The sequence below is a fragment of the Mytilus trossulus genome, chromosome 2, assembly GCF_036588685.1.
Source record: "Mytilus trossulus isolate FHL-02 chromosome 2, PNRI_Mtr1.1.1.hap1, whole genome shotgun sequence".
Lineage (NCBI taxonomy): Eukaryota > Metazoa > Mollusca > Bivalvia > Mytilida > Mytilidae > Mytilus > Mytilus trossulus.
In genome coordinates, this window is record NC_086374.1 from 53,255,887 (window position 1) to 53,327,975 (window position 72,089).

The 72,089-nt window shown below is 31.9% G+C and overlaps 3 protein-coding genes across 5 annotated transcripts; all 3 read left to right on the forward strand.

The window, feature by feature from the left end:
- Positions 1-16,742: 16,742 nt before the first annotated feature.
- Positions 16,743-33,877, forward strand: LOC134707559 (mucin-2-like). Of its 2 annotated transcripts, XM_063567434.1 has the most exons (14): positions 16,743-16,794; positions 20,130-20,150; positions 21,421-21,456; positions 21,857-22,147; positions 23,200-23,628; positions 24,071-24,215; positions 26,004-26,179; positions 27,435-27,573; positions 28,317-28,606; positions 30,337-30,393; positions 31,232-31,288; positions 31,986-32,015; positions 32,297-32,456; positions 33,541-33,877. In XM_063567434.1, the coding sequence occupies exons 1-14, from the start codon at positions 16,761-16,763 to the stop codon at positions 33,722-33,724; spliced, it is 2,049 nt and encodes a 682-aa protein (XP_063423504.1). In that variant the 5' UTR covers positions 16,743-16,760; the 3' UTR covers positions 33,725-33,877. The 2 variants fall into 2 exon arrangements, with proteins under 2 accessions (XP_063423504.1, XP_063423505.1); XM_063567435.1 differs by lacking the exon at positions 30,337-30,393.
- Positions 33,878-35,949: 2,072 nt separating this feature from the next.
- On the forward strand, positions 35,950-44,708 carry LOC134705236 (uncharacterized). Of its 2 annotated transcripts, none has more exons than XM_063563998.1 (2): positions 35,950-36,045; positions 43,512-44,708. In XM_063563998.1, exon 2 carries the CDS (start codon positions 43,520-43,522, stop codon positions 44,528-44,530), a length of 1,011 nt encoding a protein of 336 aa, XP_063420068.1. In that variant the 5' UTR covers positions 35,950-36,045; positions 43,512-43,519; the 3' UTR covers positions 44,531-44,708. The 2 variants fall into 2 exon arrangements, with proteins under 2 accessions (XP_063420068.1, XP_063420067.1); XM_063563997.1 differs by lacking the exon at positions 35,950-36,045 and adding an exon at positions 41,441-41,562.
- A 3,549-nt stretch (positions 44,709-48,257) lies between these two features.
- On the forward strand, positions 48,258-57,880 carry LOC134707560 (matrilysin-like). The gene is made up of 11 exons (XM_063567437.1): positions 48,258-48,420; positions 49,401-49,486; positions 51,900-52,069; positions 52,573-52,648; positions 53,585-53,724; positions 54,216-54,473; positions 55,431-55,559; positions 56,025-56,201; positions 56,413-56,537; positions 56,877-57,031; positions 57,527-57,880. The coding sequence occupies exons 1-11, from the start codon at positions 48,295-48,297 to the stop codon at positions 57,618-57,620; spliced, it is 1,536 nt and encodes a 511-aa protein (XP_063423507.1). The 5' UTR covers positions 48,258-48,294; the 3' UTR covers positions 57,621-57,880.
- Positions 57,881-72,089: the final 14,209 nt, after the last annotated feature.

A 72,089-nucleotide genomic window follows, 5' to 3' on the forward strand; every position in this document is an offset into this window, starting at 1 on the left:
GGTGAGCAATATGGTTTCTGATGGGCAAAGAAGCCTACACCAAGCACCACGGTATTGTAATGTGATTGGCAAGGGTTTCAGTGCACTATAGGATTCTATAGTGTCAGTTGTTGCAAATTATATAATTTACTGTAACCAATGTAACCATTATGTCAATGGGGGTTACAAAACAAGATAGGTGCACATTTTGTGCCTTATATGATCAGCCGTGAGTCATTATAAAAAAGAAGATGTGGTTATATAATGATTGCCAATGAGACAACTGTCTACAAGAGACCAAAATGACACAGACATGAATAACTATACTAGGTCAAAGATGATCAATATAAAAGGCCCTGATATGACATGTAAAACAATTCAAACCAGAAAACCAACGGCCTTATTTATAAATGAAATAAAATGAATGAAAAACAATTATTTGTTTATATAGATTAGACCGTTGTTTTTCCCGTTTGAATGGTTTTACACTAGTAATTTTGGGGCCCTTTATAGCTTGTTGTTCGGTGTGAGCCAAGGCTCCGTGTTGAAGGCCGTACTTTAACCTATAATGGTTTACTTTTTAAATTGTTATTTGGATGGAGAGTTGTCTCATTGGCACTCACACCACATCTTCCTATATCTATGTAACATATAAACAAAAGACAACCACTGAATTATAGGCTCTTGACTTTAATAGGACAGACACATACATTTTTTTTGTACATAAATAATGTGGCGGGGTAAAACATGTTATTGGGATTCTGATTCTCCCCTAACCTTGGACAGTGGTACATGTATAACAGTACAAGTTACAACATGAGAACGAACTATAAAAATCAGTCAAAAAAGGCCCAACTCATCAGATTGCCCAGTGATATATCAAAAGCACTGAAAACTTCATTTGATATGTCGGATTTCCATCTCCTTTCAATTTATTCACATCATCAGGTCTTACACTTAGTATATTTTTTCGTGATGAACATTACTATTTGCCATATTTTGGTTTATTATGTAGGGAATCACTGAAGCATGACTGGAGAAGTCGCCCCCTCCCCCCTTATTCTTCCAGCTGGCCTGAGAATCTGTCCTTTCTTAAACCAATAATGTCATACAGCAATTACTTTTCCATTGTGGCATCATATGTTTTTTTATTAAAACTTCAAAATTTTACTTGGAATATTTGTGATGTACATGTACAGTTTGTAATGGTGGACATATTGTAGCAATAAGGGGTATTTAAAGCAAAATAATTTTAATTGATAATAAATCAACTCAATGGATAGAAGCTTAGGCATACTTGTTAAGTCATTTTTCTTTCACACAGCATCTGCATAGAGTGATAAGATATAAATCAGGAGATCAATCACTGGTTTTAGAAGTCAAGAATTTTTATATTTTTACTTATTTGGGTAGATACATGTAGCACAACATTTATCTTGTCATAAAACCTGTACCCTCAGTGTTCTTCATGAAAACTATCACACTGATTTTAAATCATTATAGGACAGCACAGTGTATCAGCAAACATTTCAGGAGGCAAAGAGTCTTTCATAGGCTGACTGCAATAGTCTGTATATTATCTGAAAAAGCTTAGTTCTACTTCTTGTCAACTTTTTTTATTATTTCAAACATTTTAATAGATGTCTCCCAAATTTGGTGTATTTCTATTTGCTTTTTCAAAGTCATTTTCATTTATTTTTCAACCTGGCCCAGAAATATGTGGTAACCTTTAATATAGCTGATTTAGAGAAAGGCGACCTGGGTCTAACAAAGGCTATATGTATTGTCAATGCAAACATTTTACCTGTTCAACACCAAATGCTGTCAAGTTTGGGGCATCTGGCCATGGCTCTTTTTTCATGATTTATCTTACATGTTAATGTACATGTACATCTCCTTTGAATTTGTTTGCTTATTTGTTCTATTGTCTATCTATATACCCCAAAGGCATTTTCATGGTCCTACAAAAATGTTTAAAATGATTACATTTAACTTTTTTCTAGCTTCTCTCATGTAATAGCTGAACTCTGTCAAGTAGTAATTATCAAAAGTATGTGTAGGTTATATGCTATTTTAATCAAGTTGATTATAGACACAGAATACATTTTATTATAATATCATTCCCCATTTTCATTCTCAACTTTATAAAAATCTCTTCCATTATAACGCGGGTCGACCAATAATACATAAAAAATGACAAATTAGTAGAAAAAAGCGCTATGTTTTCTTTTGCTTGGAGTGCAATATTCCAATAAAAATAAACTACTCACAAACCACTGATCTCAATATAATCAGCTAAAATACGGCAAGCTTTTTAGAAAAGCTATTACTTGTATATCCAATAATTAACAAATTCCGGGTCGAATCCGATACCGATACCAAAAGTATATTCACCTGTTGCACAAGGATAATAGTTACGCTGAACGGTGCCCACTGGTCACCTGAACAGAAACGGTTAAAATTGAGTCTATACGCGACAAAAAATAGTACATGATTTCCGGTTTAAAGTGAAAGTACGTTACTAAGGGGATACACAGTTTATTATTGCTACTATACAATACGGATGGGAGCTTAATGCAAAGTTCCGGAATAACCATATTTCAAAGGATACCGTGAGAGAGGTACAAAAAGTAAAAGATAATACACAAATAATCAATAATCATAATGATTCACTAAAAACAAACAATTGAAAATGTATAGAAGATTCACCCTATACTCTATTACTATCTTAAAGCGAGTGACATGACTTATTTTTCAGAAAAAAACCCCCTAAAGGTTATATTGCACTCTCATGACATATAACTAAAAAAATTGGTATGCCTCGAACTCAGGTACCTTGAAACTGCCATTTGGTTACCTCTGGTCACCCTACACAGAAACTAATAGTGCTTACAGTTACACTGGTCATTTTTTACAAATACATAGTTACTCCCTTTGCAGATAAATTTACAGTTGTTCTTCTAATTACCTGACACAAATATAGATATTGAATGGCCCCCAACACAGATATTGGATTTCGTTACATCTTGACACCTTTTACATAATTAATTGTGGTGACCTCTGGTCACCCTACACATATATTGAATTTAGTAACCTCTGGTTACCCTTCAGATATATTGAATTTACCTACAATTATAAGGTACTGAATTTGGTAACCTCTGGTAAACCTTGCCACCCTTAACAGATATTGAATTTCGTTACATCCTGTCACGTTTTACATAATTAACTGTGGTGACCTCTGGTCACCCTTCACATATATTGAAATTGTTTACCTGTTGTCACCCAACACATGTATTGAATTCCCCGAAATATTATAAGATATTGAATTTGGTTACTTCTGGTCACACCGTTAAGCCTTCACAGATATTGAATTTCGTTAAAACTTGTCACTTTTTTTTTTATAATTAATTACCAACGATAGTAGAGGGGCATTATGTTTCTGGTCTGTGCGTCCGTTCGTCTGTTCGTGCGTCCGTCCGTCTGTTCGTCCGTCTGCTCCGCTTCAGGTTAAAGTTTTTGGTCAAGGTAGTTTTTGATGAAGTTGAAGTCCAATTAACTTGAAACTTAGTACACATGTTCCTTATGATATGATCTTTCTAATTTTAAAGCCAAATTAAACTTTTGACCCCAATTTCACTGTCCACTGAACATAGAAAATGGAAGTGCATGTTTCAGGTTAAAGTTTTTGGTCAAGGTAGTTTTTGATGAAGTTGAAGTCTTATCAACTTGAAACTTAGTACACATGTTCCTTATGATATTATCTTTCTAATTTTAATGCCTAATTATATTTTTTATCCAATTTCACGGTCCATTGAACATGGAAAATGATAGTGCGAGTGGGACATTCTTGTTTTTTTTTATCTTTAGACATTATTCATAAAAATTGAATTTAGTTACCTTTATTAACCCTTCCTCTGGTCACCCTACACATATATTGAAATTAGTTACCTGTGGTCACCCAACACATGTATTGAATTCCCCTAAACATTATAAGATATGGAATTTGGTTACCTCTGGTCACCTCGGCAAGCCTTCACAGATATTGAATTTTGTTACATCTAGTAACTTTTTACATCATTAATTGTGGTGACCTCTGGTCACCCTACATATATATTCAATTTTTTTTTATCTTTAGACACTATGAATAAATATTGAATTAAGTTACCTTTAATAAGCCCAATTAGATGTTTAATTTGGTAATCTATAATCACCCTACTAAGATGTTGAATATAGTCAACCCTGGTCACCCTACAATGATGTTGAATATGGTTACCCTTGGTCACCCTACACAGATATTGAAAACGGTGACCTCTGGTCACCCTACCTAAATTTTGAATATGGTTACTTGTGGTCACCCTACACAGATATTGAATAAGGTGACCTCTAGTCATCCTACAAAGATATTGAATATGGCTACCCCTGGTCACCTCGGCAAGCTTTCACAGATATTGAATTTTGATACATCTTGTCACTTTTTACATTATTCATTTTGGTGACCTCTGGTCACCCTACACATATATTTAAATTTTTTTTTTTTTAGACACTATGCATTAATATTAAATTTAGTTACCTTTATTACCCCAACCTCTGGTCACCCTACACGTATATTAAAATTAGTAACCTGTGGTCACCCAACACATGTATTGAATTCCCCTAAACATTATAAGATATTGAATTTGGTTACCTCTGGTCACCTCGGCAAGCTTTCACAGAAATTGAATTTTGTTACATCTTGTCACTTTTTACATAATTAATTTTGGTGACCTCTGGTCACCCGACATATATATTCAATTTTTTATCTTTAGACACTATGAATAAATATTAAATTTAGTTACCTTTAATAAGCCTAATTAGATGTTTTATTTTGTAATCTTTGTTCACCCTACCAAGATGTTGAATATGGTTAACCCTGGTCACCCTTCAATGATGTTGGATATGTTTACCTCTGGTCACCCTACAAAGATATTGAATACGGTGACCTCTGGTCACCCTACCTACATTTTGAATATGGATACCTGTGGTCACCCTACACAGATATTGAATAAGGTGACCTCTAGTCATCCTACAAAGATATTGAATATGGCTACCCCTGGTCATCCTACACATATATTGAATATGGAAACCTCTGGTCATCCTACACAGAATTTTGAATTAGTTATAGACTTGCCATCCTACACAGATAAGGATCACGGTTATATCTTGACACCTTTCACAGACTTTTAATTGAGTTACGTTTGGTATCAAAACGTATATACTGGCTTTTACTACCTCTTGTCAACATAAACATGATAAATATGTCTTGATTTTGGTAATCTCTGGTCACCCTACTAAGACAAAACAATCAAAACCAAGGAGTAAACAGATATACCAAAAGACATTTACAACAACAATAAAAAAGTAAGGAACAACAGGAATCTTTTTAATAATGTGAGTGAGGCTAAATGCCTTGAACGCTCCCATCGTGTGAGTTCTTTCTTAAGTCCGGTAATAATGAAAGTGTACTGATGACTGTGGAAAATTTTTATATAATTAATTATACATGTATTACTTAAATATTGAATTTGGTGACCTCTGGTCACCCTATACATATATTAACTTTAAATACCTCAAGTGACCCTACACAAATTCTGAATGGGGTTACCTCTGGTCACCCTTCACATATTTTGAATGTGGTTACCTCTAATCATACACATATATAAAACTTGGTTACCTCTAGTCACCGTGCATAAATATTAACTTGTGATACCTATATTTAGCCAACTTAAATATTTAATTTTGTAAACTTCGGTCACCCTACTCATACATTGAACGTGGTAACCTCTGATTAACCTTCACAAGTATTGAAAAGGTAACCTCTGGTAAACCATTACATATATCGAATGTGCTTACCTCTAGTCATCCTACACAGATATTGACTATGGTTACCTCTGGTCACCCTACACAGATTTTGAACATGGTTACCTCTGGTCACCCACACATATATTGGCTATGGTTACTTCTGATCATCCTACACAGATATTGAAATACCTTTAGTCACTTTACAATAAATTGGCTTATGTTACCTATGGTAGCAATTCATAGATAATATAATTAATATAGTAACTTCTGGTTGCTGTACACATATATTAAATTATGTTGCCATTGTCAACAAATATATATAGCAATTGCCTTTTTTGAATGCGGTTACCTCGGTTCACCATACACATATATAAAATTATTTATCTTTAGACACCATGCATAAATATTGAATGTAGGTACCTTTCTCAAACCTACTTAGATGCTTATTTTTGTGATTTCTGGTCACACTACCAAGATGTTGAATGTGGTTACCTCTGGTCACCCTCCAAAGATATTGAATATGGTTACCTCTGGTCACCCTACACATTTATTGAATATGGTTACCTCTGGTCACCCAACCAAAATTTTTAATATGGTCACCTCTGGTCACCCTTCACAGATATTTAAAGATATTACAAAGATATTGCATATGGTTATCTTTTGTCACCTACAAATATATTGAATGTGGTTACCTCTGGTCACCCTACACATATATTGACTATGGTTACCTCTGGTCACCCTACACATACTTTGAACATGGTTACCTCTGGTCACCGACACATATATTGGCTATGGTTACCTCTGGTCATCCTACACAGATATTGAAAATGTTTAACTCCGGTCAACCTACATTAAATTAACTCATGTTACCTACGGTCACAATTCATAAAAAATGAATTTGGTTAGCATCGGTTATCTCCGTTCACACTTTTTGCGCTACTTTTATAATTGATATAGTAACTTCTGGTCGCTGTACACATATATTGAATTATGTTGCCATTGTCAACAGATATATATAGCAATTGACTCGTTTTGAATGTGGTTATCTCGGGTCACCATACACAGATATAAAATTATTTATCTTAAGACACCATGCATAAATATCATAGATCATTTTCTCCCGGCGCATTTTATCATAAATTGCAAAGATTATGATTAATGAATAGGTTAGAAATTAATCAAGAATAAAAAGGATTAGGATACAATTGGCTAGCCAGAGAGTAATTTAACGCATCTACATAAATATCGGACGCTTGTATGAAATATTTTAATAAAAAAACAAGTTTGAAGCTGAAAAGCATTGATGATAAAACATTCCAGAAGACATATATTGACACAATGACATGTATTGATACAACGACATATTTTGTGTTGATTTGAAAAAATCCTTAAGCTCAAAAAGATTTTTACTAAATTTGAAATTAATTGTAATTGAGACGAATTTTATTTCTATTTCTTTATCAATGGGGGAAAAAAAACATGGACATATTGTGCAAAGCATGCACATGGGCTAGAGATCAAGGCATTTTGATGTGCACGATAGAAGATACTACAAAGTATCTGACACCAATTGACATTCAGAATATAAGTCAACGTTACAAAATGGATAAAAGGTGTCAATAAAGGCAACAGTAGTATACCGCTGTTCAAAACTCATAAATCCATGTACAAAAAACAAAATCGGGGTAACACACTAAAACCGAGGGAAACGCAATAAATATAAGAGGAGAACAACGATACAACACTGAAATGTAATACCCACAGAAACGGACCAAGCATCAGACAAAATCCTACGAGAATAACAAATATAACATCAAAACCAAATAAATGAATTTGGGATAGACAAGTACCGTGACACGTCTTATAGCAATGTGAATTTACACTAAAAAAAGAGAAAACAAACGACGCAACGTCAAAATGTAACACACACAGAAACGAACAATAATATAACAATGGCCATCTTCCTGAATTGGTACAGGACATTTTTAAAAGGGAAAAAATGGTGGGTTGGACCAGGTTTTGTGGCATGCCAAACCTCGCACTATAGGTTGCATTTCTGTAAATATTGACAATGCAATTTTCCATAGGAACTCCTTTTACGGCTAAAACTGTACCACTTTTACTATGAAGTTTCAAAAAATATTTTTCTATAATTGAAAGTTCATATGCACCACAAGGTCAAAGGTCAAAATATAGGGCTGTGCGGCATATTTTCAACGTTTATATGCCCTGAACGTCTCAGAGTTTAAACTTAATTTAATTTTTATTACTACCCCTACCTCGAATGAAAGGTTACCACAGATTTCAATGTAAACAATATGCACGTGTTTATTTACTGGTAACATTCCCAAGTTCTGTCTCTGCAATATGGAACACAGAGGGCATAACTAGGAACAAGTATGTAAACAAAATGAATTTTCTATGAATATTCAATTACTCCCCAAAAGAGGCATGTTTTGAGCAACAGCTGTATTTACAAAGTGCAACCTTTAATGGCCATGTTGAATATAACATTGAAATGACAACATAATGTTACAGGACTACAATACAAATAAATAGGAGAACATATTAGACAAAGAAACACATGATTAATAGATAACAAAAATCATCAGGTTTAAAATTCACCTTTTTAATTGTTTACAGTATATTTCTTTTAGTTTTTGGTAAAATTGTGAGGAAATAATACTATCAAGACGTCCATCCATAAATCTTTTTTTTCCTGTTCTGACTTTGAAGAAATTAATACTTTTCGCCCAATCGAAATGGTGCATGGACATATTTTGTTTCATATTATTAGAATTATTTTCAATATTATCGTATTAAACTTGATTATAGACACATGAAAGTTTGTCAGCATTGTCAATCTTTTTAACGTTAAAGTACCAATAGTTCGGTCACTACTCAATTAAGTTTGTCGATAACGTAGCTAATTTTGACGGTTAAGAAACATCAATTCGGTCACTTCTCTGTTACGGGCTGTACATATTTGTAAGACAACCAACTTTTCCAAAACATAAGAAAGCGAACGCAACAACCGCTGTTTCCAAGCAGAAAATCAAAAAGTTCAAGAACTGATCATGACTATTCAGTAAGCCGAAAGTGTGATCTGAAAAAAAAACCGGGGGCGTAAAGTTAATAATGATGCCAGTTTCAAATCTACCCACAGAAAGAAAGGATTCATTCGTAAACCATTTCAATGAAAAAAATAATGAAATATTATTCTGATTTTGAAAAACTGCTTTTTCTTGATATTCATTCAAAATTTTTATATGTTACATTGGTGCCTAAAGACTTTAAAAGTAGGACATATTCAGTTTGCTCTTGAAATGTTTTGCAAAGATACTGACTGATGTTACCAAATGTATATAATTTGATATAACAAATACCTATTCCTAATGAAGATTTTGTCAAGCAGATACATTGGCTAATTAGTTCATTGGACTAGGTCTGTTTGCTGTCTCAAGTAGGTAATATTTTTTAAGCAAATGATCAAATATGTTTTAAGTTAAGATTATACGTGTGATGTGTCTAATAAATCATTGTCTTTATTGTCTTCCAAAAGGCCTCAAAAACTTTCCCATGCATTGCCTTGTTAACATTTGTTTTATTCAGTTCGCCTATCACATGGCCAATAATTTCTCTGCAAATATAGGTTAAGACAGCAATTCTATTATTACAGGACATTTCTTTACCTTCATAATTTTATATAATGACACCGTTTTAGTTCTCCTAGTTTTAATAAGAATCATTTAATCTAAACAAAGAATGCATTTTATTTTATTGACTTAAATTTCTTTTTAAAATGTTTTGATATGTTGGTACTATAATGCTTAATTTATGTCATTAATAACAAAATTTGTATTCAATAATTTCAAATGTTGCCTAATTACAATAAAATACAGCATGTTAAACCGTTGAAAAATAAATGAGAAAAGCAATGTTATACATATCACCAATAAAACAAAGGAGCAAGTCGAATTGTAAGGCCAAATTAGATAGTAATTTGTACATCAATAGTTATAAGTCAATTTTTCTACCTAGCTTTCCGATAAAAATGTAGTGTGGATTGTTTCATTTTTCAAATCCAATATCTGCATATCGTGATCGACCACAGGTCCCCAAATCCAATATCTGCATTAGGTGACTAGAGGTCCTCAAATCCAATATCTGCATAAAATGACCAGATATATCACAAATCCAATTTCTTCATAGGGTGACCAGAGGTCCACAAATCAAATATCTGCATAAAATGACCAGAGGTCCCCAAATCCAGCATCTGCATAAGGTGACCAGAGGTCCCCAAATCCAATATCTGCATAAGGTGACAAGAGGTCCCCAAATCCAATATCTGCATAAGGTGACCAGAGGTCCCCAAATCCAATATCTGCATAAGGTGACCAGACATATAAAGAAAAAGAAATTTTTCAATCAAACCTAAGTAGCAATTTTAAAGCTATTGATAACAAGTTTTAAGTTTAAATAGAAATTTAGTTTCAGTATCATATAGACTTAACGAACATTCTTCATACTAAAAAAAATGATAAAATGAATACATTTTGTACATACCACTTTCATCTATATTTTCTGTTGACTTCTGAAAAAAAAGAAGTTAAATATTGAATAATCGTATAGGAAATCAACTGATTTATCCTAATGAAGATACATATAATTGACTATCGATTGTAAATGCTCTTGACAACGTCAGCAACTTCAATTATTTTCAAAGATTTATTTTTAAATGATCATGGAAGATAATGTTCATTCTTTTTGTTCAGTGTTTCTAATATTGTAAATGTTATGGTATAGTATTCTATATTTTTGCTGAATCAATGATTTATACAAACCTGTTCTTCTTTTTTCACCCTCTTCAAATTTCTTAAATTTTCTACAAATGATAAACAAACTCAACATTTAAAAAAAAATTGTGGTGTAATTGTCAATGAGAAATCTGAAGGCCTAATTGATGTCCAAATTGATGGACAGGCACATACATAATGTGTCAGGTCAAACATGTTAGCGGGATCCCAACCCTCCCCTAACCTGGGACAGTGGTGTACTAGTACAACATAAGAACGAACTATAAAAATCAGTTGGAAAAGGTTTAACTCAACAGATGGATACAACAGGGACATATATTAACAGTTCCCTGGATGCAAATAGAAAAACATCTAACAAAAAAGAGTGAAAGTGACTCGGCACTTATACATCCCAACAACAAAAAGACCATTTGTACGTATACAGATCTGAGAGTACTCACTAGTTCAAAGCAAACAACAACTAATAAAACAATCATACATCTAAGACTACATTTGTAAATTTTAATGACCAGTGAATAACAAAATCCGAAATCTGCAAATGGTGCCAAGAGAATTCAAATAACAACAGATAATGACCAAAGATAACTAAATACCATATCTGCTTTAGGTAACCAAGTCTAATATCTGCAATAGGTGACCAGTGGTAACACAATTCTATATCATTTTAAGATTACTTAGGGTACTCAAATACCATATTTGGTAAAGTTGACCTCATGTAGCCAATTAAATATATCCCCCAAAAATGAACTTATAGTTTCAGTATCATACATTCGTGTACTTATCCATCATATATAAGAATTATATATAACAAATTAAATGCATACATACCACTTTCATCTAAATTTTCTGAGGACTTCTGATAAAAGAAGATAAACATATGATATTTGTATTAGTAAATTCAATTTTATTTATCCTAAATTATCTTATGAGGATAAGTAAAAATTGACTAAATTATAAACTGTCAACAAAGATTTGTTTTTTAAAAGATCAGGATAGACAATCTTCGTTCTGTTGAGTGTTATTAATATTTTCAATGTAATATGCAATAAAATTATATAGTCTTGCTGAACCAGTAATGCATATCAAACCTGTCTTTTTTTTACTATATTCGATTGTCTTACATTTCCTACAAAGGATAACAACAAAACATAACTTATGTTTTGATGACCAAAGGTAACCAAATCTAAAATCAGCATAAGGTGACCAGAGGTAACCAAATCCAACAATAAAAGCAGGTGGCCAGAGGTCACCAAATCCAATATTTACATAAGGTGACCAGAGGTCATCAAATCCAATATATTATGAATAAGGTGACCAAAAGTTACCCCATTCTAGCATGTTAAGGACTCCAGAGGTTAACAAATCTATCTAATTTCTGATTAAGATGACCACATGTAATCAAATTGAATATTGATGTAAGGTAATCAATAAACAAAAAATGATTTGTTCATTCAAGCCTAAGTTGCCATTTTACCAGAAACGATTGCAAGATTTAAGTTAAAAAAAGAATAATAGTTGCAGCTTTTTATAAATATAGTGTATGTTTCCATCATATTAAAGGTTTGACTTTTTTTAATCCAATATAAACGTAAGCTGACCAGAGATAACCAAATCCAATATTCACATAAGGTGACCAGAGGTAACAAAATCCAATATTAACATAAGGTGACCACAGATCACCAAATCTAATATATGAATAAGGTGACCAGAGGTAACCAAATCCAATCATTACATAAGGTGAACAGAGATAACAAATCCAATATTAACAAATCCAATATAAACATAAGGTGACCAGAGTCACCAAATCCAATATGAACATAAGGTGACCAGAGGTAACCAAATCTAATATATGAATAGGGTGACCAGAGGTCACCAATCTAATATTAACAAAAGGTGACCAGAGGTCACCAAATCCAATATGAACATAAGGTGACCAGCGGTAACCAAATCTAATATATGAATAAGGTGACCAGAGGTCACCAAATCCAATATTAACAAGAGGTGACCAGAGGTCACCAAATCCAATATATGAATAAGGTGACCAGAAGTTACCCCATTCTAGTATGTTAAGGCCACCAGAGGTTATCAAATCCCATTTCTTGTTAAGATGACCACATGTAATCAGATTAAATATTTGTGTAAGGTAATCATGAAACAAAAAATGATTTGTTCAATCAAGACTAAGTGGCCATTTTACCAGAAACGATTGCAAGTATTAAGTTCAAAAAGAATAATAGTTGCAGCATAATATAAACATAGTGTATGTTTCCATCATATTAAAGGTTTGACACAATAAATTAAATGCATGCATACCACTCTCATCTACATTTTCTGAGGACTTCTGAAAAAAGAAGAAATATATATGATAATTGTACTAGTAAATTCAATTTTATTTATCCAAAAGTATCTGATGAGGATTAGTATTATTTTACATAATTATCAACTGTCAATGCTCTTGGCGATTTTTGAAAGATCAAGGATTTTTCTTAGATTTGTTTGCAGATGATCATAAAAGATAATGTTCATTGTGTAAAGTTTTTTTGGTATATTAAACTTAATGTAATAATATTCTATATTGTTGATGAACCCATAATGTATATCAAATTTAATAGAAACATAAGGTAACCAGAGATAACCAAATTCAATATAAACATAAGGTGACCAGAGATAACCCAATCCAATATAAACATAAGGTGACCAGAGATAACCAAATCCAATATTAACATAAGGTGACCAGAGATAACCAAATCCAATATTAACAAAAGGTGACCAGAGATCACCAAATCTTATATAAGAATAAGGTGACCAGAGATAACCAAATCCAAAATAACCATAAGGTGACCAGAGATAACCAAATCCAATATTAACATAAGGTGACCAGAGGTAACCAAATCCAATATTAACATAAGGTGACCAGAGATCACCAAATCTAATATGTGAATAAGGTGACCAGAGATAACCAAATCCAAAATAACCATAAGGTGACCAGAGATAACCAAATCCAATATTAACATAAGGTGACCAGAGGTAACCAAATCCAATATTAACATAAGGTGACCAGAGATCACAAAATCTAATATGTGAATAAGGTGACCAGAGGTAACCAAATCCAATCATTACATAAGGTGACCAGAGATAACCAAATCCAATATTAACAAATCTAATATAAACATAAGGTGACCAGAGTCACCAAATCCAATATGAACATAAGGTGACCAGAGGTAACCAAATCTAATATATGAATAAGGTGACCAGAGGTCATCAAAATCCAATATGAACATAAGGTGATCAGAGGTAACCAAATTTAATATATGATTTAGGTGACCAGAGGTCACCAAATCCAATATATTAACAAGGTGACCAGAAGTTACCCCATTCTAGTATGTTAAGGTCACCAGAGGTTATCAAATCCCATTTCTGGTTAAGATGACCACATGTAATCAAGTTAAATATTTGTGTAAGGTAATAAATAAACAAAAATTTATTTGTTCAATTAAGACTAAGTAGCCATTTTACCAGAAACGATTGCAAGTATTAAGTTAAAAAAGAATAATAGTTGCAGAATTATATAAACATAGTGTATGTTTCCATCATATTAAAGGTTTAATACAATAAATTAAATGCATATATACCACTCTCATCTACATTTTCTTGGGACTTCTGAAAAAAGAAGATAAACATATGATAATTGTATAAGTTAATTCAATTTTATTTATCCAAAAGTATCTGATGAGGATAAGTAGAAATTGACTTAACTATCAACTGTCCATGCTCTTGGCAATATTTGAAAGATCAAGGATTTTTCTTAGATTTGTTTGTAGATGATCGTGAACGATAATGTTCATTGTGTAAAGTTTTATCGATATATTTAACTTAATGTAATAATATTATATATTGTTGATGAACCCATAATGTATATCAAACCTGTTTTTCTTCTTTTTTCTCTTTCTTTGACTGTCTCAAACTTTCTACAAATGATATGAAAAACATCAGCTAGTTGTATGTAAATGTTAATTACTAAAGTTAACCAAATCTGAAATCTGCATAAGGTGACCAGAGGTAACCAAATCCAATATTATCCTTAGGTGACCAGAGGTCACCAAATCTAATATTAACATAAGGTGACCAGAGGTCACCATATTCAATATTTACATACGGCGAATACAATATATGAATAAGGTGACCAGAAGTTACCCCATTCTAGCATTTAAAAGTCCAACAGAGGTTAACAAATCCCATTTCTGGTCAAGATTACCACATGCAATCAAACTAAATATATGTGTAAGGTAATCAAGAAACAAAAAAAAATGTTCAATCAAGCCTAAGTGGCCATTTTACCAGAAACGATTGCAAGTTTTGAGTTCAAAAAGAATAATAGGAGCAGCATTATATAAACATAGTGTATGTTTCCATCATATTAAAAGTTTGATACAATAAATCAAATGCATACATCTACATTTTTGGGGGACTTCTGAAAAAAGAAGATTTCGTTCTAGTCTGTGATTCGAACATATAAAAATAAATGTGTCATCACAAATGACAAATCATGCAAAATGAATGAAACAAATACTTTGCTTTGAATGACTTAATTAAACTTAGGTTTATGTTATTCATTGTATTCAATTGCTCGGTATGTTTATTTTACTGACAGATAATACAGACGATGACAGGATCTAGAATGAGATCTATGGTGTTTTGCTAAATAAAAAGAAGAATTGTCTATTTTTAGTTTTCTATTTTTAGAACTGCAATATTACTACACTGAGAGTACTATTTATAGGGTGACCAGTGGGCACCGTTCAGCGTAACTATTATCCTTGTGGTCACCTGTTACCTATAAGCTATGTCTGTACGTTCCACATCTGACAGGCTCACCTCCCAAACGGTGTTTTTAGGATTAGCTATATACACGGGTCATACTCACAGGGTTGACACTACTAAATTCAATAATGGTCCCTTTGTTAACTTTTGTAGTATATTAATCAGCATAACGTTATAAGATAACATTTACGAATACTTTAAAAAAATCTGTAAGTTATAATAAGGCGTATATAGCTAGTTATCAATTTGTTAGCCGGCATGACGTAAAAACGGCAAAACAAAGAATTCAGCTTTATTATTAACTAATATTGGACAATGCTGTTGATTAATAATTACTCCATCCCAGGCGCTCAGTTTGTTTCCAGGTCGACGGGTTAAACAGAAAGATTTTGAAAGCAGAGAAAACTGTGCATCACAAAATCAGCATGACTTTATCAGATGACAATACAAAAACTAAAAACCCAGGCTTACGCACAGTTATATACTTTTAATTTAATCACGGACCTTCGATATCAAGGGTGTGTTCTAGTATCTATAAAAGATCTACAAGTTCAGTTGATTACATCAGTAAACTAAAAATGCATCCAACGTCTTTATGCACATTTTACAACCATAATCAGTAGACCATCAGTAACGAAGGGGTACAGGTACTTTCCGTCCAGTGCAAAGTTATTTGCTACTAGCTTGATTCAAAAGGCACATTTAATCTGTAAATTTTCAGTTATATTATTTAATTAGACACAAACTAATGTTGCAACTAGCTACTTTATGTAACAAAATTTGGTATAGCAATGCTTGAAGAAATTAAAATGTCATTATTATCTAGAATCAATCAAAGGAAAATCCCTCGAATCATTAAAAATATAATGCGTATTACTGTCAATCAATTAGTAGAACTATCCTTTATTCAAACTATTTGTGAATCTTTTCGACGATGGTTAACAGTGCAGCATTCCTGCCTTGAGAAATTACCCGGAGATCCTTGAGGAAAAGTTCATCCACTTTTTAGAGCGTAGTCTGATCAACACAGCAATAAATTGATGAACATATTGAATGAGGCCTAATTTAGTCATCAATTGACAAACAGATTAAATAAAAAACTTCCAACGAACTAGTATAATTAAGCTAGTGAGAAGAAAATACGTGATTGCAATTTTAAGACGGTTCTGGAGATGCTTGTTTTGGTTTATAGCAAACACAGTTTATCGTCATTTGACAATGACTAAATACAGGTCTTGCTTACGTAATTAGACATGCTTATCAAACTTTCTATATTATCAGGGAACAGATAAAAGAAAGTCCGAAATGAACTGGAATATTTCCTTCTTGTTGATTTCAGGTTTGTTTGTACTTGTTTTTTAGGATATTTTCACTTTAACGTTTAATATAAAGTTTAATATCGAATTTACTTTTTAAAATGCCGTTCACAGAGTCCAGTTAAAGGCAAATATTAATATAGATAATTTCTAATAGATTTGTTCCAAACAGGAAGGTATCGCCTGTTGTTAAATGTCACATTATTCTTAATTCACGTCAAGCCACAGATGTATGAACCACTTAACTGGAAATACACGCATATGATTAAAAAGGGTAAAAAGTGTAACCAGAGCATTTTTCTGTTAAAAGTAAAGGAAATAAAACATTTTAACTATACACGAGGTCAGAATAACATATATTGAGTTCTGAAATAAAACATTACAAGGATAACATGAATTACATAATGAATATTAAACATTAAAAAAGAAATATCAGCAAAATCAAAAGCCCACACACATCACACAAATTGATATTCCTGACTTGTTACGGGCATTTCTTATGTAGAAAATGGTAGATCAAATCTGGTTGTAATTTATTAAATAATGTAATTTATGTTTCTAATTGGAAGGTTAAAACAAGAAATATTTATCAGTAAAACAGACTCGCCAACCACCAACATTCGATTATTTCCAACAAATACTGAAATAGACACAGAAGCATAAAACATCAAAAGGTCCAGAAAATCCTACATTTGGTACATGAGATGTGGTTAAACCAGTTCTACATGTACCTTATCGATCTTCATGTATATAAATTCACGTAAACACGAGCTATTTGATGCTAACACAACTTGAACTCCGAAATGTACATTATAGAGATGCTAGCTCTTGTTCTCATTATCTTCTAAAACTGTTCGAAAACTTTCAACACAAACTTATGAAAGGAGGGGTAGCATCAAAGAAAAATAATAAATCATGAATCATATTATATCTAAGGGTACTATAGTATAAGACTATCTTGAAAACCATATACATCGTATTTTACTTGTTTTTCCTTTCCCTCACGTATAATACTTTATACTGTACTCGTTCTATTTGAGCAGTCAAAATATCTTGACTGTATATTGACTGTATATTTCTATGTCATAAACAGTCACTGAACCGATATCACTTTTCCTCTTGAATATTTAAATAGAAGTTGCCGAAAAAATATTTAATTATTCATAGGACCTCTTCAACCTGTTTTTGTTCCTAATGCATACAACGATGCGTGAAACGACTTAACCTTGTTTATTTTGAATTTATTGGAAAAACATATTTCATTTGTTAATGTTTTTTGTTTGCAACCTATAAATCATTATGTTTTATGCTTATGGTTGATATTTTAGTCCATACTCAAACGATTTCGTTCACCATCGAGTGTGGTTATCAACAGGTAAATGAACATTTCATTGTGTTGTATATTTCTCCGCGAGCATAATATGAGGCCTTTTTAAAGGGGGTTTCCCCCAATATTTAAATCAAATAAGTGACCTTAACGCAATAGACAACAATTTTAAATGTTTTGTTTTTTTAGATTGTAGTATAAAGACAACAATAGTGCATTGACTTGACATATCGACGATATAAGGATTTGGCCCGAAACGGGGAAATAGCTCGGCACTGCCGCGCATTTCCCCGTTTCTAAACCTCAACCTTATATCGTTGATATGTCAAGTCAATGCACTATTATTGTCTATATACATGTACTTCATGTTGAACTGAATCAACCTTTTAGTAAAAAGAGGACTACAATCGGTTTACTGTCACATCCGCTTTTATCATTGTGAATATATAGATGTATGAGTCATCCATGTAATACTACACACGCTTCAAATAGCGAGTAACTCATTTGTTGAATGACATTCCATTACTTTACATTTTATTGAAACCTTGCTATAAGTTTCCGTGTGGGTAATTTATCGTAACTGCCTGTCTGTCTGTTTCACACTTGTGGACTCTGTATGGCTTATTTTTCAACCCATATTCATCAAACTTAATACTTACTTCAAAATAAGGCCCAGTATACGTTTGTAATGTTAGATACTAGTACATGTACTTTATATATGTTTTTAAACAATTTGAGATTTTTTTACAAGTCCTATCTGCAATATTCCAATATTATCTGTAAAAAGAGTTTACATCTTATTTATAATTTATCTTATAGCTGTGAATATTAGAAAAATTGAAAACAACAAAAGAGCAAAACAAGCATACTCGTTATATTTAGCGTAATTGCTTCGGTACTGGCATAATTCATAGACAATAATAGTTCATTGACTTGACATATCAAAGATATAAGGATGATGCTTTGCCGAGCATTTTCCCAGTTTTGTGCCAAATCCTTATAGCGTTGATATGTCAAGTCAAAGTACTATTATTGTCTTTATACTGCAATCTAAAAAAATCTGCAATCTAAAGGTCTCATATCATGCAGGCGGAGAAATATTCAAGACAAATGCAATGAAATGTACATTTCCTGATGAAATCCTTAATCGATGGTGACGGAATTATTTGAGAATGAACTAAAATATCAACAATAAGTATAAAACATAATGATTTAAGTGAAATATTTTTTCTTCTTCTAAAAATTGTAAAAGAAATAAGTTTGAGTCGTTGTATACATTTGAAACAGGTTGAATAGGTCGCATGAATAATTAATTACAATTTCGGTAATTTCTATTTAATGATTCATGAGGAAAAGTGATATCAGGTCAGTGACTGTGTATGCCATAGAAATATACAGTCAACGCATTTTTATTGCTCAAATAGAACGGGAGCAGTATACAATGATATATATTGTCATTCCATTTTAAAGTCTTTGTTAACCTACTACCAAATTCTCAGCGTCCTTAGATAATGGTTCTTCAAAGTATTTTATTGTTTTGACTTTCTAACTCGTTTGTTATTTAAAAATACCGTGTATGAAATCAATCAAAGTCTGTCACATCCGGATGTTAAAATAAGACACATAATTGGGAATCGGATAGACTACTAGATAAAGTTGATGATCAGATTATAGCAAGTCGTTATTGAGTCTCTGATATAAAAAAAAAAAAAAACAGCATAAAGGAAAAATGTCCGATAAATAACATTGTCAACACATTTTTATCTTTCCTTTTAGACAATACCATATTTTCCATAGCAGTTACATCTATAAGGTTGACGCAGAAAACAGTATAATGGTGGTAACTAAGGAAAGAAAATTCATTTCCCTTCACGCAAGTTCTTGCACGGGGGACTCACTTAAGAAAGGGATTAATATAAGTTGCAAAACTTGTTTCTCAATCCACTATAAATAAATATGTTTAAACTAAGAAAGGAAAATTAGAAAAAAACAATTCATATGAAGCGACATTAAACTTTTTTCATATTACAGGTGGATTAATACAACTCTTAGGTGAGTACAAAAATATAACATAAAAAAGGTTGATAAATTAGTAATGTGTCATGTCTTGAGTCCATTTTCCATGTAAAAATAACAGCACTGGTAAATTGACCAGTATACATCAATACCATGAAAATGTCTATGGGTATTGAAAACCCATATGTTATTCTAATTACTTTATATGAGTTTGCTTTATAAAGATCACTCGAAACACAATTTTATTCTTTTATTTTATCATGAGGATTAGAGCAAAATAATGAACCTCAAGTAAAGACAACGTTACGATTTAAAAAAAATCTTTGAAAGTTTGGGATAGGTCCGTTGACACATCCCCCGTTTATTCGAAGCCTCAGAGACAATACACTAAAGGTTCATTACGAAACGCCCACACAATATGCGTAATAAATTAATCACTTTAAGCTAATTTTGACAATTAATTACGACAAATGACATTGGATATGATCCTTACGTCGTAGCTACAAACCCCTTCCCTTTCATGAATGTGACCTACCGAATTAGACTATTTACCAGATTTGTTATAACATAAGCAATACGACGGTGCCACATGTGGAGCAGGATCTGCTTACCCTTCTGGAGCACCTTATATCACCCCTAGTTTTTGGTGGGGTTTGTGTTGCTTATTCTTTAGTTTGCTATGTTGTGTCATGTGTTCTATTGTTTGTCTGTTTGTCTTCTTTCATTTTTAGCCAGGCATTGTCAGTTTATTTTCGATTTATGAGTTTGACTGTCCCTCTGGTATCTTTTGTCCCTTTTTTAATGAAACTTATTATATATCAATCTTCATGGTTTAATTCTAAAAGTTCATGAAAAGTTCAACAATAATATAACGTTTCATGAATCCAGTTATCATACACGTGCCTCCAAGGGTAGCATGAATGTTAATACATAATTGGTAAAGTTTTCATTTAGCCAAGATAATGATTCCGAACCCATCGACTCAGACCACTCTAATGTCGTTTATAAATCAACAAATTTCATGATTCTATATTTTATTATTTGTTTTTGGAATCGGGATCATTAAAACATCGAGAAGATATCATTGGTACAGAGAAGTGTGCATATATATTGCCACTGTTGATCTTAGTTTCAATTTTTATCTTCGGAGATGACGGAAATCGCTTTCATTTATAAATCTGCGCATAAGGAGATATTGAAGACCTGAAACGCACCACACGAACATTGTTTCTAAGCCTTCATAGCATGTTAATAATTGATGATTTTAATTCTAAATGTTGCATGTTTATTATATTTCATATTTTAGGAGAAACACAAGCAGTTTGTAATCATCCTGCAACAGGTAAGTACACATTTATCATTATTACTCTTTTAAAAAATTCAAATCCATTTTTTTTGGTAAAGCAATTGAAACTTCGGCCAAGAAAGCTGAAAATACCAGTTCGCTTTCGAAAACTGCGTATGTTTTGTTTACATTGTTTGGGACTTTCAACGTACCAGACGACAAAACAACTGCGAAAAGTAATGTTAAATATTTCTATAATTGTTCCGTTGACAACTTTGTCATCATTATTACTATAAAAAAACAATAATTGCTTTTTTGCATAAATATTTTAACGTTAAATGGAACACAAGAGGGGAGAACTCAGGGAAAATATACTCATGTAAATTCGCTGTACGGTAATATGTAACATGATAACGTGATCAAAGTATAATTTAGTAAACATTTATTTTTAATTCAGTATCAACTTGTAAAACTACTACTTTTGGTTTCGATTTTGAACATCCTGTCTGCTTTCTAAAGAAGACATACACAAATGGTGGTGTAACGTATGAAAGAGGAGGAACAAATGAAACCGTGTGTAGGAAAAATGCTGCACTCAGCTCTCTGAATAATCCGGACTGCAAATTATCATCCCCACCGAATAATACTGTGTGCTATGATTGCTGTATTGCACGTTGTCTTGATAGTCGGTTCTGCAACGACAAGAATGATATAAATCCCAACTTTATGCCATCATACATGCAAACAGGTATTACGCATATACTTATTTATATTTGGTAACATTTAAGATGTTAACACTTTTTTTCTGAAGTGCGATCGTTTGAATTAAAAAGGAATGCAACGTTCGGTTTTCTGGTCAATCAACTTAGTGTCCAGAAATCATAAAAACATCTAGTCTAAGAGCTTTTCGACAATATATATATATGTACTTTTGATTTACAACTGACTGAACTTTTTTCTTTTTTTTTTAAACTTGTCTGTTCTATTTCAATTCAATATTTTATTTAAGATTCTTTCTCAATGATATATAATACAACATTGCATTAAGTGTAAAAATATATACGAATAAAAAAGAGAGCCATTTTGTACAGAATTATGCATTTAGTGTGAAAATATAGGTATACAAAATAGAGCCATCCTCAACAGAATTATAACAGACTATAACATTAAAACATTTACGGTATGAAACATTTACTTTCTAAGTCTATCAAAGATAACAGTCTTCAAGTTGTTCACTCTAGTAATTTTGGAACCCTTTATAGCTAGCTCTTTCGGTGTAAGCAGCCAAGTCATACTTTGACCTATAATTGTTAACTTTTTATGCATTGTGAAAGTTATATCATTGGCACTCATACCACAGCTTCTTATTTATGTTGGCACAGCTACGAATCATGGGCCAGTTTCACAAAGTGGTTCTAACTTTAGACATTTCTTAAAGATGGTCATAAAGTTAGGACTTCACGAAAAATGTCTTATGATGGTCAAATGATAAATAGTCGAAAGTTTCAACGTGCAGCATAAAAAGAAAGCTATTATAAAAAAAACGAGGCTATAAAAACATATGAATGGAAAAATGTATAACAATTCAAAATAAATCAACAAGGGTCACTTAGAATTTGTTCTCAAGAATATTGTAGTACAACCAATAGAAAATGTTGTACGACTGCGATGGTCTTTAATATTTTAAGTGATTTATATTAGGAGATAACTTGGTCGATTAGATCGTACTCTTAATTTTAAATGATATTTTATTTAAGTACTCTACAAATTCTATATTCATTTGAACACATTTTACAATAGGAAGTTCAGGACAACTCACAACTACAGCCCCAACCACATCCAAGCCAACTACACCAACGACCATACCAACCACTACTACACTTGTGCCAACAACGACACCCACTACAACACCAACAACGACACCAACTACAACTTCAGCGCCAACAACGACACCAACTACAACACCAACAACGACACCAACTACAACTTCAGCGCCAACAACGACACCCACTACAACACCAACAACGACACCAACTACAACTTCAGCGCTAACAACGACACCAACTACAATACAAACAACGACACCAACTACAACTACAGCGCCAACAACGACCTCTACAACCTTGGCAACAACTACACCGATTCCTACCACTTTACCAACTACAACAACTACAGTTACAACTATTGCATCTACAACTCCAACTACAGTCATAACAACTTCAGCAGCGGGTCAGCTTTTTTAAAATTTCTGTTATTATTCACTTCAAACAAATACTATTCCTCGTAGTTGTAGAGTAAACATAATTGAAAATTACTTTACACCTATAACTATATAAAAGTCGCAACATTGTTATCGGTAAAACAAAGCAAAAATAAACCCTTCTATAATTTATGAAAAATTATAATAAAATGGTGAAGATGGTTTTTAGAGTAAGCAATTGTTTGAGAAAATGATGCTTAATTTCAAGGTACAAGGTACAATTCTTAAAAACGAGCACATAAGAAATACACATGTATTTATAGTTTTTAATGTAAACCTTTATCATAATGTTATGTAATAAAATCGGAAAATAACTTTAATTTTATTATGGCATGTAACATTTATTTTCGCTTGTGAAATAACCCCTCCCTTTAATTTTATCTTTCTGTCTGACATTTTTTAATTTTACAGTAAATGGTACAAAATGTTTGGTGTGTACAGAAGATAAGAGTACCAATTGTTCATCTATGGATTATACTGTGTGTAGTGGGGATAGACCTTATTGTCTGAATGAAATCATTTATCAAAATGGTAATTGGACAAAAACTCTTCATAGGTAAATTATGTTTTATAGAAATAAAGAAAGCAAAGGCGACACATTATAGGTATAAGAAAACCACCACCTAGGAAAAGAACCTCCGTCTGGTATTCAAAGGCTCGTTATGTTCATGATAAAAGAGACTGACTTTTCCAAACTGATATACATAGACATCTGTCAAATTGAACGACAACTTAAAAAAGTGATAAGATAAGAGATGTGGTTTAAATAGGTCATCCAACTTATTTTTAAAAAAAGTCATGTATACCCGTAACAGTCAGATTTATAGTTTTGCCATGCCAAACTTGTTCCTAATATCAAAATTATTCAAGTTTCAGGATCAGGAAATATACATGGTCGATAGTTTTATGAATTTGAGACGACTTGTGGTTAGACACCCTTACGTCTTACCCTTCATAAGCACATTAGATCACCCCTTGTTTTTGATCGAGTTGGTTGTGTTTTATATAATGCTATTTATCTTTTGGTTATTTTTTGGTTTTGTCATGTCGATGTTACATGTAGTACTAGTTTGTCATCGACTAATAACTTTGATAGTTCCCGTCTTAGTTTTATAATCATACTCTTATTATTCAAATATTTATTCGCTGGTTACTATTTTTGTCGAAATAAAGCATCAAATTTAAAGTCTAACTTATTTTGTTTGTTCTGTGCTTTCACAATCAATGTCTTCTTGTATTGTTTAAATAATGACGCTGTTTATATTACAAAGAAGTAGGGCCATCATATAAAAGTGTAGAATCGTATTATTTCATATACCCAGGTTTAGGACTTCAAGCTTCCTGTCTGTACTTCGATCACTAGTATTCTGTTTAATATTTTTATTTATTCTCTTTGGTTGTTAGATATAGGAAGATGTGGTGTGAGTGCCAATGAGACAACTCTCCATCCAAACAACAATTCAAAAATTAAACCATTATAGGTTAAAGTACGGCCTTCAACACGGAGCCTTGGCTCACACCGAACAACAAGCTATAAAGGGCCCCAAAATAACTAGTGTAAAACCATTCAAACGGGAAAACCAACGGTCTAATCTATATAAACAAAACGAGAAACGAGAAACACGTATATATTACATAAACAAACGACAACTACTGTACATCAGATTCCTGACTTAGGACAGGTGCAAACATTTGCAGCGGGATTAAACGTTTTAATGGGCCCAAACCTTCTCCCTTTTTCTGAAACAATAGCATAACATCACAACATATAAAAACATACGATAAAATATCAATTGGCAGACTTAACTCAATCAAAAAACGTATGATTACACAATGAACGAATAAATTTGATCTGCGATATCTGAATACAAATGCACAGTTAATTAAATATTAGAGACAAACATTCATGACCAAAAGGCTAACAAACAAATTCAAACACACTGAGAAATATTTAACCAATCAATGTTCACTTAAGAAAAAAACCGTTTTTTTATAATCTTGAAGTTTATACAAATGTTGTAAGAGTACCTGTTTTCTTACCTACAATATGCTTTTATGTTTTACATACGTCTTTACACTTTAAAAATATGAAAAAAAGAGATTATGATTAATTGTAAATAAGACAGCTATTCACCAAAGTTCAAACGAAATGAATCAAAGCAAGAATAGACAAACAAACGACCTTCAACAATGAAAAATCCTCAAACCGTATAGTCTACTATCAAAAGGCTCCGACAAGAAAAATATGCAACAATTCAATTGAAAAAAAACTAACATTTAATAACTAATTTATAACTAAACAACATTTTTAAAAGTTTGTTAAAACTCAGAATTTTTTTCTAAGATGTGCAAGTAGAGTAGAGTGTTATTGGGATTACTGGATCGGCACTGGTAATGGAACTGACTGTATTCAAAACGGCGTATGTACATACTGTTGTCAGGGACCAGATGGTAAACCTTGCAATGCGAGGACGGAAAAGCCAACAAACTTAACAAACTTTGGTCAAACTCAAAACCGAGGTATGTAGCAAGTGAAAGCAATATCGTTCAAATAAAGTTCTAAAAAGAGGATCTGAGTTTGACGTCGTTGAGAAATCAAGAAAAAAACCCAATAAAAACACCTAGAAGTTAATATACGGGTGTCAACACTTGAGTAAGTTCTGTATAATATGTAAGTCATTAATCTGCCTTAACGAACAAGTTGTGAATTTACTTAGCGACTATATAAAAGACCTGCATTCATAGAAAAATCTTTAAAGGAACAAATAGTAAGAATAACAGTGGGTTAAGATATTAAAAAAGACAACCGCTAATAAAAAGTAAAATCACGAAAATACTGAACTCCGAGATAAATTCAAAATGGAAAGTTGCCAATCAAACGGCAATATCAAAATCTCAAATACATCAAACGAATGTATAACAACTGTCATATTCCTGACTTGGTGAAGGCATTTCTTTATATGCAGAAAATGGTGGATTGAACCTGGTTTTATAGTTAGCTAAACCTATCACTTGTATGAGAGTCGCATTAAATTCAATTTGATTGACTATCTGACTGTATAAAAAATAATTGCAGTTACTATAAGCAAGCTCGATTTTTTTTTAAATTATTGATATCACACACTAATAAACACAAATATATGTGGCTGTAAGTTAATATATGAATAACATTGAGAAAGGAAATGGGGAATGCGTCAAAGCGACAACAGCCGAAGGCCACCAATTGGTCTTCAATGTAGCGAGAAACTCCCTCACCCAGAGGCGGTCTTCAGCTGGCCCCTTAAAATATATGTATACTAGAAAAAAGTAAAATAAAAAAATACTGAACTCCGAGGAAAATTAAGAAAAACGAAAGACCCCAATCAAATGGCAAAATCAAAAGAGACTTGTACAGTGATAATGAACGTCATACTAAACTCCGAATACATTTTTCGATGTTGATGATATAAATTTGCTTAATGTTGCCTAATATGTTGAGATAATTGATATATTTCCAATGTTTTATGTTGCCCAGCTTTCTGTTAAACTGTTTAGACTCAAATATCACGGACCAGTCTGTACCAAGTCAGGAAAATGACAGTTCTAGTCCGTTCGTTTTTGATGTGTTTTGTCATTTGTTTTTACCATGTGTCTATGGACTAGATTTCCTCTTAGTTCAGTACTTTGTTGTAGACAAAAGTCTCGTCTGGAAATCAAACAAAGTTATAAGCCTGTTATCTATGATGTGTTTATTTACCGATTCTTTAACCGATCGGTTATTTGTGATTTTTTACAGCTTATAAATGTGCTGTAACTGGTCCACAAAACAGTAATAAGATACAAGATTGTCCTCCTTCAGACAGATTCTGTCTCAATGATGTGTATTATGACACAGATCCGAATACTAACAACCTCATCACCAGGGATGTAAGAAGGTTCAGTATTTACTTTTGATACTATCCATTACAGGCGTATCATCAAACATATCAATATTCTTGTACAACAAATACAACAAAGAGAAAAGCAGTTTAAAAACACAACTTCAGTTAACTTCGGACTTCCCTTCAAACTTACAAAACCTCATATCACATGTATACGTCATGTGGACAGACGAGATTCATCTGCATATCGGCATTTGATGGATACATGATCACTTGATATAACCAGCCAACGTAATTTTAAGAAGATTTACGTGTAAATCTTCAAACCTTTCAGAACACCTGTTTATGGTGGGGTTCATTTTAGTAAGCGAAGCCCAGACTACTGGGCCTTATTCATCGTCAAAATATGAGACATGGTATCAATTTTTAGCAGTATGTCTAATAACATTGAAAGGAAACATTTAGAATTGAAATCATAATGCATTCATTTATTTATTGGAAAATACACCAGAAAAAAAATTGATCGATAAATCAACAACTACTTCAGAATACACAAAAACAATCAACGAAGAAATTTTGAAAAATGATAATCAACTAGTGTAAAAGCTATCCAGCGTTAATATTCGTTGATATAAGAAAATGTATGTATACATGTGTACATTCGACTTTGTAAGAAGAAATGGAATGTTAGTCAGAAAGAGAGAAACCAATAGACTTGATATCTAATAATAAATTTCTTAATATAATGAACTGAACGCTATCACATAAGTGGAAGTTACACACATGAATATTTTTAGATGTGCATCCCAAAATCAGTGTAAAGGAAAATGGTTACAGTCGAGAAAAACCGACGCATGTTTGACAGGAAATATGACCGGTGTTGATGCTTCCAAGACAGGAAATATGCTTCTTTGTCATTATTGTTGTGAATCCAATGCAACCACTCCATGTAATTTGCATCCGAAACCAGACCAAATTAAACTATTTATACAACCAACAACAATTCCTATCGTTTCAACGTCACTCCCTGCAGTTTCAACGTCACTTCCTGTAATTTCAACGTCACTTTCTGCTGTTTCAAGTACATGTACGTATACGTCACTTTCGAGTTTTTCCGTCATTGAAGAAAATGAAAAAAATAATTCTGGTATGATTTTGTGTTAGGAAACCTCACGCCAAACAGTTAAAAAAAGTAAGGGCATCTAAATCATTATTGGAATTTGGGTCATTCGACTCAAAATTGAAGTCATTTGAATAACCGTTTTGTAGAATATGTGTTTTTATCGGCAAAACATGTCACGTCCTACGAAAATTTACTAGTATTTCGATTTGATGCATTATATGTTAACTTATTTGGACAAATTATTGAAAAACACACATATGTTGCACCTTTAAATACAAGAACCATGCATTCGTATTGATTTAAACTTCTTAATATTTCATTCCTTTACATGTACATGTTGTTATCGATCATGCACTGTTTCATAATCTAAAATTTAAAATGTGTGCACACCGAAACTAAAATGAAACTCTGCAATTTCTTGTATTTCAATTGTTTTAAGACGATATTCACCAATCACAGAATTTGAAGGTACGCTTTTGTAATTATTGCTTATTTTTTTTATATATATTATGTAACATATCTACCAATTTAAAACAAAATAGAATTAAAAAGAACCGTAAAATATAGATTCCACAACTGCAACAAGTGTTACGATAGTTCTCCACTGGAGACAGTTAAATTTTGATATTTAACTGCCGAGCTCTTTTTTAAAATAGTTAAAATTTAACTGTAGAGAGTGGAGAAATATCATAATACACGAGTTATAGTGGTGGAATCTGTTTTCTTATGATTTTTATCCTTCTTTTTCAAAGATTTGAAGAAAGTTGTGTACTTTTATGTGACGTCATCAGGCATGGTCGCCTTTTTTTTTATGACGTCACAATAGGAAAATTCAGGAGAAACAAAGAAAATTTAACGTCACAATAAAATTTCGGCCAATCATTTGCTGAAAACATTTTAGAAATATTTTTCTCACACCGGTCAGGAAATGTGAAAATAGAATGAAAATTAGAGAAATATAGATTCTTACACTGCAACAAGTGTATTACGATATTTCTCCACTCGAGACAGTTAAATTTTATTATTTAAAGCGCGAGGCTTGCCGAGCTCTTTAAATTAAAAAAAATTAACTATCGAGAGTGGAGAAATATCGTAATACATTTGTTATAGTGTCGGAATCTGTTTCTCTAATGCTTTTTATCGTTCTTTTTCAAAGATTTTCAGAAACTTGTGCTCTTTATATGCGACGTCATCAGGCATTGTCGCCTTTTTTCACGACGTTACAATAGGAAAATTCAGAAGAAAAACAAAACATTTAGACGTCATAATCAAATTTCGACTTATCATTTGTCGAGAACAGATTTTTCACTAGTGAGGTGAAATATTTTTCTCACATCTGTCAGGAAATGTGAAAATAGCACAAAAATTAGAGAAAAGACAATCCCGAGTTGTTGACGAATTGGCATTACCGCCAACAAAAAACAAAAATCGACACAAAGACAAACAACAATCTACTATCAAAACAATCTACAATTGTTTTACATTGTCTGATCGGGGCCTTTTATAGCTGACTATTCATTGTTGAAAGCCGTATAGTGACCTATAATTGTTGATGTCTGTGTCATTTTGGTTTTTTGTAGATAGTTGTCTCATTGGCAATCATACCACATCTTCTTTTTTTATATACAGACATAAATATTGGGTAACTTAATTTCTTTCACAAATGTTTAATTACTAATAAATATATTTTCCAGTCGTTACAAATGCTACTACGATTTTTACTACGAATTCCACAACACTTTCTACCACAGGTAACAATTTTTCGAAAATAGTCTCAGCCCTCTAGTCAATTTATCCTTTTAATATGTGCTAGTAAACTAATCTATTTTCAAGTTCTAACCTCAATCTTGAACTAAGTTACGGATGCTGAATTTTATATCAGGTATAAACACATTGTATGTAACTTAGTTTTTCTCCATTAAAAAATAAGCCACGTTTACACAACTTTATCGGAAAAAGAGGAAACATTTCAGACTTGAAATTCATTGCCGGAAATTACTTTTGATAAACTGGTATACTTCCCCAAATCAATTTGGTATAAAGATATCTGACAACTAGACTCGGATGACACTGAGTTCAAATGTTTGCATTGTGCATTTTTGTGAAAAGATAAGTTGCAAGATGCATGATAATACCATATTTGCATGACTGTAAATTACCGAAGGTCTGTGGTTCTTCCAAGGCACTCCGGATTCCTCTACAACTAAAACTGACCGTCACGAGAAAGGAAACTACCGAAATGTGAAAATAGCACAAAAGTTAGAGAAAAGACAATCCCGAGTTGTTGACGAATTGGCATTACCGCCAACAAAAAACAAAAATCGACACAAAGACAAACAACAATCTACTATCAAAACAATCTACAATTGTTTTACATTGTCTGATCGGGGCCTTTTATAGCTGACTATTCATTGTTGAAAGCCGTATAGTGACCTATAATTGTTGATGTCTGTGTCATTTTGGTTTTTTGTAGATAGTTGTCTCATTGGCAATCATACCACATCTTCTTTTTTTATATACAGACATAAATATTGGGTAACTTAATTTCTTTCAAAAATGTTTAATTACTAATAAATAAATATTTTCCAGTCGTTACAAATGCTACTACGATTTTGACTACGAATTCCACAACACTTTCTACCACAGGTAACAGTTTTTCGAAAATAGTCTCAGCCCTCTAGTCAATTTATCCTTTTAATATGTGCTAGTAAACTAATCTATTTTCAAGTTCTAACCTCAATCTCGAACTAAGATACGGATGCTGAATTTTATATCAGGTATAAACACATTGTATGTAACTTAGTTTTTCTCCATTTAAAAATAAGCCACGTTTACACAACTTTATCGGAAAAAGAGGAAACATTTCAGACTTGAAATTCATTGCCGGAAATTACTTTTGATAAACTGGGATACTTCCCCAAATCAATTTGGTATAAAGATATCTGACAACTAGACTCGGATGACACTGAGTTCAAATGTTTGCATTGTGCATTTTTGTGAAAAGATAAGTTGCAAGATGCATGATAATACCATATTTGCATGACTGTAAATTACCGAAGGTCTGTGGTTCTTCCAAGGCACTCCGGATTCCTCTACAACTAAAACTGACCGTCACGAAAAAGGAAACTACCGGAAGTGTTTTAATTTGCGTTAAAAGCCACCAATCAATCCAAACTTAAGAAAATAGAAAAATAACCGTATCAAATATAGTGACCATAATTTGTATTGGTTATATAACTTCTATGCATTAGAATTATGCATAAGTTTAGAAAAAGATTTTTTATCTAAAAACAAGAAAATGTTGGATAATGTCGTATTCAAATTTTTGCATTATATTTTACAGCAGTCCCTACAACACCTACAACCCCAAAAGGTGAGTAGTTTACGTTTTTTTTTTACATATGAAATATTTCAAAAAAAAGTAATATTACAACAAACACCAAAGTCATGTTTTATTGCTGATGAAACAAACTGATTTCAATCTAAATAATCTCCTTTTGATACTCAAAAAGAATTATTTCTATTAAAAATTATTTAATGCAAATGATTAAATCATTTAAGGTTACATCACGAGTCTATTTTTCTATAAATGTAAAAAAATATATATATTGCATGACTTTAATGCCATTTTTGAATTTTTGTTATCGCTTACAGCTAAGGTCTTTTGTCACCAATGTGGCGATACGTCAAATGGTATACCATGCAGCAGCCGACAGGTCACCACGTCACAACCAAAAGAATGTAATGGCGCGTATCAGTATTGTATGACAGATATCATTCAGGATTCAAATGGAAATGCAGATGTTTATAAAAGGTTTTTATTTATATATAAGTTGTTGGTGTGACATAGAATATTTTTTGTGTGTTCTAATATGTTGCCAAATGACCAATTTAAAATTTATATCTCAGACTTCTGATGTTTGACTATTGAAATTGAAATCTCCGTTGTCGCCACTTAAGGTAGCACAATACAAAGATTTTATAACTCCAACTACCAAGTTTTAAAATGCTGTAACTTTCTTAATAATGCTTGAAAATTTATAAAAGTGGTAGTTTTGGATAGCTAATAGATTACGTTTTCAAATTAATGCAATGTTAGCATTATGCAACAGTTATGTAACCAATTATAATGTTAACGGTGTCTAAAATATTTTTCACCAAATTTCCACTTTCAAATGAAATTAGCTTCTGCATAGGTATACCTATGCGCTTGATTTTATTATATGTTGTTCCTATGGCTAATATCTACAAAAGAGTGTCTCAGATTTCAGATAGAATGTATAGAACAAATTTTACACCTTATTTAACATTATCTTTTTTTTATGTGGTTAGGATGTTTCACTAATTGGAGATTTATGAGAGAATAGAATACCATAGAGACAATCTGAGACACCCTTTTGAAGCCGATGATGTGTTGATTAAGATTTCGTTAAAATTTTCTGTATAGTTAAAGAGAAGAAAGAGCTAAATTCATTCAAGTAACCTTACCCAGATTTTGCAACTAATTACATAATAATTGATTACATAATGATTGCATAATAAAAATATTACATTCATTTAAAAGATTACTCTTTTATCTATCTATATGTACCTCTTTTATTATTTTCTATGCATTCATAAGAAAGTTACAGCATTTCAAATGTTAGTGATTGGAAGTAAAAAAATCTTTGTATTGTGCTACAATGTACCTTAAATGAATTTTTTTGTGTAAAATCAACAGATGATTATGCATTAAATAAACTGTCCATTATAAATCTGTAGTAAAAACAAGAAATTGTAAAACGAATATATTGGTAAGTATACATAGGAGTTCAAACACTATTTTTTTGTAAAGTTGCTTTTAAAAAGTTGACTTACACAAATTATATACGATTCAATCTTTTTTTTTATAATTATAGGTGTGTCACAGACCATATATGCAGAAAAGAATGGATAGTAGAATCGGCTGACGAGGATTATTGTAAAAGATACGGAGTTGTTCAAAATCCATCCGCTTTCAATTGCCATTTTTGTTGCACGAGTGATGGTTGCAACTCTGGTCTAGTACCAAATTCCACCACATGGTATAAGCTGCATAATTGAAAGACATGAAATGGTCTACATGATTGACAAAAATCTTACATTTAAATTTAAAAAAAAAATCTTTTCGGATTTGTAAAGGTATTCACAGATACAAGTATAAGTTTTAGATGCATTGTTAACAACTATGAGTGTAATAAAATATTTGAAGTTGAATTGGTTAAAACACTATTGGGAGCAAGGACCCTGGAGATATTATCCCCAATGAATCATAAAGATATTAATATGTTCAACAGATATAAACTTTGCAAACGCCAGTTTTAATCGAATTAATCTCTTTAGAGGTCTCAACACCATGAATAACGCGCGTTATTTACAAACTATGTCGCCATTGAGCTTCTTACAGATTCAAAATCTTTGTATTTTTTTCTGTATCCTCAGTTAAGTAAGCAATGTTGATAGTTGAATTTATAATTCATGAATTTCGTTTCTAAATGATTAAAGGATGGTCAGTCATAAAAATCAGAACCAAATTACGCCTTCAGAGCTATAACGCCTTCATCCTGACTAGTCAAAATGAACTGGAATTGAAAGAATACTAGACCTAAACACATCATACTTTAAAAATGCACACCCACTGTGTCTAGTACGAAGCATTACGTTTGCGCGCATTACCATTACATTTGTGCGCACAAATCATTGCGTTTGCGCGCATTACCATCACATTTGTGCGCAAAAATCATTACATTAGCACACAGCTTTTCATTACAATTACGCGCATTTATTTAGTATCTAATAACTACTGCAAAATTTATTTAACTTAAATTTGTATTGCCATAAAATCATTCAAAAAGGATGTGTGACATTGACAAACAAGGAACATATATATAAGCATTATAAAAATGAGTGCAAACATACTCAAAAATACAAACAACAAACCCATAGGAAACATGTATATCGAGTAAAAAAGCAAATCACTACATCTAAATATCTATAATTACCCTAATAGTTTTAATAGACTGTCACTCCCTTGGTCTCTCAGACACTATCTAATATCTGTTGAAAATAAAAACGCGACTAAATTCGTGAAGAAAGGAAATTAAAGATACCAAAGGAATATTCAAACTCATAATTCAAAAACAAGCCGAAAACACTATGACAAAAACGACAACAAAGACATATTAAAACAAACAACAGTGACACGAACTACACTAAAACATGGCGGGTGATTTCGAGGTTCCTTAGAAGAGTAAGCAGTCTCACAGCTGGTACCTGTCGTGTTACTCGTGTAAGTACAAACCTGATCAACATTCTCATTCGGTTGGTCACGTGCGAGAAGGAGAGGAGGAGAAATTTCATATCTTATCATCTTAGAATAGATTGACGCAAAGGTTTTGTTATTTAAATTTTTTCTGTGTAGTGTTTTTAGTCTGATGTTTATCTTTTCGAAGTAATTCTTTTGGTCACGGTACTGTCTGTTTTCCTCTACTTATCCCTTTAGTATCTCCTATTACTGTTATAACCCCTAAAATACCCGTTTACAGTTTCAAAAACTATGATTTGGTGATTTTTCGTCCTTTCGGTTTTTTAAAAAGAAAAATATGCTTGGCTCTATGTTGCACTTGTTTTGTATATATCATCCCTTTACAGAGTACAACTACACAGTTGCACATTTGACAAAAATATTATTCAACAGATTTACTATATGATTAATCATATGAAAAGCACACATCATTTAGATTTGGTATTCATGTACATAAATAGATAAGTTAGTAAAAGCTGTTGTATTATATTGAATCGAAGAGCATTTTCATGTTTTCCGTACTTTTAAAAATATCATTTGATGGCCAACATTTTAAAAGTTTTCTCAGATAAAACAATATCGCCAAACCAGTGTCAACTGTTGCAAAGCTTCAAAGATTTTACCTTGAAATAACATGGTACATTTTGTATCTAAGCAAGCCGTTTTTTTAAATTACATTTAAGGTCTCAATGAATATGTTCTCTGCCTATTATGAAGAATGGATGACGTCACGGGGTAAAAAAACCAAAATAGATTTTTGTCATTTCCTTGCATTTCTCATGTCATTATTTTGTTTGTTTGATTGCCAATAGAGAGGGATACATTTAATTTTAATCTTACTTTGGATGGTTTTCAGTTTTGTTGTTGTTTTCAATGTCTGACATGATTGCTCATTTTGTTCTGCTAAATATAAGATTAGGTGTGAGAAAAAATCGTGATGTCACAGTAGTGTCCTCTTAATAAACAATTTGTAGTAGATCCATGCCTTTAAGATTGATACCTATGAAATAGCAATCTTCTGATTGTTTGTGACATGAAAATCAGTTCTAAAATAGATTTACAATCATTCAGTGCAATAATGGTAAGTACTACAGATGATGACAACTAAATAAATACAGTGGAGATCACTTCTAACCTCTCATTAAATCTGTCAGAATCTGTCAGGAGAACTGTTCTAGGACAGTACGTAGAACTGTCAGCCTGACACCTTTTAGTCAGTTCTAGGTTAGAACTGTTCTAGCTAGAACTGATTTGGTCAGTTCTACCTAGAACTGATTTGGACAGTTCTACCTAGAACTGATCCTGACAGTTCTACCCTAGAACTGATTTGGACAGTTCTACCTAGAACTGATCCTGACAGTTCTACTCTAGAACAGTTTTAGTCAGTTCTACTTCTAGAACAGTTCTGATTACAAATTCTACGGCTAGAATTGATTTATAAATTCTACGGCCAGAATTGATTTTTAAATCCGACGGCTAAAATTGATTTATAAATTCTACGTCTAGAATTGATTTATAAGTTTTAAGAACTCTTTGTCTAAATATAAAAGCATCGGCAAAATAGCGATTAATATTATAAAGAGTTTTGCTATTTGCCGGTTTTATTACAAATTTTTCGTCGGCAAAGAACATGTTTAACCCCGTCATATTCTGAATGTATAATGACTGTTCCAATTCTGGAGCCTGTTATTCAGTGATTTTCTTTTGTTGATGAGTTACATAAATTATTTGTTTTTCTTTCATTTTTGAACATAGATTAAGCCGTTAATATTGGGAAAAAAAGGGGGGGGGGGGCATTTTTATTTCAATTGTTTTACATTTGTCATTTGGGGAGTCAGGATGGCTCATTTTACATAAAAAAATTATCTGACCTTAATCTTTGTGTAATATGTTATTCTGGCCCAAACCAATAAGGACGGATCCAGCAGTTTTAAAAAGGGGGGGGGGGGGGGGGGTCCAACTAAATGTCCTCATTCAAATGCATTGATCGTCAAAAAAAGGGGGTCCCCCACCGCTCTGGATCTGCCATTGAGCCACTATTAACTTAAACTGATCATATTTGATTTCATCATATAAATCTATATACATTTAGCTGCAAACTGCAGGAATCCAGTTTATCTTTAGGCAAGGATACCAATTATATTGGAAAACATTAATGATTTCAAAATTTTATTTGCACTCAATTTATAGTAATAGCATGTCCTCTTTTTATTAAAATATTGAATTGTAAACAAATGTGATATCTTTTTACAAGTAGTTTTCATACCTCGGACGGACCTGTTATACAAAAATCTTTTGACGGCATCAATCTAAACTGACCTTATTTGCTCTTTCTTCCTGCAAATCTATATAGCTGCACAGTAAATCAGTTATAAATTTAGGTCAAGAGGGACTGTAATATACAAGTTACAGCAATATTGGAAAACAATGACCTCAAAATAATGTTCACATGAATTTAAAGTGCTAGCATGATCTCTTTTTATTCAAAGTATTGAATCGTAAACAAATATCAGTAGTTTTCATACTTCAGACTGAGTCGTGTAATAAAATATTTTGACCGCACCAATCTAAACTGACCTTATTTGCTCTTTCTTTCTACAAATCTGCTTAGTATATAGCTGCACAGTAATTCAGTTATAATTTTAGGTCATGAGGGACTATAATATACAAGTTACAGCAATATTGGAAAACAATGACTTCAAAATTTTGTTCGCATGAATTTATAGTGCCAGCATATCCTCTTTTTATTCAAAGTATTGAATCGTAAACAAATATCAGTAGTTTTCATACTTAAGACTGAGTCCTGTAATAAAATCGTTTGACCGCATCAACCAAAAATGACCATTATGATATTTTCTTTTTTTTTTATGCAAGTCTATATAGTTAGACAGTATATCAGTTATAATTTTAGGTCAAGAGGGACTGTAGTTTATAAATAACTGCAATATTGGAAAACAACAACCACAAAAAAAAAAAAATCACATTGATTGAGAGTGCCATCATTTCCTACTTTTATTAAAAATATCACATCAGAAACAAACATCAGCTAGTTTTCATACCTCAGACAGTGAGACTGACTCATGGAACAAAAATATGTGTCTGGGCAACAACAACCCAACCATAGAGCAGACAACAACCGATCACGATGGATTGTATAATTCAAATGACAGTGTGTCCTCTTTTTATTCAAAATATTGAATTGTTAACAAATTTCAGAAGTTTCGATATATCAGACTGAGTCATTTTAATAACAAAATTATTTGACCGCATCAACCAAAACTGAACAAATGGGACCTTTTGTAGCTTGTTGTTTTCGGTGTGAGCCAAGGCTCAGTGTTGAAGGGCGTACATTGACCTATAATGGTTTACTTATTTTTAAATTGTTATTTGGATGGAGAGTTGTCTCATTGGCACTCACACCACATCTTCATGATCTTCCTATATCTATATATTCTTTATCATGTCAATATATATGGCATCATTGTAAACCAATAATATTTCTAAGTCAGGACAGATATTGTATGATACATTTTGTAAAGAGGACACCAAATTTTATCCACATCATTTTAGAGCGCCATTATTTCCTCTCTGTATCGATAATATTACTATTTAAGGAATGACTGTAATATTTTTTCTGTCTATGAAGAAATAACATAAAAAATTTGGTGCACACTGATAAATGCACGTAGCAGGTTTTTTAACAGTGTGCACCACATTTTTTACGTTATTTCGAATAGACAGAAAAAATATTACAGTCATTTCTTATAATTTAATTCTAAATTTCATTTTAACAAAATGTTTAAACCTTGGCAAACCATAAAAAAACGTTGATGATGTTACATTCACATGACTAACTTATGTCTATGGGTGTTGATAACAAAATAACGTCAGAAGACCCGTTACATCCAAACTTAAATGATTAAATATTGAACCGTCACAAAAGTGACTTTTTAAGTCAGTAGTTCATGATGTTGTTTTTAAACAAAACTATTTAACGGCATAATCCAACACTCACATGACTGATTCATATACTTTATTTTAAAATGAAAAGTACATGTACATGTATGAGAAGTTCTCTTCTTGGATAAGTTGGAATAGTATACTGACTATACTGTTAACAGGTTAATATATAATTTGAAGAAGGACAATGATTGGTTTTCATATGCAACTATTACAGTCACAATAACGTTCGATAACTCTGCATGTGACTGGTTCAATTACGATTTTTTACTGGTTACCTGATGAATTATTAAAAGAAAATTGAAAAATATATTTAGTTCTTCGATGTCTTCTTTTATGAATATAAAGTCATATTGCAAAGAATTTCATTGATAATCGGACAACATTAACCGGCATAGGTATTGTCAAAACATGAATCTACATGGGTATTGTCAAAACTTACATCGTGATTAGGTGCCATGTTTGTTTGTTTTCTTTAATCACGTTGATGTTATGACTTAATTAAAATCTCCTTAATCTAGCTATGTCTAAGGCTATTCTTATAGTTACAATAACGTGTCATATTTAATTGCAATATAAACAGTGAAAATAAATTGAATTATGTGCATTAACAAAATAAGTGTCGAACATCCTCTACGTTTGAAAATTATTTGTTCGCCATTTTTCAAAATTTTATAAAAATAACAACAGCATGTTTAAGCTTGATAAAAAGGAACCAATGTTCGATTACATGCTGCTTTAAGGTAAGACCATGACTGAAAACGCGAGCATCCAACAATTATTTGATTTTCATTGTAAAAATCGTACAAATTATATTTTTACCATGTCGCCCCACGCTGTTAATCTGGTCGCCATCTTGAAAATAATTATAGATTTTCTGAAAATAGCTTATTTTCAAATCAATTTGGAAGGGACATAATAGAAAATTAAACTATTCTATATACGATATTTCAAATATTTATGAATATTATAATAAGCACGAAGACCCACAATTATTCCATCTATTTTGTTTAAATCGCAATTTTAGGTTAAAGACGACAGAAAATCCAATATTTATCGTAGTTGTATGATTTAACAGTGTGAACTATCGAGGCAACAAGTCAAATTTTCAAAAGTATTTGGAAGGGAGAAGATCAAAATTTAAACTATTCCAGAAGGAATATTTATATTTCTAAATATATGAGGAATTACTATAAAGACCCACACTTTTAGTATCATGAACCTGAAGTAATGTATTTCATCGATTCCAAAAAGCCCCTATGCATTTCTATACATTTTACTTGGGCTTGATACGGGTGATGTGTGACGTCACCAAAGTCACGTGATGACTGCTATAGTTGGATATGGTTTGTAGCCTAACGTCCAGTGGCAAATATTTCATTTATGTTCAGATCGAGTATATTTTTCAGAATTTCAGGACTCCCAGATATTATTCATAATCGTTATGGATAAGTTTGGCAACGAGTTAATGCAAATGTACATAGTTTTTTTTACGTTTAACAAAACTGATTTCAATAATTCCATAATCCATCCACTGTACAATTTTCGTTTGAACATTTGTCAAAACAGAATCCTAAATCATGAATGTAAATCCAAGGCAAAGAAGGTAAATTAAGATTAAATTTCCATGAATTAAATGCAGAGTTATATTTATGAAGAGACTGTTAAAGACGGGGAACGAAGAAACGTAAACAATGATGTTTCATTTGCAATCTTATAAAAATATTTCTCCGATGAGTTGGATAACCTCCTATCCACTTCGATATTTGTACATGTAAATTTTTATCAGTAAAAATATAGAAAAATCCGCTATTATATAAAGTAAAGTAATTGGAACTGGATTTTTCTTCTAAATTCTAAAGTGCACTTTCTGCAGTGACGTCATTTAGAACTGTTCTTCAGTCCTGACTGATTTGGTCAGTTCTGCTGACAGTTCTACAGTTAGAACTGATTTGGCCAGTTCTACCTAGAACAGTTTTAGACAGTTCTACCCTAGAACTGATCCTGACAGTTCTACCTAGAACTGATTTAGTCAGTTCTACCTAGAACTGATCCTGACAGTTCTACCTAGAACAGTTCTAGGGTAGAACTGTTCTAGCTAGAACTGTTCTAGGACAGGTTAGAACAGTTCTATGACAGATTATTCTGACAGTTCTAATGAGAGGTTAGAACTGATCTCCACTGTAAGTTTATAAAAAGCAACAATGATACATGTAGTATACTTTTCACTGACAAAACGAATTTATAAATGATCAAATGAAAGTGCAAATATATCAAACCCTAAATAGACCATGGGGTCGTCCATGGGTTGACGTGCCTTTCCATGTGTACATTCTCAACTGTTTCCACTTTAAGGAACCCCAAAAGGAGCAGATTTTTTAAAAGAAGATTATTACTTTCCAGATTTAATAACATTCACACCTACTTTTGTTCTGAGCTTAGATTTTCTAAACAAATAATTGTTTGGTAATCTTTTCTTATTATTTAATCTTTTCTTATGATTCAATTTAATTAGGATTTAATATCAATAGATCTGTGTCAAGTAGGTTTATAATATATACTGGAGAGGCATAGCGATTAAAAGTTAAAATAAGAGGAAAAGTTAAGAATGGAAAACGTTTGATTCGTGTATACTAAGGTAAATTTTTATATTTGAAACAAATAATTTATTTATGAATATTTGCTTTAATTTACGCATAAGATGGAAAATGAAACAATATTTTAGTCTGATAGGTATAAAACTTAAAAGAGCCATATGAAGCATAAGTTTGGTATGCACGCCACGTATTTTACCTAATAAGGTCAGATGTTTAAAATAGTTTGAAGGAAACTTTTTATATTCAGAAATTCCAAAAAAAACTAATTAGATTCCTTTTGGTTTTTGTCTGTTTATGTTTCTATCCAATTTACGTTCCTATCCAATTTACGTACACTCCGCAACTGTGAAAGTCAAAAATAAATTTGCAAAACCAAGAAGGAACACTGAAGCTTATGAAGGAGATGAAAAACTAAAGAACGTTTTAAAAAATAGTAGGAATGACTATCTTCAATAGAAAGGGACTTGACTTGAATTGACAATTGTATCATTTATAATTCATAAGTAACCCAGCATTTGTGACCAACCTGTAGCTAAGGTATTTACCAGGACCTCTTCGAACTTAGTGTTTTCGTCTTGAGTTAATTTATATATATTTATTTAGTGTAATTATTGGTCAAAAATCAAGTCGTTGGTGTTTCTCAATTGTTTAATTTTATAACAGTTTGCAATGGTTGAGCCTCATATAGCTGACAAAACGGTAATAGTCGTACTGTGACCTATCGGTGCATACATGCATTTCGTTATGATAGTTGTTTCATTGGGCAATCATTCCATTTTTAGTTCCAATGTTTAGAATATGAAGGGAGAGGTTTGTCAACGCTGGATTGCTACAGGTCATTGGCGTACGGTGTAAATAGCTATACATCTTTTTATTCCCAATAAATAGTTGTTAAAAGCTATTTTAGTTACGGCATATTTCATTTTTGCGTTAAATTGTTTTATCAGAAAGTATGGATTTGTCTCGCATGATTCAACCAACGCTTGCTTTATTTCTATGTTATTGATCTACTTATGATATATATAGTTTCTACTGAAAGAACAAGAAGAGAACCGAACAGACGGCTTTACATAAAAAAAAATCTACCAAAAATCGATAAAGATCTAGAAATGAATTCGAATTCAAACACCACTATTCTTTGTTCTTCAATCTTGCATCATACAGTCAAATAATATCCCGCTCCGTATATAAATGCCACCCGTCGGTTTATTATATCAGTAAATTCCCCATGTTTTGTAATTCACTAGTCATTTATGCCGTTAGATTAACGGCTTATTATTATTATTACCCATACTTGGTTATATTATAGCGGATACTTATTCATTGTATAATAATCAGCAATGCTAATCTGACTTTTTACCAAAAATTACAAATTGAACTTTCAGCGCGGGACGTTTGCGCTTTTTCAAAGGACATTTGTGCTTTAACAATATTTTCTTTATGGTTGAAAGGTCAATAGTCATTCCATAGCACATTCTAGTTTAAAAGTAATTTCATAGCAGCACATTCATAAAGTTATATATATCTAAAAGTAAATATTATTAATAAATTGTAATACATCAACGAAACGCAGGTAGAAATGTCTGTGGCAACAATTTTCTCATGATTAACCGATGTAAAAAACGCAATTGTCCGCTCAATTTACTACAGGTGTATCAAAATTTAAAGCGCAAATGTCCATAGTGTTTCGAGCGCAAATGTCATTTCGTGTTACAGGTTAAAAAGCGCAAACGTCATGTGCCCGAATTTTCACAATAATATTTGTAACACTGACACTGACAAGTGAAAGTACGTGGATGATATCTAGACCAACGAGCATTTAGCTTCTGTGTAGTTTTTGTGTAGACCGTTTGTTTAAATGATTTTAACGGTCTTTCTTCGAATCACATGGTTTCTTTTCACCGAGATTTTCTTCTTTCTTTTTTCCTCTCAGACACAGACATTGAAATTCGCACCATTGGATTTTTATTTTTTATTTTTATTTTTGTAGATCTGATCATGTCGTTATGTTGTCTTAAAACGCGAGACCTTTCATGGCAAGACCATAGCATCAATATTGAATTAATATTGGCACCAAGAAAAACCAATTTACTATCGAAACAACACATTTCACTAGGTTCCAAATGTGAAGACGAGGTTACCAGATACGAACTAAAACAGAACACATTCCTGAAACACTTACAACTCGAAAAACATCATCTTGGTCAGAAAGCTACCGATTACTATATATTGAAAGCTAAACGTTTTCTAGATAACTTTCCTGTCGACCTGCGAAAAGAAATCCTGAATCGTCGATCTTTTTCAGATGCACTGAACAAAATAAGGGATGAAGTATTAGAAAACCAAAAGCGGGCACAATCCGAACCTTTACCAAACAGATCAGGGTCATACAGAAGAAAATCAGATACAAATGATACTAAGTTCCCACAGTTGAGCAGTCAGATCAAAAAGAAAAACCCTGACACTAAAAGAGGTGATTTTACTTATATAACAGAGGTCCCTGAGAGAAATAACGAATTGCCACCAGTTATAATAGAAGTAGACAAAACTCGTCCCGAAAAACCCTCTTTGAGAAGATCTAACACAGAATATATATCCATGAGAAGAACAGAGTCCGTCAAATCAAACTCACATTCTGCAAGTTCTGACTCACGTCGCCCAAAGTTGACAAGACAAAAATCTGTAAGGTTTGAAAACGATAACGAACCATCAGAGAAAAAAGCTACTCTACAAGAAAAGGTCAAAGAATTCATTAAAGAGCAAGAATACTTCAACTCACAAGTTCAACACAATCACCAAGTAAACAAGACAGGAAACGAAAATGAAAATGACAAAGAGAAATTAGTTAGTGCTTTTGACAATTTCTGTAAAATGCAGAACAATAAATCTCAGCTACATAAGCTGGTAAAATTAGCATCGAAATTCAAAGTGAGCAATTCTAGTATGACAAATTCAGTACGACAATATAAATCATCCCGTTCATATCAGACAATCCATAACGGGTCGTGAAAAAAAGAAATAAGACAATTTGACATGTTACACGTACATATCTTAGTGTTTTTTGTAATATCTTATTTTGGGATTTTTGCTTGTATACATATAATATTTATATATAGTATATTTATTTTTATAGTCGTTTTGTGACTGCTGTAACTAACTTTGTATGATTAAAATATATGTCACTCTGTGTTAATTGTTTTTGTACATTAGAGCAGATTTTGATAAACTTTTTTCCATATCATGTTGATGCATTTTTTTTTCTTCTTCAAATATTTGCGTGATCGAACTTTAAAAGTATTAAGCTAACGACCCTCCATTAGGGAGAAGAAACTATGTAGCCATTAAAAAGATATAATGTTAGCTTGTACATGGTCCCTTAGATTTAATAGAACAATTTGAGGATACCGAACAATAGGGTGAATCAAGTTATTCGCTCGCTAGCTGTGATGCAAAATGCGGTGATCTTGCTTTCGGACGAGTGACTTCAGTGTATAATATTTTTCTCCTTCGTTTACCCTTGAGGTTGTTTTCATTTTTAGTTAAATTAATGCACCTTTTTAACAAAATATTTAAGAATATCGTTTCAGCGTGATATCTGTAATCAAACACTTTTGTAGTGCAATATAATAAACTACAAAGGATAATCTGCTCAGTATTAATAATCCATTTATAATATAGAACTACAAACTTTTATCATGTAAACATATAGCATTGAAGATTTTTTTATGTTTCGGATGTTTTAAGAAAATATTATTTACCTTAAATAACTCAATATATAAAAAATATATAAGGAGAGGCTATATGATAGCCGATGGGAAAACTATCTCCCAAACGAGGTTTACGTAAGCAACTAAATATCACCATATCCCTTCAACAATGAGCAAAACCCATATTGTATAGTCAACAATAACAGGCAACGACATGAAAAAAAAATGTGGAACAATTCAGGCGAGAACATCAACGGCATGATCTATAAAAAATCAGTTAAGAAATTTAAAGGTTTTACATTTAGCACAGTAGTTACATCCTTCTGTAAACATTGGTTTTGTTTATGAAAAATTACAACTAAATAAAAATTGATATATATACTAAGTAATTATATACTAAGTTATGTGAACTCATTGTGCGAAATCTTGAAGATACTGTTAACTTATATTTTGGCATTGAACAAATTCATGCATTTCCCAGACTGTTTATGGCCTTTTGAACATTAACCCGTTGGAGGTGTACCGATTTATATTTTGTTCTTGGAGAACATGATTTATTAGTTGTAATTGGCTTTGAACTACATTTCAGTTACTGCGAGTACTCTGATCTCGGTACTTTCTCTATTGTGTTTATGGTAGTTGTTTGGTGCCTCCTACCGATTCTTTAAGTAAAGCAAATTGCAACGTTTTTACAGTTTGTTCTTATGTTGTGCTATTACACCATTGTAATAGGTTATGCGAGGATTGAGCGATCACAAACATGTTTAACCCCGCAAAATGCATATAGTATCTCCCCAAAGTCAGTAGCATGTAGTGGTTGTCATTAGTTCCTGTCTGGTATATCTAAAGCCGATATAGATTAGTAAATAAAAGACAGATCTATGCATGGATTATTGAAAAATATTAAAGAACAAAAAATACCTTGTCGGACATAAACCAACATATATTGATCATAAATTATAAATGCATTTTATGTCTGGTTTTTATTTTGTTTAACTTTATTGTTTGTTTATCAATTTATAACACGTGTTATACGAAAAAGAAAAACAATCGTAAGCTCAAATAGGAATGCAAGAGGAATGCGTTCAGGTTGAAGTGCTTTGAAAAAGGTAAACAGATAATCGGGTTACGCACTGTAACTACAGGAAGAAGAGTACTAGTCTTCTTTATACGTATCCGAAAGGATGTTTACCCCACGTGGGAGTACCAGTAAACAAATATTAATAAAGACTGCACTTGATCATTGAGTGGCAAATGGATTTTAATAATATTTACACTTTTACGTAATAAGTCAACTGCAATATGATATCTGATATAAATTGAGTTTGTCTTATTTCTCTTGGATGCCTTTTTGGAAGAATAAGTTGTTGATTTTCTTTTTGCCAAATCCATGCAATTGAACATGTAGTACCAAAAAGTCTGGTACGATACTGTACTAGATTTTAGTGATTTAAAGTTGCAGGCTAAATTAAAATAAAAAAAAAAAAAAAAACACTCATTTTCCAAAGTCTAGCTGCAGTATAGCAAGTTGAAATGGTTTGATTTTTGTAGAAATTTGGACACGCAGACGTCCAACATGGTGCTAAATGGACTAACCACTTGCTCAAGATGTATCATCTATTTCAAAATCAATACAAAATCAGAAAATCCTTCAACAGTTGATTACATGAAGGACATCGCACATATTAGCTCTTTTCCACTCCATATGATTACAAGGCGATGTGGGATAAAAGCCAATTAGATAACAGCCAAACAGCAAAAATAACAATTAAGAGGGCAACACATTGACACGGACAAGGTTTCTAGGAAATACCGCAAACTCTAATTCGCTTCGCTTTTCGTCCTGTTTCTAAAGATCATACAAATAAATTTTATATTTTCCGACAACATACATTTCCCTCGGTTTTGGTTTGTGACCCAGAATTGTTTTTTTTTCTATCGATTTATGAGTTTTGAACATCGATATACTACTGTTGGCTTTATATATAGTTAATTTACAAAACCTAATAAAAAATCTACCATGAACACCTTGTTCTCCAAATGACGAAAACATTTAAAGTATGACAGTTTGACACATGAAAACTACTGAAGAGGTTGTCAACTTAAAAAAAGTGTTTGGATAAGAGAATATAGTAACTGGTTCCTACCAAAGTATCATTTTAAAACGTTAAATGTATGACAAAATTATTATTTCGAGAGAATTTGCGACATTAGGAATGCATTGATGTCATTGAATCTAGGTTGCAAGACAATGAATTATATTTTTTATATCACGATTTTCTATTTTACCCGAGTTGCAAACTGAGACAACAGAAATTCTAAATTTTGTTTCGAAAAAAATCCAGCTGTATGACTAAAAAATCTATACAATAAAAAACAAAAAACAAACAAAATACAATTTCATATTAGTGTTTATTTGAAGTGAAAGTATCAATGAATATTTTACAACACAAAAAACCCCATGCAACATCTACAAAAGTTCAAATAAATACTAGTGCGACGAAATCGCAGAAACTGAAAAACAAGCATGCAAAGCAACATAGAACTTTTCATCGTTTTCTGTTTAAATTTTTAATGGTTAACTAAAAATAAAATACAATCGAAACTGAAAATTTGAAATTCATTTCAATTGTTTTTTGTAAACTTGCATCTGAATCGCATTACTGTTTTATGTTTCGTGATTTTCCAATCTAATTGAAATTAAATCTCTCACTCGCTATTTTTTTTATTCTTGGTCGCTGCGACCAAGAATAAAAAAAATAGCGAGTGAGAGATTTAATTTCAATTAGATTGGTGATTTTCGAACTTCAAAAACGCGAGCATGCTGTTCTGACATAGTGTTTAAGGTGATGAGTATACCAGATAACATTCTAAAGTACATTTAAAGTATTATCTAGTACAGATCTCCATTTTCTAGGGGTGTAGGTTTGGTAAAATTAAATTTGTGAAAACACTCAAGCCGACAATGTATTTACGACACCGGAACTGTACTTAAGGTGCCTACTTATGTTGTGTCACTGGAGAATATAAATAACACAAATTCGATCGACTTAGCGACATTGATACATGATCATGCTGTCCAGCATGTTTCTTAAAATTGGTTTGGTTTTTGCAATTTTGCCGGGCTTTTTGCTAACAGAAGATGCCGGTACTCTCTCTAGAACAAAGAGACAAGACGATTTCCAAGTTGACGTAAGTCATTGTTTTGTATATTAGAGTTATTTATTTAATATTACTTTTTCATTACATTATTGTTGCTTCATGTAATAAATCAAATACTTAACTATTTAATTAGTCTATTAACTCACTAAATTAATTAAAGTTAATCAGTAACTCACAAAATCTTTGCATTGACAGAAAACATTCAAACATTGAGAAAATTTTCAATTCTCTTATTTTCCTTATCGTTATTAAGCATGGTTAATTTAGTTAGTTGACATTTCAAAGATTCCGCTAGAAAATATATGCTTCCATGTAAGCACATTTACGCTGGTTATACACGTTATTAGCTCCCTGTGTAATGATTAAAAAGTGTACATGAAAAGAAAAAAAACTACATGTACTGTTTATTAAGTAACATGATATTAATTTGGTATGAAGCATATTTCTCCAGTTCACAAAATGGTTTAATTTTGCTTCAGCCATGGTCGCTTGCAACCTCCGTATGCTTTACACAATTTAAGTGCTCTGTTTCGGAAAACCAGGAAGTATGTTTATCGTGTAGAGAATATGGACAAATGCTAATGAAAGAAATATGTAAAATATATTACGAATAGGGAATTATAGGATTTTATAATGAAAAAAAAAATGTAGAATGATGAACAAAGAAGAGAAGAGAAAAAAGAAATGAAAGCAAGCAGGAAAGAAGAATAAAAAAAGATAATTGATTAAACACAGACTTTGAAAGATCTGCCATATAATGGCGTAAAATAGCTTACTGAGAGTAAACCCTCTTTTTTTATAGCCAGAGCAAAACAAAAATCATATCGAAAAGCAAACTCAAAATGCTTCGTTGTGTTTTTAAAGCAAAAATATTGTAGCAATTCAATAACCGTAAAGCATTATGCGATAAAGATTATATTCCATCAATTGATAAATGCGCATATTTATTATGCAGACTTTGTTAAAAAATGTAGTAATGTATTGGTATTTGTATTATGTAATATTTACAGGGTTTCTTTGAAACTTTTGGCTATATGGATGTCCCTACAAGTTCCCAAGGCGGCCATGATGCAGCCGACAGAGAACGAGCAGTCAGGTAGTCTATATCCATTTCGACAATTTATATATGCTTTAATGTGATATTAGTAGTCATTGTAACCACAAAAATACTATTAGATTGATTTGGCATGTCTTGTTTCTGTAAGAGAATACTGTTAGAGAATACCTGACAAATTAAGTTTCAAAGGGATTTATATTAATTATCATAAAGCACATCAATTAGGACCTAGAATAGGATAGAATAGTTGGTGTCCATTTTTATGTTTTAAACAGAAGTAAACCATTGTGTGTCATTAAGTTGAGTTGCTCTATCCTTGTCAAATAACGACACATCTTTTTATTCTTATTATCATTTATAAAATATTGTAATACAATTTTTTAACATAACTTCCTCACATTTGAAAAATCTATTATATTTTATTTTTCAAATAATGTATACAATAGTCTGAGCAGTTAATCAACTGAAATAAGAATGTAACTCTGCATAATTTCATTTCAGCAATTTATGTTCTGTCAGCTGAATTTAAATTACTACTTGCATTCTATTATATAGTATAATTTTGTTTAATATTACTGTTTTATGTCGTCATTTAAGAGTTAGGAATTTTCGCAAAATAATTTTAATCGATTTTTCTTTAATCTGTATAATGGTAATATATACATTGAAAATATGTGTTGGTTTTCTATATAATACACGAGACATAGAAGTAAGCATTGATAGTTAACCGTACGACCTTCAACAATGATCAAACCCTATACCATATATACAGCAAGCTATAAAAGGCCCAGACATGAATGTGCATAACAATCAATGAAAAACAAAAGTGATAAACAACCGTAGGCGACAACAACTGAATAGCATAGTTTATAGGCATCTGTTTATGATAGTTGAAGACTGAATTTTACACTAGCAGGCCCGTAGCCAGGAATTTTTAAAGGGTGGGGTGGGGGGAAGGGGGTATTTGGACTCGACTTTAACAGTCACAATTTGAACAGAATGTTGACTTTAACAGTCACAATTTGAACAGAATGTTAACCTTAACAGTGCTTATTTTTTTAAGGGGGGGGGGGGGGGGGTCGTCCGAATACCACGACCCCTTGGCTACGGGTATAAATTGAGATGTCTTCTTTGTTATTTGTGTTATTGGGTTGTCTCATTGACGTATACCTACCATTTTATTTTATACAAATATGTGTCAAATTTGATGAGACCCCCCCAAAAAATGAATAAACATTGAAAACGCTTAAAAAGTTCTCCAATCAAAGGTCAGTGTCCACTGTGTATAATAAGTTATTGAGTATGTAAGCCTTTTATTATATCAAAGATGAACTAGTTTATCAGCAAAGGAAACAAGTACTGATTCACAGATGGGTTAGGGCTAATCTATAAAGAGAGATTTTCCGGTAATCTATATGTAAATTAAAGTGCTTGTAAAAATGACTTTGCTTATTCGACAAGTACTGAAAGACTTTTTATATTAAAGAATTTTTTTTCTTTTGTAGTTTAATTTACGATATAATTAGTTAAATATTGTGCTACATCAAGGTTATTCTATAATTAGATTAAAGTTAAAAAAGAAAAAAGACACTTGACTCAACTACAATTTTAATTATTTTAAAGATGAAGCAAATTTATCGTTAAAAAATAGTTGAGAGAATATTTATAAGCGTAACGAGATGATTTTTAAAACAAATGTATTCAGATAAAAAAAATGCGTTACGTTTGAAGTAATTATGATATGTTGGTAAACAATCATTTACTATTTCTAAATATGTATTTTCTATAAAACGAAAAGATTTAAAAATGTCACGAAATTGTCTGAAAAAGACTAGTTTTAAAAACTATTCACAGGTAACATACCTGTAAACTGACTGTACATGTTAATTGTTTCAAAAATTAATTACCTAATGCAAACTTTTTCCTGTGGCAAGTCGCAAAGCCTATTGTCTGGAATTTAACTGATAATCGATATATTTTTGCTACTTTTTTTAACGTCTAGTAAGAAATTCGTTTTCATGTCCAACCTAGAGACATTGTGTTTTTCGGTCTATGCGTCCGACTGATCGTCTGTTCGACAGTCCGTCTGTCCCTATTCAGGTTTGATATTTAGGTTAAAGTTTTTGGTCAATTTAGTTTTTGTTGAAGTTAAAGTCCAAGCATTTTGAAATTTATTATACATGTTTCTTATGATATGATCTTTCTAATTTTAATGCAAACAATGCGTTTATGACCTCAATGTCGCAGATCAACATAGACAATGATAGTGCGAGTGGTGCATCCGTGTACTATGGTCACATTATGTTTTTGTAATAAAGTAAGGGTGTATCATTAAATCCTTTTCACATCTTTTGTATCCTGAGAGCCTTCATTTTTTTTTATATTCATTTCTTTTAGTATTCTTTTCGGTATATTGAACAAATATGAATATAGATAAATACTTATATTTCAGAGAATTTCAGAAAATGACTGGAATACCAATAACTGGTAAAGTAGACAAGGAAACAGTTACTAAGATGAAATCACCAAGATGCGGATTTCAGGATGTACTAAGACCAAGCCAAAGACCTGGTGAAATTAATACAAATCCAAAGGATGTACAGCTGAAACCACTTTCCAATGGTGAGTATGTTCAACTTTCAAACTAAACAACTTATAATATCCTAATCAATGACTAGCAATGTTTCGGTGAACACGGAATTATATCCAATATAATAATACTGGTAGTTAGCTCATGAGAAAATTACACAACCTGTACATGTATGTTCTAGCCAATACAAATGTCAATTTCCAAGCTCCATAATACCTGATAACTGTAGATAAACCGGAGTTAGACGTTTCCTTGATCTGTAACCTACCATTATCCGCCAAGAAAATCAGCTCAGCATCGATATACATCAAAAACATATCTAAAAGTTTCCAAATGACTAACTAGCTCTGCTACTGAGTTTTGTCTGCCATTTATGCCTGAGTCTAGTTTAAAACATCTAATGATTTTTAACGGAGAAATAGTTGAATACATGTCGACAACATATTTATTAAAATAAGAGTGTATTGTTGATATATTCTGTTTCAAAACGTCTGAACATTTGATAAGAAGAATAATTTAATTCATTTAATTTTAGTTTTCAAATGGCCAAAAAATCAGGTGACATGGAAAGTTATGGGATATACAAGACAGCTTGGAGGTGCTTCTCAAAGGTATAATCAATTCACTTTAGTTATAGATTCCCAACTAAGACAAAGTTAATTCTTGTGAGACAGACACATAGAAGTCTACTTCAAATCTAACAATGTATTCATGAATATTAAATCAATACTCTATTGAAGACCGTATGTTGCTCTCTTTATGGTGTTTTGTGTTGTTGGATGCTGCTTGTACTAAATATGACAATTTGTACACGAGAGATATGTACTGGAGACTTATTAGTCTTTTTGGCTTTTATAAGTTAGAATATGTGTGACATCATCTGCTGATATGACAAAAAGGTTCTATCCATAATGAAGAGATCACTGCTTTGGTAATCAAACCATGTAGCTTAACGTTCAAATCTACCGACCATATTTAGAATACTAGTATAACTAAAAAATTAGTAATTGCAGAAGTCGATAATTAATTTTAATGGTTTTAGTTTAAGAACTAAAAACCATTATGATAGGTTTTACTATCATTCTTTTGTTTAATGTTGTTTAATACTTAACGTCCTGTAGAAAATATTCCATGCATATCCATGACGAAAACATATTGCCAAAAAGCCTTAAAAGTACGGTACTGAAAGATGTGGACATTTTGCATTTAGAAACCTTCCATGACCATATATAAATGCCTTCAAAACGTTGCTGCAAGGGTTGTTTAACATGCAGAATGAAAAAATGTGGCAAATATTTAGAACCGACGTGAATGCGTATCTTTACATCCTGCACAGCCAAATACATGTCTTTATTAATGAAAAATTAACTTCGCATGCATGGTCTTAGAAAACTTATATATCCCAAGCGAATTATGTAACTGTAAAACAAGCAGCACATTCATATATCGATCAGTTCTTAGACCTTTTTTTTTTAAAAGCTGTATCTCCGTTCGAAAGTATATTTTGTAAAGAAAAGCATGCATAATAGTTTTTTTTTCATTTGCAGAAGTTCATTTATAAATGCATTTAAAAAGTGGTCAGATGTGGCTAACATCAATATCCGGGAAGTTGGTGGTGGCGACGCAGATATTTTAATCGATTACAAACGCAGAGATCATTACGATGGTAGTCCATTTGACGGAAAGGGTAAGCATAGAGTATTTAGCAAAATAGTAAAATCCAATGTTTTGAAATTGCATGAAAACTATAAAATTTAAAATACAGTAATTATTGGAGGAAAAAAATAGAATAAAGAGACATGAAAATAAAACTATATAAAAAGGAGAATCATTGTGTTTTTGTTAGTAGATATAGGAAGATGTGGTGTGAGTGCCAATGAGACAACTAGTCTTAGATTTGTTGTTATTAATGCATCCATTTATGCTTACTACGACATGTGCGAATTACACCATGCTGTACAAAGAACGTTCAAAATAAGTAATATAACATGCCATAGTACTGTATTAGTTTATTCTCACGTATCTGCCGGTCGGTGTGGTGTTATTTCTGCGTTCTCTCTTTCCTTGTTCTGTTCATCCCTGCAGTTAAAAGTGTACACGAGGGGATAGTTTTGTTTTCAATCTCGAAAATATACCTCTTTAATGCAATATAAAAAAAATCTGATTTATTTTACACAGGTCGGACACTTGCGCATGCTTTCTTTCCTGGGTCACATGACATTTCAGGTGATACACATTTTGACGATGACGAACAGTGGACACTTGGTACAAAGGAAGGTACAAATTTGGAAATTGTAGCTGCTCACGAGTTTGGACACGCCCTTGGTCTAGGTCATTCTTCTAATTCAAAAGCTTTGATGGCACCATATTACCAAGGATATGACCCAGACTACAAACTACTGTATGACGACATCTATAGAATGCAATCACTATATGGTAAGAGTTATTTTTAAAGAGCCCCCAAACATACCAGTGTAAAACGATCCAAACAGGAAAAGCAACAGTCTTATCAATATAAAAACAAGAAACACTTATGAACCACACCAACAAACGACATCCACCGAACAACAGGCTCTTCACTCAGAACAGGTGTAAACAATTGCAGGATGTATAAACGTTCTAACAGTATGCAGCGGGTTTAAAAGTTTCAACAGGCGCGAACATTCACCCTGAAACAGTAGTGTAACATTACAAAATAGAAAGACACACTATAAAATATATTGAAATTACTTAATTCGACAAAAAAGACTATAGACAAAATCAAGTAAACGTACGCTGAACGAATAAATCTGATCTATGACACAGTATTAACACAATTCTAATAAAAAGGGGGAGGTAAAACATCCATTCATCCATATTTTATTGGACGTCAATAAAGTCGTAACTCTGGTTAATCATTTAAAAAAGGGTCGGTGGGTTTTCGGATCAGATATTCTGTTCGCCCGTTCTGCACAGTTTAATTTATGATTTAATGAACTAGTAATACATGAAGTTGTGGTCGCATCGACTTGAAAGCAAGATAGTATGTTTACTCAAAATCTGAGTGTACACGTGGAAATAAAATAGTTTGATCGGGGTTGTCCTATATATGGATACTTATTTATGTTTTACAAATTTTTTAATTCATTTTTGTCAAACTATTGTCTATCATTCTTCGATGTACAGTTTCTGGTTGCCCTTTATCTTTTCGTTTTTTCAACAAAAAAATAATAATCTGAAGTGTATTCTGTACTGATGGCAAAGAGATCAATTTGCCAAAAATTAAAAAAGATATGAAGATTTTTTAACAAGAAATTTTTCAAACATCGAAAATTTAAGTTATGAGCCGACCTTGTTTTAAATTTGTTACAGATTTTGAATTGAATAATTTCTTGTGTATATTTCTTTATAAAGGTGGAAGAGCTGCTACGAGACCTACATCTCGTCCACGTGTGACAACGAGAAGACCAAGGGTTACAACAAAACGACCCTCTACGAAACCAAGTATCTGTGATCTGAAATTCGACTCCATGTTTATGAATGGTATATCATCAATTTCTAGATTCTATTACATGCATATGAAATTATTTTTCAATTAGCGCCTGAGCGTAACGTATTCAAAAGTTAAAACGTGATATACAAGCAAAGACATTTCTCAATCATTTTCAATAACTTAAAGAGCACTTATTGTTTTAAGAAGATTAAAAAAAAGGACTACGTAGACAACAGTGTAGTTGTAAAAAAAGTATCGAATCACACTTTTGGATTGGTAAGATTTAAGAATACAAACTCCCTAAAAAAGAAACAGAGACAAAAACCGAAGCTGAAACAGAAACAAAAAAGTAAAAGGAGAAAAGAATAAAAATAAAAATAAAAATAAATATTAATTGATATATATGGGTGAATTTGAATAATAATGATCCTGATTATAAAATTTAAGAGATCATTAGCTGTATCTCAAAAAAATGTAAATGATAACAATCTCAACATTATATCTTTAAACCATAGGTGATGATCGTCGAATTTACGCCTTCCGATATAGAAAAATCTATCAATTTGAGAGTGACCAAAATGGCATAGAAAAGAGCTTTACCAAAGTTTCAAGGAAAGTATTAACCCCAAGAGTACCTATCAATACAGGAGCTGCAGTCGTAGACAGGTACAAAAGACTGTATGTATTCAAAGGTAAGTCATGTATTTGAAAATTGAGTCAAAATGAAATGGTGTATTTTGAATGATCTGTGTGTATCGTTAGTTGATATGCAATTTGTATTTTTCTTTCTTTACTATGAAAATGTAAAAAATAACTTAATTTAAAGTATATTCACGCATTTATGTAACAAAAAATAATTTGTTTACCAAATCCCAATTTCAATGTTGTTCCTCTAATTACCAGGAACCAAGTTATTTCGATACACAAGATTTCGACTAGATGCTGGTTTTCCAAAGAGGATAACCATTCCATTTTTCCAGAATGTAGATGCAGCTCTCGAATATAATAATGTCATCTACGTCTTTAAGGTATATTTGTAAATATATATAAACATATTTTTTGATGAATTTTTTGTTAATTTAGAAAAGACTATATTATTGTTGTCTCATTTACGTATTATACTCCATATTTCTTTTATACAAAATTTTTGTCGGTTAGTTCCAGGTTTGAGTTTTGTATCTAACTTGAATACATTATACTATCGTACGTTGTGAATAAACTAAAGGATAATGATTTAAGGAAAACAAATGAATTGTATGAAAGCTAACCATATACAAAAGTTGAATAACAAAAATACCAAACTACAAGGAAAACAACAAATTTAATATTTAAGGCCAATTAATTTTTAAAGAATTGTGTTTTTATAGGATGATAAATTTAGTATCTGGCACGAGAACTACAGCCGAAGCCCACCTTCTGGATATCCAAAACCAATAAGTAGCTACTGGAAAGGCATACCAAACAATGTTGAAGCAGCTTTAAATATCAATGATGGATATACATACTTCTTCAAGGGAACAAAGTGAGTAAAATAGACCTATTGTATGACATTTTGCTGACAATATACTTATTATCGAGGTTCTCTTTGCTTTGACTTTTTTTTTTATATCCTACCCCTAGAAGGTTCGGCTATAATCTAATGATCCTGTCTATCTATTTTGACCTAATAGTTTAGACTCACTTTTCTCAGAAACTTAACAGAACGGATTTTTTAAGGATTTGGCAGATACCTTCTTCTATTTGCCTGTACTTTGAATATTCCAAATGTGTTAAATGAACTTGTAATTCTTTGTCAAACATTTCTCTACTACTATGCTACAAATCGGAAACGTTAAGACACTTCCTATCTTTATATACATTGGATTAAAATTGCGTTATTTTTATGTTTGGTAGTACTTACATATATATCTAACCTTTTTACTTGAGCATTGAGAACCCAAAATGTTTGCCAAATACAGCTTAGGTAAAAACCTATCATCATTGTCCACTCCTTAATCATGTGTTATGACTATTGTAGATATTTTAAATACAACAATAGATACCAGAGGACAGAATATCGAAAGGATAAAGCACCGGCATGGCTTGGATGTGGAAGAGCTGTTCCGAAATAACTTATTAGAAAGCATGTTCGAAAACATGTTGACTTTACTGTATTGCATCAATGCTTTAACTATTTAAACGAATTACCTCTGTTAGCATGTTGCGCCAACGCCAGAAAATGACATTTTGATGTAATTGTTATAAATGTGGGTCATCAACAAGTTTTATGCAAGCGGAAAAGCATGTCTGGCTCTACTAAGTAAAATCATCCATCAATTTTTTCGATCATGTAATACAGAGAGTTTTCTTAAGACTTTCCTGGTTTATTACTTAATAAATGTATATATATGTGTATGTGGGCGTAAAATTACAATGTTAATTGTATCCTTGCTGTAACTTGTAAAATGCATCATATGATAATGTAAATAAACGTCAAATAATTCAAAGAAAAAGCCAATTTTGTATGGTAGCTTAGAACTGAATAAACATAATTATTTGTGTAATAAGATGTTGTAGGATTATTCATTGCAGACTGCATAAATCAGGCCGTTATTTTTTTGGTTTTTGTTTGAGCTATGTCATTTTTAGCTCACCGGGCCCGAAGGGCCAAGTGAGCTTTTCTCATCACTTGGCGTCCGGCGTCCGTCGTCTGTCGTCTGTCGTCCGTCGTTAACTTTTACAAAAATCTTCTCCTCTGAAACTACTGGGCACAATTTATCCAAACTTGGCCACAATCATCATTGATGTATCTAGTTTAAAATTTGTGTTTTTTGACCCGGCCAACCAACCAAGATAGCCGCTATGGCTAAAAATAGAACATAGGGGTTAAATGCAGTTTTTGGCTTATAACTAAAAAACCAAAGCATTTAGAGCAAATCTGACAAGGGATAAAATTGTTTATCAGATCAAGATCTATCAACCCTGAAATTTTTAGATGAATCAGACAACCCATTGTTGGGTTGCTGCCCCTAAATTGGTAATTTTAAGGAAATTTTGCTGTTTCCGGATATTATCTTGAATATTATTATAGATAGAGATAAACTGTAAACAGCAATAATGTACAGCAATTTAAGACTCAAAAATAAGTCAAATGACCTTAATGGTCAATTGACCCCCTAAGAAGTTATTGTCCTTTATAATCAATTTTAAACAATTTTCATAAAATTTGTAAATTTTTACTAACATTTTCCACTGAAACTACACGGACAAGTTCTTTATAGATAGAGATAATTGTGAGCAGCAAGTATGTCCAGTAAAGGAAGATGTACAAACACATCACAATCACCTAAACACAACTTTGTCATGAACTGTCTGCTTCCTTTGTTCATATATGCCAAGGTGAGCGACACAGGCTCTTTAGAGCCTCTAGTTTGTCATGTCGGGGCCTTGTATTATTGACTAAATGTAATTTCTTTGTTAAATACCATACGGACCTATAATGACTCACAACCACGTCTTGATACTTCGATTAATAGTTGTCTCTTTACCGTCATCATATAATTACATTAGATGTATGTTTCATTATAATACGTTATTCTGATTGGCTAACTGCACATCACGTGTTATTCCATAAGAAGTTGCATTACACTATAAAACTTTTCGTTCATGATGACACGAGGTCCAATAATAAAGTGCATGATCCTATCTAAAAAAATATAATTTTTGTAACTTCATAGGGTTGGAAAAGCTTTGACCGGGCGCACATTTTTAGAATGAAGCGCTTCCGCGCTTCATACAAAATGTACTTCGGTCAACGCTTTTACACCTCAATAAAGTTACAAAAAGAAGTACTCAATTCTTGAATAAGTGAAATCAATCTGATGGCAATACTTTATCTGTTTCACACTGTTAATCTATAATATATGATTATATATTGATCTCTTATGAATGCATAAGGGTACAGATCCCTTGAGGTAATCAAATTCGAACGTAATAACGTGAACTCTCTATCTAAAAGTAGCAATAGTTATCAACGGTACCAGGATTATAATTTAGTACGCCAGACGCGCGTTTCGTCTTCATAAGAACAAGACCGTGTGGGTCGACAGGGACAGTTTATCACAATTGTGAATACGACACAGTTGGAGAAAATTCTAATAAGACGACAATTCTCGCATCAAAGAGTCTTCAACAAGAATTGAACTCGAATGCCCCACTCGCACTATAATTTTCTATGTTTGGTGGACCGTGACATTGAGGTCAATGACCTTATTGAAAGTTTCAAGTTGATAAGACTTGAACTTTCATTCATACCGTTACATTCATTTTGTTACTTTAAATTTTTGTAAACAAATAACCAAAAGTTTTAAAACTTTATTTCAAAATGTTACAGATTTTGATGTGTCCAAATATTTTTTATTCAGAGTTTGTTTTAATTTTATTTATACCGCAGTAATACTAGGCCACGATTGCACTACGATCTCTGAAAAAAATGCAAATTTTTACGATCGTAGTGCGATCATGTAGATCGCAGGAATGTCGTGGAACGGTCATAGTGAGGTCTTCATGATCGTGATGAGCGTGGCCAACTTTGAACATGTTCAAAACAGTCGTGGTGCGGTCGTGACGATATCAGTATGTTGTTAAGCGTAGCGAGAGCGCAGTAATGTCTTGATAATATTACAAAGGTCGCTGTACCAGCATAGTGAGAATGTAGCGATAGGAAGATTCTAGCCGGAGAGATTGCGCTACGATCTCACAGCATCGTTACTACGACCTCACTACGACCATCAAGTTATCCCAGCGACCCAACAACGCTTCTTCTACGACACTATCACTTAAGACCATAGTACGAATCTAGAACGCTAATGCCGTCCTCATTACGCTTGTATTACGTACTGACTACGTTCATACTACGACCATTCAAATTTTAACCATGCTCAATGTCAAATTCAAATAAAATATGTTAAAGCTATCCAGGTTTTGTTTGTCTGTATGTAATTTTGACCTCCGATGATGTCCATAATTTCCAACAGCTCAACCATGCTTGACACATCAAATATATAAATAAAATATGATTGCTGAAAATAAAAAACTAATTCGATTGCCATGATTTTGTTAAAAGATATGTTAGATTTTAAAAGTGGTTAGATTCCAAGTTTACCTTTGATAAAACCATAATAGTTCTAAATTGTACTTGGTTGTCAAAATATAATTAGTTTTTGTTTTTGTTTTTTTAATGTTTAAGACTAAGTAAACGCAAAAACCTCTGAATTTTTACTTGCCTTATAGTTTTTAAGGTCATTTTCTTGAAAGCTAAACTCAAAACGTAATATATTCGATTTATGTTCTTCATTTTGTCTATGAAAGCGAGAGGAGGGTATGGTGTATTAGAGAACATAATTGGAAGTCAAAAACCTTAACAACACGTTGAAGGCAATGTAGACCTTGGACAGATTTAGCTATTTTTATGTCGTTTTTATCATACATTTATCGTCAAATGTTTCAATTCTTATGCATTGTTGGCTTTCAAATATCTGGTTTCTTTGAGCGTTCTATATCTAGAAAAGCAATTCGAACGCATGACAATAATATTGTGTCTCGTATTTTTGAAGAGCTGATAGCGCTGAAAAGACCACAAGTAATACTGCAGATATTGTCATACAATTAAAAAAAGTATTAAAAACCTTTACATAACCTTTATATCCAATGACAACATTTAATTTTCAATTTATCAGCGATTTGATAATGAAAAATATGTATGTGAAACTGTCAAATAACTAGAGGCTCCAAAGAGCCTGTGTCGCTCACCTTGGTCTATGTGAATATTAAACAAAGGAAGCAGATGGATTCATGACAAAATTGTGTTTTGGTGATGGTGATGTGTTTGTAAATCTTACTTTACTAAACAGTCTTGCTGCGTACATTTATCTCTATCTATAATGAAATTGGCCCAGTAGTTTCAGTGGAAAATGTTAATAAAAATTTACAAATTTTATGAAAATTGTTAAAAATTGACTATAAAGGACAATTAATCCTTAGGGGGTCAATTGACCATTTCGGTCATGTTGACTTATTTGTAAATCTTACTTTGCTGAAAATAATTGCTGTTTACAGTTTATCTCTATCTATAATAATATTCAAGATAATAACCAAAAACAGCAAAATTTCCTTAAAATTACCAATTCAGGGGCAGCAACCCAACAATGGGTTGTCAGATTCATCTGAAAATTACAGGGCAGATAGATCTTGATCTGATAAACAATTTTACCACCTGTCAGATTTGCTCTAAATGCTTTGGTTTTTGAGGTATAAGCCAAAAACTGCCTTTTACCCCTATGTTCTATTTTAGCTGTGGCGGCCATCTTGATTTGATGGTCGGGTCACCGGACACATTTCTAAAACTAGATACCCCAAAGATGATTGTTGCCAAGTTTGGATTATTTGGCCCAGTAGTTTCAGAGGAGAAGATTTTTGTACAAGATAACTAAGATTTACGAAAAATGGTTAAAAATTGACTATAAAGGGCAATAACTCCTAAAGGGGTCAACTGACCATTTCGGTCATGTTGACTTATTTGTAAATCCTACTTTGCTAAACATTATTGCTGTTTACAGTTTATCTCTATCTATAATAATATTCAAGATAATAACCAAAAACAGCAAAATTTCCACAAAATTACCAATTCAGGGGCAGCAACCCAACAACGGGTTGACCGATTCATCTGAAAATTTCAGGGCAGATAGATCTTGACCTGATAAACATTTTTACCCCATGTCAGATTTCCTTTAAATGCTTTGGTTTTTGAGTTATAAGCCAAAAACTGCATTTTACCCCTATGTTCTATTTTTAGCCATGGCGGCCATCTTTGGTTGGTTGACCGGGTCAGGCCACACATTTTTTTTAACTAGATACCCCAATGATGATTGTGGCCAAGTTTGGTTCAATTTGGCCCAGTAGTTTCAGAGGAGAAGATTTTTGTAAAAGTTAACAACGACGACGGACGACGGACGACGGACGACGACGGACGACGGACGACGCCGGACGCCGGACGCAAAGTGATGGGAAAAGCTCACTTGGCCCTTCGGGCCAGGTGAGCTAAAAATGAAGTAAAAAAATTATAATGTGTTTGATTGATTGTATAATTAACAATTTATTGATCATGCTTCAACGAATACTAACATTGATTACATGTCAAATGTCTGACAATTTTTACAAAATATTATGAATAAAAAATTAAAAGTTACAGAACTTAATAGAAGTATTGTATTAAAATCACGGCTTAGCATTCAAACTTAATAATAACCAAAAGACTAGGAGTTTAAGTTTTAGCTTTAATACACTATAACCTTGACACATCAAATATATAAATAAAATATGATTGCTGAAGATAAACAACTATTTCGATTGCCATGATTTTGTTAAAAGATATGTTAGATTTTAAAAGTGGTTAGATTCCAAGTTTACCTTTGATAAAACCATAATAGTTCTAAATTGTACTTGGTTGTCAAAATATAATTAGTTTAATTTAATTTTTTTTTAATGTTTAAGACTAAGTAAACGCAAAAACCTCTGAATTTTTACTTGCCTTATAGTTTTTAAGGTCATTTTCTTGAAAGCTAAACTCAAAACGTTATATATTCGATTTATGTTCTTCATTTTGTCTATGAAAGCGAGAGGAGGGTATGGTGTATTAGAGAACATAATTGTAAGTCAAAAACCTTAACAACACGTTGAAGGCAATGTAGACCTTGGACAGATTTAGCTATTTTTATGTCGTTTTTATCATACATTTATCGTCAAATGTTTCAATTCTTATGCATTGTTGGCTTTCAAATATCTGGTTTCTTTGAGCGTTCTATATCTAGAAAAGCAATTCGAATGCATGACAATAATATTGTGTTTCGAATTTTTGAAGAGCTGATAGCGCTGAAAAGACCAAAAGTAATACTGCAGATATTGTCATACAATTAAAAAAAGTATTAAAAACCTTTACATAACCTTTATATCCAATGACAACATTTGATTTTCAATTTATCAGCGATTTGATAATGAAAAATATGTATGTGAAACTGTCAAATAAAAATGAAGTAGAAATTTATAATGTGTTTGATTGATTGTATAATTAACAATTTATTGATCATGCTTCAACGAATACTAACATTGATTACATGTCAAATGTCTGACAATTTTTACAAAATATTATGAATAAAAAATAAAAAATTACAGAACTTAATAGAAGTATTGTATTAAAATCACGGCTTAGCATTCAAACTTAATAATAACCAAAAGACTAGGAGTTTAAGTTTTAGCTTTAATACACCATAACCTAATTTAGTTCAAAATATTACTTTAGTCGTTTTCTTTGTGGATAAGACTTTTTTTTATTTATATATGTTTTATCTTTGGACTTATCATCAACTGAGAAAAATATCATATATGGTACTTTATAGATTTTGGATGAATAAACCAAATGTGAACATCTTGCATGTGATCTGAATATTTTTTTTTATTTATGTGAACTTTTTAACATACTTTGATGCTAGCGTCACTTATGAGTCTTTTGTAGACAAAACGAAAGTCTGGCGCAAATATAAGATTTTATTTATCAAACATTTCATTATTCGGACTTTTCATTGGACATTTGTAATTAAGTCGAAACTACAAATTATATAACAGCTAAAAGTGTTATGTTTATGTGCTATTATATTTTTACTTCAATGTTTAATATATTTGGAAAACAAAAATATTTTTTTTTATATGTCTCCCTTTTTCTTTGCGGAGTCGAAATGATAATGAAGCAGATAATCTCCCAGAAAAAGTTCAACAACTAATAGACAGCTTCGTTGAAGTTTCTTCTCAAATGTCAGTGGTTGCCAAAAAATTTAATAAAAACGCTCGACAACAAGATTTCACAACAAACCAGGTCACGTTTAAACTAGTTTTTCGATTAAGAATCAGATAATGCTTGTTCTCAGAATTAAAAAAAAGTTGAAACACATTGGTTCTTACACATATTATAACATCCAATCCCCTAAATCCCGTATTGAAATATTAATCGAAACACATACTCGTACGATTTAACGGGAACTATCCAAATGAAAATCTTACAGAGTTACCGCATGCGGATAAATTCTTAAAAAAAATCATGAACGAATCGGTTGATGGAACAGACAAAGCTGACATGAAAATTAAGAACGGAAAATATTAGGACACCAGGAACAACGATAAAATTATATCGGACAATTAAATATATGCTGATGGACTCACAAACACAAGGATTTACGTACAGCAGTTTAGAAGAAGTGAACGCAAACATTTTTAGTTTCTGTGAATCACATTGGAAAGTAATAAATTAAATTGAAGATTGGGTTACATTCGGAAACAGACAACACATTCATTGGAAAACCCAAAAGACTTCAGGTAGTGTAGGATTCTTGATTAAAACTGGATGCTTTAAGAATATGTTTATGAAACGTTTGACATTACTCGAGATGGCGTTATATGTGATAAATTGCAGTCAAAAGCATACATAACTTTATTGTATTTTCGAGATACCTTCTCCCTGAAAACTCGGGATTGGGAAAAGACTTACAAGGATAGTTTACAGTTTGTAGTTCTTATGTCGTAACTACATTATCCCTTTCCCTTTTCACGAATTTATTTACCGGATTTGTAATAACATAAGCAACACGACGGGTGCCACATGTGGAGCAGGATCTGCCTATCCTTCAGGAGCACCTAAGATCAACCCCAGTTTTAGTGGGGTTCGTGTTGCTAAGTCTTTAGTTTTCCATGTTGTGTCTTCTGTACTATTATTTGTCTGTTGTCAGTTTATTTTCTATCTATGACTTTGACTCTCCCTCTGGTATTTTTCATCCCTCTTTAACACACATCTTTTCTGATATAAAATAATATCTTAACAATGTGGTACGGACGTTCTTTTTTCTCTGTGGAGATTATAACCCAAGCATAGGATCACTGAAGGATTATTTTGAAATTGGTGAATTGCCATTACGTCTATTTTTGATAAAACCGTCGGCCAACATTGCAGCACTTTTCGGGAATTTTTGAACGAATTGAAAATGTGTGTTTTATTGAAGAACCAATCAAGATAATGATAACTTCACGGAGGGAAAACTCCATGGTAGACTACATTTGTGTCTTACAAGATTGTCTACATAAGTTGTTTTATTCAATTACAACACAAATACAGAAAAAACGTGATCACCGTCCTACATTATATGTTTCAACTGGTTTTCGTAACACGCATTGCAATATAATGACAAAGTATCGGCATTTTATAACGATACACTATCAGCATATAATGATGAAGTATCCGCATATAATGGCGAAGTATCAGCATAGCATAAGATTTTAACACATAAAACAGCTACGGCGTTCCATACAAGTTGATACTTGTTTTGAAACGTATACAAAGTGATACATGTACGTTAGTAAGTAATGTGCACACGCAAGTGACAATGCACACTTAAATCTCTAATTTTCAATTTGTTCTGTTAGAGACTTCAGAAAAATCATTATTCACTACTTTTTTTTTTTTTTATATGAATAAACCAAACAGCAGAAACTTGGAGTGCATCAAATAAACTCACAATAGATACCAGGATTACAATTTTGTTTTTACGCCTGACACGCGTTTCGTGTACAACAGACTTTAAATTTTAAAGGCCAAATAAAGTACAAATTTAAAGAGCATTGAGGAACAAACTTTCCTAAATGTTTTGTCAAGTACAGCTAATAATCTCCTACTGATGTAAAAAAACAAACAAAACACCCACTTAGAATTTCAAAAATTCAACGCAGCAAGAAATTTAAAGTAACACTTGTTGATTTAATCAATTATGCATTTATATAAAGTCATCGATGTCAGAAAAATAGATGTTTATATTATCTATCCCTCGTATATGAATATTCCTAAATGTTTACGAAACAAAATTGTAGATTTGACGGTCGCAAATGCAGTTTTACTGGCGACGCTTAGCGGAGAAATCAAAATCAAAAATCAAAATTCTTCAACTACAGTACTGTTATTCCGATTCTAATGCATTACAAAAAGAAAAATACTATAAAACTTGAAAAAATGTCTAGTTTTGTCAAATAAAAAAAAATCCGCGAAACTTCATGAATGATTTTGGCACAAAGACGTCAGGCTAAACGTGACGTCATACAAATGAAAACTTACAAACTGGAGGTTATTACGTTACCTGTACGCTTCAAATTCAGATAAAATTACATTAAAACAGCGAATTCGAGGTAGGTGTTGTTTTATTTTCGATTATATAGTAGTAATCGAATATTTGTTGATTCATCAATTCAAAATGGCGGGTCCCTCCTTAGTTACGCCTGGTCAACTGTGGACCTGACGGCAACTTTTAGCCAATGAAAAATATTGTTACATCCAAATTGCATTAGAATTAAAAAAAAATATATTTTTTTTTGGCAATGGATTTATTATAAGTTATATACCTATATCTTACTTACTTTGAGTCGGTTTCAACACATAATATACCGTTCTGGCATGTTTCTCAACTTATTTATTAGTTTTATACCTTAATTTATGCTTTCGACCAATTAAAGCAAATATATATTATTAGATTTAATATATGATTTTACACTTCTTTGTGACATCTATGACGATTTTTTCATTATTTAATTCTAGACCAACTATTTTGTGTTTATCGTGTTTCTTTTGATATTATCTATCCTGTGCTTTGTCAATTTGAACTATTATTATATCAACAAGGCCAAGTGTTCAATTATTTTCTTAACAGGTTGAAATGTAATTTATCATATATAAGATCTCTTCACAACTCTGATTCAAGTTAACCAAGTATCATGTAGGTAATAAGCAAAGAGGATTTTCCGTAATCTTACGTGTACGAAAACCTCAGCATTAAAGGAATAAAGACTTTAAAATTTGCATAATGTTGATTGCATATTTGTGTTAAACATTAATTTAAGCATTGTTGGCTATATCACAAGATATCTTTATTTATTTTTTTGATCTTGATCTGTATACTAGTATTCTAAATGGATTATCGGTAAACGTAGACTGTTGTTGCCTCAAACTGGTCAAACTTTTTACACTTTAAGATATCATATTTTGCCTAATTGTCTGTCGTGTCTGTTCAGGACCAGTAATACGACATACTAGCTAGTGTGAACTACATTCTGAATTTAGTTGATGATTGTGTTAAGTTTAAAATGTTCATCAGATATGGTTTATATTTAAATAACGCTTTTATTTCAAATCAACGGTTTCATAAGGAGACGAATTTTGTTCCAGTAAAATATATCTGTCGAGTCAGAAATGTAACGTTTTAATTCATTTGTTTCCTTGATGACAAGCGAGAGAGTTTTTTTTTCGACCAAGGCACTCCTTTCCTATGTGTGAATGCGGCACCAACAATTTATAAAAGGTTGTGATAAGGCCTGTTTTTAGAAAATCATGTATGGTTGATTACTGGTACTTGGTAGGGAAAATGTAATATCATGACTTTTTTTGTCTATTATAAATGCAATTGCTTTAAGGCTTGACGATATTTTTGTACACAATGATAAAAGTTGTCGACATTTCAATGTTGCTTTGTTGTTTTGGATTGGTATGTGTTATAAATCATCGATCAACCCTTATGAATGTATTTTTAGAAGAATCTAAAGGTGTTTATTAATAGGGAACAGAATAGATGAAATGAAACTACAAATATATAAGAAGTGCAAAGTTAAGTGATTGAATAAGCGTTTAGAAACCATTTAAAATAATAAACATTGTTGCAAAATCTCAGAGAATCTGATGCATTTTTTACATTTAATTCACATAAAATTCAAAATTAACAGAAATTGATTTTTTTTATTCGTATATCACAATTTTTGCTTTGTGTATGTTTCAGACCATACCAGTATTTGGACCGTACGTGTATGGTCATGTCCAAATGCGTATATCATATGGTCCGACCATACGCGTATGATTCAAATATAAATATGGTCTGGAACATGTATAAACAGTAAAATAACAAACATGACGAACTCGACGGAAAATTCAAATCGACAAGTCCTTAAATAAAATGGTCCGAGCCGTATGAGCATTATATTCGTTTGGTTATTAATGGGCCGGACCATATGAATATTTGGACCGTACGCATATGGTTATGACCAATTGCGTAAACTCATATGGTCCAACAATATGAGTATTTGGACCATATGAGTATTGGGACCATATGGATATTTTTTTTTCAAATATTCATTACAAACGTTTCATTAATACACTAAACTTTATTTAAAAAACAATAATGGTTCCATGAAAATGTATAATTTTTTTAATTCTTACATAAAAGTTAAATATTGATGCCATAGTTAGTTAAATACCCCGACCATACGTATACAGTCGGACCATATAAGTGTGTACCCATATGGCCATTACCATCACACGTATGATTTAAATACCAATATGGTCCGCAACATGTCTAAAAAGTAAAATAACAAAAATGGCGAACTCCAAGCAGGGAAATAAAAACGGCAAGTCCTTTATAAAATGGCAAAATCCAAAGCTCAAACACATCTAACGAATAGAATACAACTTCCATATTCCTGATATTGAGCAGGCATTTCCTTATGCAGAACATGGTGGATTAAATCTTGTTTCATGGCTAGCTAAACCTCTCTAGTATTACAGTCGCATATGATGTCAAGGAGTTTTTATGTAAAAAGTTGTTTTGTTTATTTTACATATTAACAATTTTTGTATCATTTCAAGAAAGTACTTTGATGGCCGAAACGTAACTTGTTGTCTTGGTCGTGACATACTAAAGACTAAAATTGACATATTTTTGTTCTCCTTTGCCATTTGGACCTATTGAGTCTGTTTGTTTTGTTCACGCATCGTTGTCAATATAATGGAATTTTATGCGACAGACATTCAAGTGCGAGATTTAGCGCTTTAAAACCAGACTTAATCCAAAATTTTCAACATGAGAAAATGTCTGCGCTAAGTCAGGAACATGACAGTTGTTATCCATATGTTTGATGTATTTGAGCTTTTGATTTTTGATTTTTCGTTTTGAATTTTCCTCGGAGTTCAGTATTTTTGTGATCTTACTTTTTTTCAATAGTATTAAGGAGTTGTACTAGCTACATCAGTTTGCTGAAATAAATTATTAACGCTTTATGTGTGAAAATGTCAAATTCAATAAACTAAAATCTATCGAAAATGCGTCATATTAAAATGTGAGCACGTTCAACACTTTTACGATCCTATACATATAATTACATTTTCATGTAGCAACCATAAAATGTTGGGTTAGAAAGCTAAATTGTCGTTTGTTTGTCCGTGCATGCAGCAGCATAGTTGTAAAGTTGCTGCGAAAATCACTTGCTGTCGAAAATAATGAATTATATTGGGAAATACTATTTGATATTGTAAAACCTCGCAATTGCTATCATCCAATCAAAAGTAGGATTCTTATGAAATAAAAGTAATATATTATGTATTTATTATATTATAATTATCTTACATTTATCATAACAGGTAATGACTAAATTTGATATGGGAAGCACTAATAGATTCCCTTTTTCGTATTAATAAACAATCAATTGTAACACAAATAAAATGTTTTCATTTTCCGATTACCAGAAAAAGAAAGAAAGCATTATATTGATAACAGAATTTTTCCTGCAGCTAGAACAATACTTGTTGTTTTAACTGCCGACTATAGTAAACAAGTTATATTTATACTGCAACTTGTTGTGTTTATTTCCTAAATATAGTAACATAGCTATATTTTGTATAATGTTAATTTCATCATGGAACACTTTATACAAAAAAGTTTTTTCCAGATATTGACCTAATATCGTATATTTAGTGCAATACCGATTTCATAAAACGTCCCCTGCATTTCTTTAAAAATAAGATTGGTGTAGGGATTAAAAATTTGTTTGCCTGTATATATGTTTAAATAATGGCAACTATATTTGTATGCATTGTAAGCTGCAGTATAAAGAAAAAAAAATAAAGATCAATATCAGGGGGAAAAATCACCTCTTTTCACAGCAGGAAATAATTGAAGGATTCGTAAACAACGCCTCTCCTTTGTTTCTTAGCCCAATACAAGCAGTTGATATATCTCCGTCATTGATCTAATATTGTAGATCAAATAGTCAGGATATGATATGGCCTAAACCTTAAGGTGGTATGGGAGTCTAAAATAAAAATGATAGTTCATACTTCGCCAAAACGTAGTATCTATTGATATATGTTAAAAATATAATACAAATGATAGGTCACCGCGCATTTTCTCAAGCTACAGGGCGTGACAAAATGACACATTTTGTATGGGTTATACAGGAAAAAAACATCATTTTCGGATTAGAAACTTAAAAAATGATAGAATTGATAAATACTTATGGAAAAAATAGCTTTCAGACGATGCTTTGAGAATACCAAAATAAAAGATAGGGTCACCGTACGTTTTTCCTGGCTAAAATACAAATAATAAAATTCCATTTAGATTCCTTCAGAAAATGCACTGTTTTACAGTAACTTCCCCTTAAAATGCCAATTTAAAAAAAAAAAAAATTAACCAAAATTAATCAACATTTGCAAAAATATTAATATTTATAAGTTATATTCTTATAAATTGATTCTTATAAAAAAAAATCGCATTTAATATCTGCATTCCTGCATCAAACTTTGCTGACTTGATAGAACATCAAGACCTTTGGTTCTCTGTTTTTTACAATCCAAGATAGAGGAAGACACCCATACCACCTTCAACTAGGTTACATGTAAGATATCTCTGTACGAATTGATTCATTCGGCCTATTTTCTTTTCTTTAAAGCTAATTAAGAATTTAACTTGCTGATAGCGTCTCATATTTTGTTGCTTTACTAAAAGTACCGATAAGAAGAAATAAAGCATAGAAATATTAAGTGACAGTTTTAAGCATTTGTTAAAAACGATCGATTTGAGTCTACAACAAACGTATTATATAAGTTTAATATTTAAAAATAACTTCAAATTGATACGTTTCTCTTCTTGATAATAATGAGAAAGCTGTGTTTAATTCTTCGTCCTAATTTCGCTTATTACAATAATACCCTGTCCATCTGACACATCAAAATCGTGTTTCAAGTTGAAATTTGATTTGAAAGTATTGGTTGGCGGTTATGGTTAGAATTAAATGCATATTGTGTTAAGTTCAACAAGGTTTCATTTTAGTTTCACTCTTCAATAATTAAATGTTTAAAAAATATGTTTGATAAGTGCTGAAAATTGTGAAATTTGAGATGACACATTGTTATATACATGTTAAAACAACTACTAAATATAATTTAGCACAATAATTGAGAAAGACCATGAAAGAAAGGCACACAAACAAGGAATGAATAAAGAAAGAAATCTCTGCATAAGTGTATGCATATAAAAATAAAATAAAAAAAATAAGGAGATGATTTATGAATGCTTAAATGACTACTATACATAAGGGTTCAAATGAAGTGGATGTAAGAAATCATAGAAAACAATACGACCTTTGATAATGCACATTCGGCTGTATAACATTATATGTACATGTGTAAAAGC

What these genes read in the sequence shown, in the direction of transcription:
- LOC134705236 (XM_063563998.1), top strand. Translation starts at nt 43,520, where the DNA reads ATGTCGTTATGTTGTCTTAAAACGCGAGACCTTTCATGGCAAGACCAT.
- LOC134707559 (XM_063567434.1), top strand. Translation starts at nt 16,761, where the DNA reads ATGAACTGGAATATTTCCTTCTTGTTGATTTCAG. An exon ending in ATCACCAGGGATGTAAGAAG is followed by an intron (nt 27,574 to 28,316) that starts GTTCAGTATTTA and finishes GAATATTTTTAG; the next exon opens with ATGTGCATCCCAAAATCAGT. An exon ending in AACACCTACAACCCCAAAAG is followed by an intron (nt 32,016 to 32,296) that starts GTGAGTAGTTTA and finishes TATCGCTTACAG; the next exon opens with CTAAGGTCTTTTGTCACCAA.
- LOC134707560 (XM_063567437.1), top strand. Translation starts at nt 48,295, where the DNA reads ATGATCATGCTGTCCAGCATGTTTCTTAAAATTGGTTTGGTTTTTGCA. An exon ending in TAGAATGCAATCACTATATG is followed by an intron (nt 54,474 to 55,430) that starts GTAAGAGTTATT and finishes TTCTTTATAAAG; the next exon opens with GTGGAAGAGCTGCTACGAGA. An exon ending in ATGTCATCTACGTCTTTAAG is followed by an intron (nt 56,538 to 56,876) that starts GTATATTTGTAA and finishes GTGTTTTTATAG; the next exon opens with GATGATAAATTTAGTATCTG.